The following is a 72089-nucleotide window of genomic DNA, read 5'->3' as shown; positions in this document are numbered from 1 at the left end:
AAGTGATAAACTTCTAAAGCACAAGTAATAAGTTTCTCCATTTGTTTTTAAGAGCAGAGCTTCGAATACCTTTTTTGTAGATCGTGGTGTTCATGTTCGGATTTTTGAGGAAAACCTTCCAATCCTCGCTGTCAATCCCTCTGTTTTTAAAGAATTTTTCTCCATGTCTTGGTAACTCGGTGGCCTCAGCGATCATAAACTCCATTACTATGAGTTGTATGTCCCCAATTCAGCCTCCATTCCATCGAATGAGTGCAAAAATGTCTTGGTTACCTCTTTGTTGAAGCCATTAGATTTCTCAATGAACTGCAACCATTGTCTTCTTTGCAGCAACTCCCTAGTTTGTGGGTACCCCTCTAGGAATTGCTTCCCTACTGGCTCAGTTCGAACAATTACCCCCATGTCGAAGGATGCTTTGCCTTGAAGATTGGATACCTTAATAGGAAAATGGGACTGGTAGGGTTCGCTAGCTAGCGAAGAGATGAAATGATTGTGAAAGAACAAAGGAGTGTAAGAATTGGGAAGAACAGATGGATTATCAAAAGGATTATGGGAATGAATTCGACCGTTAGGCACATTAAAACTTATGATTTGGTAATTAATTTGGTAGATTTGGCACAAGGTCGTGACATGACTTTTAGAGTTGTGGCATATGATATTTCGTTAGGCAGTCATTACCCTTAGGTTATAATGATTTCATTTTAGTACTATATTTTCTTACTCATACATGCTATATAACCTTCCCTATTGTTAAATTAAAGTAGCACGTACTTTTTAATTTTTTATTGCTAACCTTATTTGTTGTCCTTTAATTTCCTGTAGGTGCCGTGTTGTCAACTGTCCTTTAATCCAGATCACCAAGTATTTTTGTAGACTTTAAAATTTTTAGGTTGCAGAAATTTGTTTAGCTGCGGAAACTTGTCTAAGCTGCAGAAAGTTGTTCAAGCTGCGGAAAGTTGTCCAAGCTGCGGAAAGTTGTTCAAGCTGTAGAAAGTTGTCCAAGCGGAGGAAAGTTGTTGTTTCTGCAGCTTAAGAGAAAGAAAGCTTTAGTAGATGAACTTGATTGTTTTTTTTTTTTTTTGAAAAGAAAATTTTAAGTGCCAACAAGTTGGTTTTCACTTTAAATTTTCTGTATAAACACGCCAACAACATGTTGGTTTTCATGTTTATACAAAGTTTATTATTATTATTATTATTTCATATTATTATATGTGTATATATATATGCATATATACACATATAATTTATTTATTATATTTTTATTATATATATATTTTTTCCTTTTCTTTTCTATTTGAAGAGCAAACTAAATGAAAATTTCTAAGGTGGAAAAGAAGAAGAATTCTTCTTGACCATCTTCAATTTTGAATTATCTTGAAATATTTTAACAAATTCCTCTCTTGTTAATGGTTTTTGGTAAAGCTTGAATCAATGTCCATTTAATAATAGAGGAGTTATTTCTTCGTCAATAGTCCTGATTCTAACTACACCATTTTCAAAGACATTCTCAACCTCATAAGGTCCAAGCCAATGGGTTTGGAATTTCCCTTGAAAATTTTGAATTTTGAATCAAAGAGCAATGCCTAATATCCCGGATGAAACTTCCTTTCTTTAATGTACTTATCATGCCATCTTGACCTCTGTTGTTGCACTAAGTTGGTCCTATAGAAGGCCTCTTATTTGATTTCATCGAGCTCATTTAATTGTGTCATCCATTGCTTCTGGGCTTCTGACAAGTCAAGATCTAACTGGACTGCTATCTTATAGGTCTGGATCTGAAACTCTATTGGAAGTAAGACTTTCTTCCATAAACAAGTTCATAGGGGGTATGTCTTGTAGTATTCCTCCATGTAGCCCTATAGGCCAATAAGGCTTCTGGAAGCTTTTCCACCCAGTCTTTCCTGTGTAGATGTACAGTGTTTTTAAGGATAGCCTCGATCACCTTATTTGTGGACTCAACTTGTCCATTGGCTTGTGGATGGTATGGAGTTGACTTCTGATGTTTTATATTGTACTGATCCACAAGCTTCTGCACTAGTTTGGATGTGAGCTGTGTCCTTTGATATGTTACAATTTCTCTTGGAACACCAAAATGAGTAAAAATATCCTCAAAAAGAAATGAAACTACAATATTTTCGGTAGAAAAAGGAAGTGCTTTAGCTTCTACCCATTTAGTGACATAATCAGAACATACTAGAATATACTTCTTTTGCTTTGAAGGTGGGATGATTGGTCCAATAAAATCCAATGGCCATTTTTCAAATGGTTCGATAAGTACCTATGGTTGCAATGAAATCTCATTTGAAAGAGTAGGTTTGCCCATTCTCTAACAACTGTTGCATCTTAACATATTCCTTTGTGTCCCTGAAAATGGAAGGCCAATAATATCCTAAAAGCAAGATTTTGTAAGCAGTTCTCTTGTCAGAAAAATGTCCTTCACATGGCTCATCGTGACAAGCTTTTAGTATCTCTGGTATTTCATCCTCCCGAACACATCTTTTGATGATGAGGTCTGGTCCTGTCTTATATAATTCCTCATTTATCCATGAGTAGGATATGCTATTGTGGATTATTCTTCTTTTTTCTCTAGGACATAAATGAAATGGAATTTTTCTTGTGGCCAAATAGTTAGCAATATTTGCATACCAAGGTGATTTAGTAGATAGTCCAAAGAGATATTCATTAGGAAATTTATCTTCTACGGGTCGATCATTGTTTTCATTTTGTATTCTAGATAGAAAATCAGCAATTGTGTTCTGTTTTCTTGGTCTATCTAGAACGGTTATGTTGAATTCTTGTAAAAGTAGGAGCCATCTAGTTATTCTTCCATCAGTGACTGGTTTATTCATTAGGTATCTAATGGAAGAATGGTCTGTGTGGACAAAGGTTTCATAGTCAGTTATATAATGTTTGAATTTATTAATGGCATGAATTACAACTAAGAACTCCTTTTCGGTTACAGTATAATTTAACTCTGTATGGGTTAAATTTTTAGTAGTATAATAAATGGAATAAGGAGTGAGATATTTTTGTCCTAAAATAGCTCCTAAGGTTGAATCTAAAGCATCTGTTGAGATATGGAAATTAAATTTCCAGTTAGGTCCTTTTAAGATGGGTGCTTCAGAAATTCTCTTTTTCAATGTTTCAAAGGCAACTTCACATTTGGAATCCCAATTGAATTCACAGTCTTTGATGAGTAATTTAAAGAGAGGGGATGCAATTTTTGTGAAGTTTCTATAAATTTTCCATAGTATCCGGTAAAAATGAGAAAAATTATAACATCCTTTTGACAACTTGGCACTGATAACTTGGAAATGACTTCCACCTTAGATGAGTCTACCTTAATCCCATCTCTGGAAATAAGGTGACCTAAAAAAATTCCCTCGTTAAAAATCATGAAACATTTTTCATGGCTTAATGAGAGGTTTGTTTCTTGTCATCTTATTAAGACTTTCTCCAGGTTTTCTAGTGCTTCATTGAAAGAATCCCCATAGACTATGAAATCATCCATGTACATCTCCACACAATCATGGGTAAGGTCAGAGAAAATGCCAAGGACTACCCTTTGGAATGTTTCTAGAGCATTACATAACCCAAAGGGAAGTACCTGGTAAGCATAAGTTCCCAATGGACAAGTGAATGTGGTTTTATGCTGATCTTCAGGGGCCACCTGAATCTGGTTGTATCCATTGAACCCATCCAAGAAGGAAAAATACTTTTTTCCTGCTAAAGTATCTAAGACTTGGTCTATGAAAGGTAATGGAAAGTGGTCTTTTAATGTTTCTTTATTCAACTCCCTATAATTGATGCATACTCTCCATTTTCCATTCTTTTTAGGGACGATTACTAGGGGTGAAACCCACTGGCTGTTAGATATTGGATAGATGAAATTTACATTTAATAATTTATGCAAATCTTCCTTAACAATTTCTTTTAGATTTGGGTTCATTCTTCGCTGAGGTTGTCTAACTGGTTTTGCATTTTTTTCAATGTAGATATGATGTATGCAAGTTTTAGGATCAATCCTTCTCATGTCAGTGTATTCCCATGCAAAAAAAGAAGATTTTTCCATAAAATTGCTATCAATTGTTTCTTTTGCCTGTCTTCCAAATTTTCATTGACATTTAAGGTTTTTCTTGGAAAGATTTCTATCAAGGAATTCCCAAATTTTTCCATGGAAAACAATGATACTTGTTTAGAGGAGAGATATTCATTTTTACTACGCTCATAATGTGAGGAAGATTCATTATTTTCTAGTAAATTCAAAATTTTGTCTTCCTCTTTTACTTGTTCAGTGACAAAAAAAGGTTGTATTTCTTCTCCATCTTCTATCCATTCTTCAGTTTCTGTATCTATTGTTGTTCTCACAGGGGGGTATAATGTAAATTTATTTGTAGAATTTCCATCTAAGATAAACATATGACCTGACCTAAAGTAGATAAAAGCATCTGCTGTAGCCAACCAAGGCCTTCCTAGAATTAATGGATGTCCTCCTAGATTGTTCTTGGGTGTTAAGACCATGAAATCAACAGGATATTCCCAAGAATCTAAAGATACACAAACATATTCTAACACACCATCTTGTTAATAACAGATCTATCTGCTAATTGCAATAAGGTTGGTGTTTATTGAAGGTTAGGAAGCCTAAGTGTGTCCATAACTTGTTTTCTCATTATGTTTATGGCCACTCATGTTGGGTGTGGAGCCTGATTATCTTATATATTCAAAGGTATCGCCACATTGGACCCCAGTTCGAAATGGGAGTGGCAATGCTGCCCGTAAAATATTCGTTGCAGGGGGGGTCCAGGGGGGGCGGCTGCGACCTTTAGGAGCCCCCCTCGGTGGGGGGTTTCGGGGGCAGCGCCCCCGAAGCTAAAAACAACTGTAAAAATTGCCTTGTAAAAGTATAGTAATTTCTAGTCAATCTGGGCTGTTCATTAGGCAGATGATTTGACAGTAGAACTTATGTTTAGTTTAGGGTTTTTTTCCTTAGAAGGAAACCCCTCTCTATGTATGAGGGCATTGTATTTGAGGTTGTGTGATAGATGTGTATTCTATGAGCTGGAAATAGAGAGGTGAGACTGTGAGGAAAACATAGGATATTACAGCGGATGTGTTGTAGGTTGTGTCTCTTCATTTTGCTGGATAATAGAAAGGAAGGACTGGCTGTTCGGGGTGGACGTAGCCCAAACTGGGTGAACCACGTATATCTGTGTCTCTCTTGTTTTATGCGTTTTCTGTGTTTATATTTCTGCAATATTTTATGTGTTCCATTGCTCCATAATATATAATTTCTAACAACTGGTATCAGAGCCGAAGGTCTATTTGGCTGATAAACTCGCAGGAAAGAAGGGTTCCTGGTTTGAGTGGGAGCAATGGCGGAAGATGGTAATTTTAGGGTCGAGAAATTTAACGGCCAAAACTTCTCGCTGTGGAAGATGCAAATGGAAGATTATCTATATTAAAAATATCTATACCTACCATTGGGTGGAAAATCAGAGATGCCGACGGGTATGACAGACGAAGAATGGAACCTTCTCGATAGAAAGGCACTCGGAACAATACGGTTGTGCCTTTCTGTGTCAGTCGCCTTCAACATTTCGAGGGAAACCACGACAGAGGTTTTGATTCAGGCGTTGTCGAAACTATATGAAAGCCCTTGGCCTCAAACAAGGTATTTCTTATGAAACGGTTATTTAATATGAAGATGTCGGAAGGTGGATCTGTTGCAGACCATTTAAATGATTTTAATACAGTTACAAGTCAGTTAAGTTCTGTAGGGGTAAACTTTGATGATGAAGTTAGAGCTCTGTTATTCTTGTGCTCATTACCAGAAAGTTGGAATGGTTCGGTAATGGCCATTAGTAACTCCGTTTCTGGATCTAGTACTTTAAAGTTTGATGATGTTGTCGGTGCTATCCTTAGCGAGGAAATACGATGGAAAAGCTCTGGTGAGACATCGAGAAATGCTTTGAGTGCAGAGTCTAGAGGAAGAAAAATGGAAAGAGGAAAGAGCTCAGGATATCGTAGTAAATCAAGGAAAGGTAGATCCAAGTCCAGATCGGGGATAGTGTGCTGGAAATGTGGAAAGAAAGGACACCTAAAGAAAGATTGTAGATCTCAGAAGGGAAAAGAAGGAGATGCACAACAAGAAAACAATCATGAAGCAAATGTGACAGGTGAGGTGTTACAAGATGCTTTGATTCTTTCTTTCGAAAATATTACTGATTCCTGGGTGGTAGATTCAGGGGCTTCATTCCATGCCACACTTGATAAGAAATACTTTCATGACTATGTTCAAGGAGATTTTGGACAAGTTCGTTTGGGTGATGATAAACCCTGTAAAATCTTTGGAATGGGTAAGGTTCTTGTAAAACAGCAGAATGGAAACCAATGGCTATTAAAGGAGGTAAGGCATGTTCCAGATCTAAAGAAAAATCTGATTTCAACAAGGCAGTTAGGCGGTGAAGGTTGTGTGACAACTTTCACAGATAAAGCTTTGAAGGTCACCAAATGAGCCCTGGTAATAGCAAAAGGCGAAAAGGTTGGTACATTGTATTTATGCAATCGTATTTCTAACTCTGTTAATGCTTTAACTTCCAAAGGAGCAGATGAAACATTATGGCATCATAGGCTCGGACACATGAGTGAAAAGGGGATGAAGATTCTTCACTCAAGGAATTTGTTGCTGGGTTTGAAGAATGTTGATTTGGACTTCTGTGAGAATTGCATTTATGGAAAACAGAAGAGAGTCAGATTTCTCAGAGTTGGGAAAGAAAAGAAGAATGAAAAATTAGAGCTTGTGCATACAGATGTATGGGGACCTGCTCAGGTATCATCTCTCGGTGGCTCTCATTATTATGTTACTTTTATTGATGATGCAACTTGAAAAACTTGGATTTATTGTATTAAGAATAAATCTGATGTATTTGATACTTTCAAGAAATGGAAAGCTTTGGTTGAGATTGAGACATGAAAGAAATTGAAGTGTCTTAGATGAAACAATGGAGGTGAATATTGCAGCAAAGAGTTTGATAGGTACTATTCAGAGCATGGAATTCGCAGAGAGAAGACAGTTCCAAGAACACCACAAGAAAATGGTGTGTCAGAAAGGATGAACAGAACAATCATGGAGCGTGCAAGGTGCATGAGATTGCATGTAGGATTGCCTTTACAGTTTTGGGCAGATGCTGTAGATACTGCTGTTTATCTAATAAAAAGAGGGCCTTCAAGTTCCTTGGATGGTGGTGTTCCAGAGGAAGCATGGACAGGTAAAAAGGTAAACTACTCTATTTTAAAGCCTTTTGGTTGTGAGGCCTTTGTCCATATTGATAAAGAAAATAGAACAAAGCTTGAGGCAAAGTCAAAGAAATGTACCTTTATTGGATATGGTGTTAATGATTTTGGTTATCGCTTATATGATTACGAAAATCACAAAATCATTAGGAAAAGAGATGTAATATTCAATGAAAAGGTCTTGTATAAGAATCAGTTGCAGGAAAAGAAACAGGAAAAGGAAAACAAGGAATACACAGTTCTTGATGAAATCACTGAAAAAGTAAAGGTGCCTGAAAATAATAATAATCAACAACCACAACAACAACAACAACCACCACAACAACAACAGGCACCCAAAACACCTGAAAGTGGTGTTAGAAGATCTACCAGGATAAGTAGACCCCTGAACGATACTCTCCTTCATTATATTATTTATTGTTGACTAATTTCGGTGAACCCGAATGTTATGAAGAAGTAATGCAGGTTGAAAGCAGGAAGAAGTGGGAGGTAGCCATGGAAGAAGAGATGGACTCCTTAATGCATAACCAGACTTGGGATTTAGTCAGGTTGCCTGTAGGAAAAACTACATTGAAGAATAAATGGGTTTATAGGCCGAAGGAAGAAGATGGAGGAAAATAGAGGTATAAAGCTAGACTTGTGGGGAAGGGATTTACACAGAAGAAAGGTATTGATTTTGATGAAATATTTTCTCCTGTTGTTAAAATGACTTCAATCAGAACTATTTTAAGTCTTGTAGCAGTTGAAGCTTTGCATCTTGAGTAGTTAGATGTAAAGACAACCTTTCTCCATGGGGATTTGGAGGAAGAGATATATATGCAGCAGCCACAAGGATATGAGGTGAAAGGGAAGGAGAAACTAGTGTGCAGGTTGAAGAAGAGCTTGTATGGCTTAAAACAGGCTCCAAGGCTGCTATAGAGGCTAGTAAAGAAATGATTTGGTTACAAAGGTTTATGGGTGAATTGGGTAAGGAGCATGATATGGGCACGTTATACAGTGATAGCCAAAGTGCCATTCATCTTGCAAAGAACTCAGCATTTCATTCCAGGACTAAACACATACAACTCAAGTACCATTTCATACGATCAATGTTGGAAGATGGAGAGTTGAAGCTGGAAAAGATACACACTAGCTAGAATCCTGCAAATATGCTAACAAAAGTTGTAACCAGGGAGAAACTGAGAATATGCTTAGTTTCAATTGGTCTTCAAGGATGATGATGAAGATGAGGAACAACCAGGTCCAAAGAGGAGTCATTGTCCAGCAAATGGAGCAGCGATGGAGTTGCTACAATCAGTCTCCAAGTGGGAGATTGTTGGGTGTGGAGCCTGATTATCTTCTATATTCAAAGGTATTCCCACATTGGACCCCAGTTCGAAATGGGGGCAGCAACGCCGCCTGTAAAATATTCGCTGCAGGGGGGGTCCAGGGGGGGCCGGCTGCGACCTTTAGGAGCCCCCCCCTGGCGGGGGGTTTTGGGGGCAGCGCCCTTGAAGCTAAAAACAGTTGTAAAAATTTCCTTGTAAAAGTATAGTAATTTCTAGTCAATCTGGGCCGTTCATTAGGTGGATGATTTGACGGTAGAACTTATGTTTAGTTTAGGGTTTTTTTCCCTAGAAGGCAACCCCTCTCTATGTATGAGGGCATTGTATTTGAGGCTGTGTGAAAGATGTGTATTCTGTGAGCGGGAAATAGAGAGGTGAGACTGTGAGAGAAAACAGAGGATATTACAGCGGATGTGCCGTAGGTTGTGTCTCTTCATTTTGTTGGATAATAGAAAGGAAGGACTGGTTGTTCAGGGTGGACGTAGCCCAAATTGGGTGAACCACGTATATCTGTGTCTCTCTTTTTTTATGCGTTTTCTGTGTTTATATTTCTGCAATATTTTATGTGTTCCATTGCTCCATAATATATAATTTCTAACAGCTCCTAGGTTAATCAGCGTGTTTGGTATTTCAGTTCCATTGATGTGAATTTTTACAATGGGGCTTCCTAGGTCTAAATATTTTTGAATTGTTGTCTTCCCCATCATGATGTTTGCGATTTTTCCGACTAATTGAATTCTTTTTATATTTTTTCTTCTTATCCCTAATCGTTGTGTACTTAATTCCTTATTTTTTTTGGCAAAAAGTGGTATTTCTTTTATGGCTTGCAATAAAGGAATCATAATGCAAACATTTCTCAATTCATCCATCATATTGTAATCAGGCAAGATAATTTGTTTCTCTACTCCTTCATCGATTTTCAACCTTTCTGGGAAAGGTGGTTTAACTGATATTGAAGGTTGTTATATGATAGGAGCATCTGTTGGAATTTATTCTCTTTGTTTATTTTCTTTTTGAGGGAGAGAAGTATCCCCTTCTTCTGATTGATTTTTATGTTTTTGAAGATCAGATTTTGTTTTTTGAATGACAACATGAGGGTTTTTCAGTAATACTTTTCCAGACATTGGACATTGTTTAGGTCTAGTGGGGTTATTACATAAGTTTGAGGATTCTGACCCTCCATGTTGTACACTGGTTGTTGTGGCATTTTATTATTAGGATTCAGAAGTGGTTGAGCGGGTAATTGATTTGATTTTTGTGGAAATGGTAGGGAAAGTTGTGGGTTTTGATTCTGAACTGGTACTTGTGGCAATTGATTAGCTTGAGGAATTTGATTGGACAGGGTTAAGAATTATGGTGGAAGGTAGGATGGCGAGTATTGTTGATATTGAGCATAGGCTCCATAAGGATTTTTCCATCCTTGATTCCAAGGTTGTGATTGTGGCAGAGCCCAAGGCTGCCAGGCTGAATTCCAATTACTTTGTGAAGACTGGGAAAATTGTTGTGGTCTAAATCCTTGTGATTGATTTGGTTGGGGGTTTTGCCATGGTATTTTGGCTATAAAGTAGAGAGGGTCTACTGGTTTTGAGATTCCTTCCACATTGAATACAACCTTAAGACCTGGTAAGGATGGACATTCCTTTGTATCATGATTATCTGCACATATGACACATGTTTCTATGGTTTTTGAGTCTAAGGGACACTCTCTTAGAGCATTTTTCTTCCAACATTTGGGATAGAAGATGGATAATGCAACATTTTCAGAATTTTTCTTGTTTTGTATTTTAAGGGTGTCTATTTGTTCACTTAGGGTCCCTAAAATATCTATTTTAAAGGTGTCAAGAAGATTTCCTATTTCTGCCCTACTAACTGTCCCAACTGCAAACTTGTTTATTCTTTATAAGAGAGGGTTCCTAGGACTCTTTCCAACTCTTGCTTTGCCCCTTGAGATATGTACACATAAATCACAAATATATGCAAACAGTAGTTGGGAAATATCTCCTTTTCCAGTTAGGTTAAGGAGATCGATCCATTCATCTTTAATGGCTCTGAGTAAAAGAACTTTTAAGGTTTTTTCATCCAAATTATCCATTTTTTCTCTTTTAACATTATAAACAAACCTTTCTACCAAGTCTTCAAGATTCTCATCTTCTTTTTGTGTCATTTTGAAGACTTCATCTTTAAGGTTACTCGGCATACAATAATCTCTGTACTTGCCTAAGAAATCCTCTTTCATCTGTGCCCATGTTGTTATGGAATGCACTCCTAGACTCATGAGCCATTTTAATGCTGAGTCTTTTAATGTGGTAGGGAACAATTTCAACTTTTGAGCATCATGCAGATAGTCATATGATCTACATAATACTTCAAATTCAAAGACAAATTTCTTTGGATCTTCGTTTCTTTTACCATGGAAATTAGGAAGAATCGAGGGTGATATATTTTTCATTGTGAGGGTTGTATCTTCATCAAGAATAGAGAATCCCGAAGGATCTTGATTTCCTCTACCTCTACCCCCTCCTCTACCTCTTCCTCTTCTTCTACCTCCAATCCTATCTTCTTTGCCATGGACATTGTGTACTTCTCCTTCCCCTTCTTCAGCCATGATAGATCCTTCGGAGCTAAGATAACGTTCTTCTAATATTTCTAGTTCCTTTATCAATGGTTGTTCAGAATAAGTTTCCAATTTGTAGAGCTATAAAAAGGGTCTCTTTCACCTCTAATTATCTCACATTAATATGTCAATCCGGGAGCGTTGTATTATTTCAAAGAGTGTCTCAGTCTGAGGCTATCATTTGTTAGAGTAATGCTAGTAGTACAGCGTTCAAAAATACAAGAGTAAACGGATGCTTGTCTATAACTAAGTTACTTCAAAAGAGTAAATCACACACTCAGAAAACTAGGCAACTTATCAGTCAAGGGTTCGGCAGCGATAACCCATCCCTTTGGAAACTGATGGAAAGGAAATTAGAGAACAGACCACGGGTCTGGGAGCTAGACAGTAAATGCCGAGGCTCACTACAGCCTTAGATCGTCTCTCACACCAAAACAACAAATGCTAGTAAATGGAACGGCAGATAGAAAAATGGAACAACAAATAAGAAATCGAACAACAAATCTGGAATGGAACAACAATTCTGAAATGGAACAACAATTCTTAAAAGGAACAATAGTTAAACAACTAAGTCTCGCGAGCAGTAATCAAACTTAATCTACTAACTCAAATGCATTCATCGTAATCAAACAACAATCTTTCACTCTTAAGGCAGATCAAGCAGCACACACTAATAGAACAACACTAATTACTGATAAGTTATGGAACAGCGCTTGGAAATCATATACGCACACAACACGCTTGAATAGTAATCTGATCTAGCATCAATCTTAAAAGGAATACGACTGCATTTCAAAATAGAACAACATTACTTCTGAATCCAACAATCGTAAAGAACACAACTTTCAGATGAATTCTGTAACATGAATGTACATCACAAAAGCTCTATAACAAAATAATAACAATATTCAGTTAAGACTAATAATATTCAATCAACTCTGAAAGGAATAGTAATATAATGCAGAGTCAATACAACAGTTCTGTCTGTAGAAGCCTTAATGAATTAATCTTAACAGAGCATGTGACATAAACTTATAAAGCATATCAGATTACCAAATAACGATGATAAGCAAATCACGCAGAAATCAAATCGTAGTAATACAGAAGCAAGTGTCCTCTGGGGCCGGGCCCTTAGCCTCCAAGGGTACACCGCTTTAGGTTAATCCAGACGCAGAGATAAAATAATCACCAAGTTTGTATTAATGCATGAAACAAAAGTACAATGAACTAGTTCTTATCGAGACTCGATGATCAAAGTTTTGATCTTAACAGAAATTACATAAAAGCATAATCATGTCTCCCAAAGCTAACAGTGTTGTCCCTTTATATAAGGGTGATGGCGGAGATGTCTAAGTAACAAGATAGATAAAGCAGCGATCCCTCAGGATCAAGGATCTTGAGGGATTCGCCAAACCGTTAATTCTTAATCATCTCTTTTCTCCTGCACCGAGCTGGTGTCTTCTCCTCCTTTTCAGGGCCGATTTGCTTTGATCTGCTTAACCTTGTTTGCACTCGGTCTCCCGTCAAAGGGACAACAATTACCTTGTCCTTGTCTTTTTCTTTGGAACAACAACTCCTCTTTTTCACCCCTTCCTGCACGAGAGAATGGCAATCGTTAGCGGTTTAAGTCTTACATATTAATCTCACATGTTTTGTTATAATTCTTTATTATTTTCCAAGTTCATAATGCAAAAAGGTTTACAAGTTCTATTGAAAGCCACTGAAATGATCATCAAAAACATAACTTTTTAGTACTCCACACACCCCCCTGCTTACCCTGTTTCATGCCCTCATGAAAACGTTGTAGTTGACATGTAAGGCAGTGAGAGAATAGGCTGGAGAAGGAATCTCATGCGGAGGCCTACAACCGTGATGAGTAGCTAGGTAGTCAAAGAAATGGCCTGTTTGACCCTCAGGCATCTCATACAGGGCTTGGTATCTGGGTGCAAGGTGCCAAATAATTGGACTGCGGAACCTATATCCTAACCAGGATGGCCCTGCTCTCAAAATGCTTTCGCCATAAAGGTGCAAACGATTGGCAGCTAATTTAAAATTCTCATACTTAAACGGTTCCCTGAGCTGGATATTCAGATTAGAGATTTGATACCGAAATTTAGCTGCATCAATGGCAAGGTCTTTGATAGAAAGAAAATATTCTAATCCTTATCGAATGAGTGCCTCATGCATGGGTCCTAATGTTTCAATGACACCCGGAGTCCTCATGAGGTTTCTATGTGCTTTCCACAACTGCACTGGGTTCCTAGGCTCAGCCCTTACCCAAAAATCTAGGCCATTTTCTTGCCTCTGGAAAGTATTATAGGCTTTGAGCCATTTAATCTGATTAACCTCGAATGAGATGAATGCTTGCAATTGGATGTCTCCAACAAAAGGGCCAGGGTTCAGCTCAGTTTCCTGATCTAGTACAAGGTTATGCAAATAGAATTCACACAGCAGTCTCTGGACCTTCACCCCATAGTGTTTACAACAGTCTATAAAGTCATTGACAGTGTTAATTTGTATGGGGGCACCTGCTTTAACAACTTTTATTTTTAATTGTAAATACCGTTCCAGTAAAAACAGGGCAAAATTTTTGGCAGGGGCCCCACATGCTAAAACGTCATTGTATAAAGAACACAAGGTATCCATCTGCTTGATAACAGTATCTAGCCTACGAGTTACCTTTGCAACTTTCTCTTGTTCCTTCTGCCAACCTTCAAAGGCCTGGCTTTCGGATTGATTGACGTTCCTAAGTTGCTGCTGTAGTTCTTCATACTTCTCGCGAGGGACCGTTTGCTCTCTAAGCTTTTCTGCTTCTTGCTGAGCTTGTTTCAACCCCTTGCGCAAGGTTACTATTTTTGGATCTCTTCTCCATGTAGCAGTGGAGGCCGGGAGTTTTACCTGAACTTTATTATTGCATTGCTTTGAGTTCAGAACCCTTATCACCCCCGAGGGTGGTGCCTCCATCTGAATTTTCTTGTCACAAGTCATCATATCATCCATTTCTATTTTAACATGAATATCAGTCTGTTGCTGTTCCTTTTCAAATGGAACGACAGTCTGTTCTTTAGCATTATTTGGAACAACAGCTGGATTTTCAACAGGGTTTTGAACAACAGGACAAATTTTGGTCCTCCGCCTTTTTGCCTTGCGGAGTTTTACTGGAGTGGTCACCTTTTTCTTCCCTGCAGTGTTTCTTACCCTCTGCCTTGCTTTTAGGATCCTGATCTGTTGGTGGATCTGGGCTATTATGCTCAATAATCTCTGTTGTTCCTTTCGCAATTCTTTAATTTACAAAAATTCATTAGAAGGAACAGTAGGCTGTCTGCTGGGGTCTGGGCCGTGACTAGTCCCTGGATCTTCCTCCTGGGGTGTTTCTTCATTGTTCTGCTCCAGTTGTTCTGTGGTAGGAACCTTAACTAGTTCTGTCAATTCCTGGGCAACTTCTTTTTCTGCCCCTACTTCCTCCGAAATTTCTTCCGGTGCCTTAGGAACGGATTGTTCCTGTTTAGTATCTCTTATTTCTTCTTCATCATGAACAGATAGATTTCCTTCTTCTGCCTCTTTTGCATGTGGTTTTTCAGATGCATTTTCCTCTTGGGGTTTGTCGTGAAGGTCTGATGGACTGGAAGGTTGGCCATATTCACCCATATTGGCCAAAACTGCGGCCAATTCGTCTTCTCCCACTAGGTCCTCTGGTGGGCTACCTTCCTGCTGTCCCATTCCCCCTCCTGCTTGGTTTGTTTAGCTTCTGCCTCAGAATGCTCAGCTTCTGTTTCCGAATGCTCAGCTTCTGTTTCAGAATGCTCAGCTTCTTCCTCATTTTCTTCTTCGGATTGCTCGGCCTCCTCTTCAGATTGCTCGGCCTCTTCTTTCTCTTCTCCTTCAGATTGCTCTGCTTCTTCTTCTGGCCGTGAGGATTGCTCGTCCTCAATTTCTACTGGCTGGCTGGTGCTTTCCTGGAGCTTTTCCAGCCTTCCTCGTATCCGAGCTAACCGGACCGATTTCCTGCGTTTCTCTGGCTGTTCGGGTGTACCAGTGGCATGCTTACGCTTTGCCGATTCCTGGCGTGTTTCTGGACGTTCGGATGTACTAGTGACATGTTTTTGTTTTACTAATTCTCTGTGTTTTTCTGGACGTTCTGGTGTGCTGGTAGTATGCTTACGTTTTGGGGATGGTGCTGTCAACCCCCCTCAATCATTGCAATTAGCTCTTCCCAGCTGCTCTGCTGCTGGGTGAGGCTATGACTAACAATTAATCGAATTAACCCATGGTGACTGACAACTGACTCTACATGCTGTGCCTTTTTTAAGCTTCGTGCAATGTCATGAAGTAATGAATTCAAAAGTGCAGGCAGATTTACAAAGCATTTCTGCTTTAAAACAGCTAAGAGTTTAAGATGTCGTGGTCTTACCACGTCTTTTCTACCCTCGCAAGTGATGTAGCTTTGCATGGTTCTTGCTAATTCTGCTCAGGGCTCTCCTAGCGTTGCTGGCAGAACTCCCTTCCCTTTAATCGTCAAGCTCTGGCCTTCGTCCTAGAAGATTTCTATAATCTTCTGTAGTCTTTCCTTTTTTAGCGTCCATACAGGTCTGGTGGCTGGTAGTCCCGAGACTTCTGCGATTATATCATCGGTGACTCCTATCTGTCTCCCCCTTATTATGGAGTAATCCTCCTGCAGATTCTGTAGGAATTCAATCGCCACTGTTTCGTTAGACTCCTGCAAGCGGTTGAGATAAGTCAGCCACCCTACTCTTTCCAGGATTTCCCGAGCAGTAGCGAAGACTGTCAACACCTGCGGTTCCCTTCGAATCGCTCTTCCTCCCATGGTTTCACTGTAGATTCTCAATGGAACAACAACTTTTTGTGCTATTTGAAACACAGAGAGGGTAATAGTCGCAAGATTTTGAAAAAAACAGAGTATGCAACAGAAATGGCTTATGAACAGCAACTTGTGTAACAAAAATAGAAATAGCATGCCGTTAAGCCGTGCCATACCCTAGTACACAACCTTTCCCGAATAGTGAGCTGACACGTAATCCAGGGAATAATGAGGTTAACCTCCCCCCCGCAATGTGATAGGCTGTTCTAGCCGTCAAATAAAGGAGCAGCACCCGATCTGCAACAGAGTCATAAAGGAACAATGTATGAAAATATGCCATGTTTAGAAAAACAACGAATTACCGAAATCGAGGCATAAAGTTGGATCGCGTATTACATAAGAGGCTGCTGTGATATGATGCGAGGCTGGGGGGATAGGACGTCTGTCGTACTTGCCAAATCTCAAGTGGTAATTATCAATTACTTTGCCATGATTGGTGGTAATAAATTTTCATGCGATATATAAGTCGGGAAATTATATATGATTAGTTCCTAGGATATAAGAAACAAAAGAGTATTAGTATCTTACCTATTGGTGTAACCAATGTGACTTCAATACCATTAACAGTGCTCTGCTGCCGACAGGTGTCCATAACCTTGGCAGAGTTGTTTATTTCACCCCTGGAACCATGATCCTTTGTGTGTATGTTAAGGAGTATAATGTCAAAATGTAGGCCATTATGCTGGCTTGGTAACCAGTTAACCATAATGCCATTCACGAGGAAGGAGCGAAAAGTGGGCAGGTCGGCTCGTGATGAGACCTCCTGTTCCAAGGTTTGTTTATTTGATATACCTTTTGGACCATATCCCTGGTGTGGTGGCCATAGTGGGAATGCCACTTCACTTCCATCCTCATGATCATGGTAGGTTGGCTCTTGATGAGACCCCCTATCCTGCATTTAACAACTTATAATTCATGTTTACTTTTTTTCTTTTTCATAAAGTACTTTTCCTTATTTATACACAAAGGGTGGTTCAACACTCCTTAAGAGTAGGAATGGTGGAAGAAGTCTTATCATCTCAATAGGAAGATATAAAACCTTTGCTCTTATTCCTAAACAATAATCAAAGAGGATTAAAGGGATTGTCATGATAAAGATAACCAATCAGAGCAAAATTAGTAAAACAATGACAACAAAAGATGATAAATAAGTGTGTCCTTCCTTTTTTCCTCTTACCAATACAGAGCCTTATAAAGATAGCGATTTATGATTTGCAGATTTCAGTGTGTTGTGATTTTGTATTCATTGCATAAGTGCATAGCTGTATCTTAAAGACTTGAAAGAACAGGAGCAAGAAGCATCCTCAATTTAGATCAGCAAAAGGAATAAGCTATTTCACAAGGAGAGAAAAAGTATGCTAGTGGTGTTCCTTTTGGAAAGAGAAACAACAAAGGAGCATAGATAGCAAAAATGCAAATGCCGTTCCTTTGAAAAAGGAACAGCAGAACACACCAATGTCGTTCCTTTGAAAAAGGAACTGCAAAAATTAAAAAAAATGCTATGCAAAACACTCAAAATGCCGTTCCTTTGAAAAAGGAACAACAACAACAAAAAATGTTGTTCCTTTGAAAAAGGAACAGCAAAAGACGCAAAAAGGTCGTTCCTTTGGAAAAGGAACAACAAAAATAAAAAATATGTTGTTCCTTTGGAAAAGGGACAGCAAACACACAGTAATGCCGTTCCTTTTGAAAAAGGAACAACAAAAATCGAAATGATGTTCCTTTAGAAAAGGAACAGCAGAACAAGCAAATGCCGTTCCTTTGAAAAAGGAATAGCACAAAATAAAAAATGATGTTCCTTTGGAAAAGGAACAACAGAAAATCAAAGATGTTGTTCCTTTGGAAAAGGAACAACAGAAAATCAAAGATGCTGTTCCTTTGGAAAAGGAACAGCAGAAAATCAAGAATGTTGTTCCTTTAGAAAAGGAACAGCAGAGACGCACAAATGCCATCCTTTTGGAAAAGGAACGGCAAAAATCGAAATGCTATTCTTTTGAAAAAAAAAAGGAACAGCAAAAATGATAAGAAAACATTAGTTCAAACATATGTACAAAACACGACTCAAAGAAAAGAACTTATATACAAATTGTAAAAAGAAATGAATTCCTTAATGAATTATAGGTGAGGAAGACTTCTCTTCCTCTCCCAAAATCTCCATATCAGTGTCTCGGCGTAGCTGCTGGCAGAAGGATTCCCGAGTGAGTGGTTTGCAATAGAGACGAACTCGGTGGCCATTTACTTTGAAGGCATATCCAGAACCATCAATAGTGATTAGAGTAAGGGTTCCATTGTCATGTACCTTCTGGATTTCGTATGGTCCCAACCAACGAGTCTGGAGTTTCCCAGGGAAGTCCTGAAACCTAGAGTCGTACAACAGAGCCCAGTCTCCCTCATGGAAGACTTTGTTTTTAATGAGAGCATCATGCCATTTAGCTCGCTGCTGTTGAATCAAGGCAGTATTTTGAAGTGCAGAGAGCCTAATTTCGTCCAACTCATTGATCTGTTGTAGTCGATTAATCTGTGCCTCGCTTAGATCTAAGCCAACTTCCTGTGCTATTCGTAATGTTTGGATTTCGAATTCTATGGGAAAAATGGGTTGTTTTCCAAACACTAATTGATAAGGTGAGTAACCAGTGGTGCTTCTCCATGTTGTTCTATAGGCCCAGAGTGCTTCAGGTAGTCTGGCAGCCCAATCACGCCTATGTGACGCAATGGTTTTCATTAGGATTGATTCTATTACCTTATTGCTGCTTTCTACCTGTCCATTTGCCTGTGGGTGGTATGGAGTAGTGATTTTATGCTGGATGTGATAATTGTTGAGTGTTGCAACTAATCTATTCCTAGCAAATTGTGGTCCTCCGTCTGTAATTATTTCCCTTGGAAGGCCATAACGTACAAATAAATGGAACAAGAACTGTATGACAGATTCCTCTGTGGCTCTTGGCAATGCTTCTGCTTCAACCCATTTGGTGACATATTCTATTTCCTCCAAGATATACGTTTTCTGATTTGATGATGGGTTGATAGGTCCAACTAAATCAAGAGCCCATTGCTTGAATGGTTCAATGACTAACTGTGGTTTCAGAGGCATCTCGCAAGATTGACCAGGACGTCCTGCTTGCTGGCAGCTGTCATAGGCTTGGACAAATTTCTTTGCATCTCTGAAAATCGTGGGCCAATAACATCCTGTCTGCAGTACTTTATGTCTAGTTCTGCGCTCAGCGAAGTGTCCACCACATGGTCCATCATGACAGGCTTTTAGGATGTCAAAGATTTCATCTTCTCGAACACATCTCCTGATATGCATGTCTGCCCCTGTGTGAAACAAATAGCCCCCAATCCACGAGAATCGAGCACTCTTCTGAACAATATGTTTGCGCTCATTAGGGGTTAGGTGTTTTGGTAGTTTACCTACTACGAGGTAATTGGCAACATCAGCATACCAGGGTGTTTTAACGGCAACAAAAAACAGATGTTCATCTGGAAATTGATCTTCAACTGCTGCTGCATCGATTGGCTTTGGCATTCTTCACAGAAAATCGGCTACAGGGTTTTCTTTGCCAGGCCGATCCTTGATTGTGATATCAAATTCCTGCAATAAAATCAACCATCTAGTTATTCTCGCATTTGTGACAGGCTTATTTGCTAAATATTTTATGACAGAATGATCTGTATACAAGATAACATGATATCCTGTAATATAATGCCTAAACTTATTGACAGCATGTATTACAACTAGTAATTCTTTTTGAGTAACAGTGTAATTTAATTCATCAGGGGATAAATTTTTGCTGATGTAATAGATAGCATATGGTTTTTATCCTCTTCCTGCCCAAGGACTGCGCCAATGGCTGTATCTGAGGCATCAGATGATATTTGGAATGGCAAATCCCAGTTTGGTCCTCGAAGGACTGGGGCTGTGGATACGAGCTTCTTTAAATCCTTGAAAGCATGCTTATATTTTTTTGTTCAAAGAAAATCAACGTTACCAGTTAGTGCATATAAAGGTGCAACAATGTGCGAATAATGTTCTATAAATCGTCTATAATAACCAGAAAATCCAAGAAAGTTGCGTACCTCTGTTTGAGTAGTAGGAGTGGGAATAAACAAAAGTATTTGGATTTTGGCGGGGTCTACCTGAATGCCGGTTGCTGAAACATAGTGTCCTAGGATAAGTCCTTCAGTCATCATCATGTAACATTTTTCGTGGCTTAAGCAAAGCCTGGTAGCGATGCAGCGTTGTAGGACTTTTTCTAGGGTGTCTAGTGCTGGACCAAAATCATCTCCATATGGTGTAAAGTCATCCATGTATACTTCAAGTCCATCATTTATTAAATCTGCAAAAATACTAAGGATAGCCCTTTGGAATGTGGCAGGAGCATTACATAAGCCAAAAGGTAGAACTCGATAGGCGACTGTTCCCCAAGGACAAGTAAAAGTAGTTTTGTCTTGGTCTTCAAGGGCAATCTGAATCTGATTGTATCCACTGAAGCCATCCAGGAAAGAAAAGAATTTCTTTCCTACTAAAGTATCTAATACTTGGTCTATGAATGGGAGAGGAAAGTGGTCTTTTTGTGTTGCTTTATTTAGTTCCCTGTAATCCACACAGATTCTCCATTTCCCATTCTTTTTTGGTACCACCACAAGCGGAGAGACCATTTACTATCGAAGATAGGATAGATAAAATTGACATCTAAAAGTTTCTGAAGTTCAGCTTTTACCACATATTTTAGATGAGGATTAAGTCTCCTTTGAAGTTGACGAACAAGTCTGGCATCCTTTTCTATGTAAATGTGGTGTGTACGCAATTGGGGGTCAATTCCTTTCATATCAGGGGAATCCCATGCGAATGCTTCTTGATATTTTCTTAACAAATGGATGAGATTCGTTTCTTGTTCAGGTGTGAGGTTGGCATTAATGTTTAAGGTTTTTCTCGGTTCAATTTCCACAATTTTACTATTTGCAACAGAAGTAACGGGTATTGTTTGATCATGTGTATCTTTCAGAGGATCTTCTTGTTTGACACTGTGTTCAGGATCCGGATTCAGTTTGACTAATGAAGTTATTAATGGCATCATCTTCTGTTTGGTCTTTAAAATCAAGTGCCTCTTGTATAGTTAATGGAGATCTAATGTTATCAGTAAGGTATGATACAGGGTGCTTGTTAGTTTTAATTATTGTGACACTTGGCTGTGCTGGAGGATATAGAACTAAATTCTTGATATTTGGTCCTTTGGTTATGGTCATATTTCCTTGCCGGCAGCCAACGTAAGCATCGGCAGTGGCAAGCCAAGGTATACCTAGAATTAGCGGGTGTCCATCAAGTCGGGTTTTTGGATTAATTATCAGGAAATCCGTTGGATATTCCCAGGAATCTACAGAGACCATGACATCATGTAGAGTACCCTCCGGCCTAACCACAGATCGGTCAGCCAATTCTAGCAAAGTAGAGGTGGGTTCTATAGATGTAATGCCGAGCTTTTGGCAAGTAGTGGTTGTTAAAATATTAATTGTGGCTCCTAGATCAACTAAGGCATTAGACAGGGTCTGACCATAAATTTAAACAGTTACAATTGGATTTCCTGGGTCTTCATATTTAATGGGTGTTTCTTTCCCTGATAGTAAATCAGATAAGGTGCCGACTACTTGGACTCTTGGATTATTTGTTATATTCCTCCTTGGTTTCTTTATGCACAATTCTTTGATAGTTTTTGCGTATATAGGAATGTCTTGAATGGCTTGGAGGAATGGGATTTTTATGTACAGATTTTGTAATTCTCCCAGAATGTCGAAATCAGGATATTGTAAAGGTCGAGGTATGACTAATCGTTCTGGGAACGGAGGAGAGGATGTGGTTGCTTGATTATGAGTCTGCTGCTTATTCACATCCTCTTGTTGCAACATATGCTCTTTTGGTAACTGATCTTCAATATGAACTGTTTTATCTCCCTCAGTTTCAATAATACGTCCAGATCGTAACTGAAGATCATTACACTCCCTCAGGTCGGGTCCTATTTCTGGTGATTCTATGATTTGGAGATATTGGACCGGTCTGTTATTTGGATTGGGGTTGGGTTGGGCTGGGAGTTGCGGTCTCAGATTAGACTGGGGATTTTGTTGTAAGGCTGGTAGTGTAGGTTGAGGGAGCGGAATAGTTCCTACTAGCTGATGCATCGGTCTCTGCCAGTTTGTCTGCCAGGCTGAACTTTGTGAAGTAGGGGGAGTCCATTGTGGAGGATATGGGCTACTTTGCCAATATGGTGGAGTGTAAGGGAAATTCGGCCAACCAAATTGGCTTGCCTGATTCAGCCACGGGTTTGAAGAAGGAAACGACTGTGGTGACCAATTTGAAAATGGGGGTTGGGACTGACTTTGCCACATACTATATTGTTTAGCATTATACTATGGAGGCTGAAAAGAAGAAGTTGGGTCTGGAAACATACCAGATTGTCTCGGCTGCCACTGGCGACGCTGGTTGATCAAGTACACCGATTCTGGTTCTTCTTCCGCTTCCTTATATACCGCTTTCAATCCAGGAAGTGAGGGGAAGCTCTCCGTAAGGTGAAATTTTGTACAGATGGTGCATGTTTGGACTTTATCCAGTGGACATTCCTTGTGACTATGCTTTTTCCTGCATCGGGAACAGAATATCGCCAAATTCTGTTTTGCCTCCATCTGCTTCTGTTTAGCCTGCATAATATCAAGTTGTGTAGTTAGTGTCCCCAAAATATCAGTTTTAAAATTTTCCAATAAATTTCCAATTTCTACACGTGTTACTCCTTCTGTTGAAATTTTGTTATCTCTTACAAACCGATCATGTTCTGCCGGTTTTACTCTTGTGCTGCCTCTCAAACTCCTGATACATAAATCAATGATGTCAGCAAAATTCTCTTGATAAATATCCCCTTTTCCCATGATGTTTAATGTTTCAATCCATTGTTCCTTCATGCCCCTTATTAATGCAGTTTTTAACACATTATCAGGTAAAGGTAGTGATGCATAAGGAGAGATTTGTATATTGTACTGAAAACGTTCCACATACTCCTCTAATGTTTCATTCAGTTTGGCTGTCATTTGGAATATTTCGTCCTTTAATTCTCTAGACCTGCAATAATCCTGATAATTTTTTAAGAAAGATTCTTTCATTTGATCCCAATTGTTTATGACCCCACCACCTAATCCCATAAACCATCTTAAAGCAGCCCCTTTTAATGTAGAGGGAAATAATTTCAATTTTTGGGGGTCGGTGGTGTAATCATATCCCCTGCACAACACATCAAATTCGAATAAAAATGCATCCGGATCTTCTGATGTGAGACCGTGAAATGTAGGGATATGTTGAAGAGGGATTGCTTTCATGGGCGCATTTTCCGAAGAATCCACTATAGGGTATTGTAATGTAGAGGTTTGAGTGTTTGGCTGATTCTGAGCCATAGGGTCGAATATATGCCAGTAACCTTCTGGGATATCTAGGAGGGTATTCTTAGGTTGAGAGGGAATGGCTTTGACAGGGATGGTTTTAATAACACTTCCTCTATCTGGGATAATGAGAATGCCCAATGTCTGAGGAGATTGGGTTCCTTCAACAATGATTTTTGCAGTGCTCCCCTTATCTGGGATATTTAGTGGCTGATTTGTTCCAATAGGAGATCTTGGTTCCTTGGTTTCCCCTGTTTCTCCTTCTCCTTCACAAATATTGCTGAAATTCCCTTCCTGCAATAATTCTGGAGTAGAATTTTCAATTTCTTGAAAGTCCTGCTCTTCAGTTTGACTATGCACCTCAACAAAGGCTACAGATGGTGATCCTGTGGCCTGAAGGGAACTAGTAGGCTGTTTAGAAATGATTTTCCTGGGTCCTACTAATGGCTGAGATTCTGTTTTCTTATAGATTTCGTCTATGAAGGTCGTTCGGCCAAGGGTCACCGACCCCTTAGCTTTTTCAGGTTTGGGTGGAGGTTTGATGTTTTTTTCTGGTTTTTTCTGCTTAGTCATGCACTCAAATGAACTACAAAGCAACAACAAATCTGTTAGGAAAGCGGACAGTGGAGCAGGGCTTTTACATGCTCCATACGCAGGTTCTTACCTTCCGTTTTTAAAATCCAACTCTTCCCTAGCAGGTTCGTACACTACTCTGAAAAAAAAAAGACAAATGGCTACACTCTTTCCCCAGCAACGGTGCCAAAATGTAGAGCTATAAAAAGGGTCTCTTTCACCTCTAATTACCTCACATTAATATGTCAATCCGGGAGTGTTGTATTATTTCAAAGACTGTCTCAGTCTGAGGCTATCATTTGTCAGAGTAATGCTAGTAGTACAGCGTTAAAAAATACAACAGTAAACATATGCTTGTCTATAACTAAGTTACTTCAAAAGAGTAAATCACACACTTAGAAAACTAGGCAACTTATCAGTCAAGGGTTCGACAACGATAACCCATCCCTTTGGAAACTGATGGAAAGGAAATTAGAGAACAGACCACGGGTTTGGGAGCTAGACAGTAAATGTCGAGGCTCACTACAGCCTTAGATCGTCTCTCACAACAAAACAACAAATGCTAGTAAATGGAACGACAGATAGAAAAATGGAACAGCAAATAATAAATCGAACAACAAATCTGGAATGGAACAACAATTCTGAAATGGAACAACAATTCTTAAAAGGAACAACAGTTAAACAACTAAGTCTCGCGAGCAGTAATCAAACTTAATCTACTAACTCAAATGCATTCATCGTAATCAAACAACAACCTTTCACTCTTAAGGCAGATCAAGCAGCACACACTAATAGAACAACACTAATTACTGATAAGTTATGGAACAGCGCTTGGAAATCATATACGCACAAAACACACTTGAATAGTAATCTGATCTAGCATCAATCTTAAAAGGAATACGACTGTGTTTCAAAATAGAACAACATTACTTCTGAATCCAACAATCGTAAAGAACACAATGTTCAGATGAATTCTGTAACATGAATGTACAACACAAAAGCTCTGTAACAAAATAATAACAATATTCGGTTAAGACTAATAATATTCAATCAACTCTGAAAGGAACAGTAATATAATGCAGAGTCAATACAACAGTTATGTCTGTAGAAGCCTTAATGAATTAATCTTAACAGAGCATGTGACGTAAACTTATAAAGCATATCAAATTACCAAATAACGACGATAAGCAAATCACGCAGAAATCAAATCGTAGTAATACAGAAGCAAGTGTCCTCTGGGGCCGGGCCCTTAGCCTCCAAGGGTACACCGCTTTAGGTTAATCCAGACGCAGAGATAAAATAATCACCAAGTTTGTATTAATGCATGAAACAAAAGTACAATGAACCAGTTCTTATCGAGACTCGATGATCAAAGTTTTGATCTTAACATAAATTACATAAAAGCATAATCATGTCTCCCAAAGCTAACAGTGCTGTCCCTTTATATAAGGGTGACGGCGGAGATGTCTAAGTAGCAAGATAGATAAAGCAACAATCCCTCAGGATCAAGGATCCCGAGGGATTCGCCAAACCGTTAATTCTTAATCATCTCTTTTCTCCTGCGCCGAGCTGGTGTCTTCTCCTCCTTTTCAGGGCCGATTTGCTTTGATCTGCTTAACCTTGTTTGCACTCGGTCTCCCGTCAAAGGGACAACAGTTACCTTGTCCTTGTCTTTTTCTTTGGAACACCAACTCCTAGTTTTCACCCCTTCCTACACGAGAGAATGGCAATTGTTAGCAGTTTAAGTCTTGCATATTAATCTCACATGTTTTGTTATAATTATTTATTGTTTTCCAAGTTCATGATGCAAAAAGGTTTACAAGTTCTACTGAAAAGCCATTGAAATGATCATCAAAAACATACCTTTTTAGTACTCCACACAATTCCTCTTCTTCACTAGGAATTTCTAATTCTTCTCCCATAATTTGTTCGCCAATGGGGGACAGAAAGACTACTCCTGTGGTTAGGGATGTAGGATTTTCTTCAATTACAGCTTCATTAGAAGAAGTAGGTGAAGTTTTGGATTGAATTTTTGATCTTGATACTTCAGGAAGTCTTTATCGACTTGTAAATGGAATTTGGGTTTGAGTAGGTGGTGTGGAATCTCGAAATCATGGTGGAGTGAGTTGATTTGTGGAAATTAAACTTCTTCCTCGTCCTACAAATCTACCCCTAGAGTCTCTATCCCTACGCATGTCACGTTTTAAATTAATGATGGTTTTTTTTTTACTTCTAATTGTACTTCCCTAGCAACGACGCCAAAATGTTTGGTCAATTCAATGTCCTTGAATTGGCAATGATAAATTGTCAACTAGGGTGCATAGACTGATGAAGTACAGGTGCACAATATGTGCTTAGAAGTTATTCATTAGGTCGTTATTTATTTTTTAAGATCTAAACTCAAGATGGGGGCGGTGTTTGTCAATTGTATTAGTGTTGTAATTCTTAGGGATGTTGATTAAGTTTCCTAGGAATTAATCTCTATCCAATTAGTTTGTAGATGATGTGAGAGTGATTTTTCTTATGTTAGATTGTTTGGGATTTTTGACCTTAAATATCTATGTTGCAGCTCCTAATTCTCTAAGTGCAAAAAGAAACCTATTTTATCAGCTATGAAGGAATACCGTTGAACTCAATTGTTTTAGGAGAGGTCCTCTCACTTGTTCAATTTCTGCTCAAACAAAGTAACCCAAGCAACATCTATATTGTGAATTGAACACACTTAAATTACGCTAGATAATAAGAAAAGGAAAGAATTGTGCAATACTAGGTATAAAGCAAATTAGATAACAGTCTAAACTAGGTATAAAGCAAATTAAAGTTCTTATGCAGATAACAATTCGCTGGCGAGATCATTATGCAGCATTGTCACACAAAACAGAGCAATTGAAGAATTAAAGGAAATCAGATTGTATTTGATTAAAACCTGCCACTGTTTGTAGGGGCCCTCCACATAGCAGTTTAGAGCTTCAAATCAACACAACGCTTGCACACAAAAACCAATTCCATTCACACAAAATTCACAAACTGTTCATAAACATATCATTTGGCCTGCACCCAAATAACAATGCGACCATTAGCTTTATAGCAGGTCTCTTGGCATAACTGTATGAATATTTTAAGCCTAATATCTCTTAATCCTATCTAAACTTATATAGTTAAACCATTGTTTTTCTATTCCGAAAGAAAAACGAGAAGGTTTCAGATGATCTCGGATTCTATTCTGCGTTAATCCGGTGGTTGACTTGGAGTTTGACCGTGATCTCCTATGCTTCTTTTAGCAAACAGTTTTGAGTAGATAGGAAAATATCCATGATGGAGTCATCCTCTATCCATCCACACCTTTCGCTTCTGACCTGGAACTCTGGAACCTCCTGAACAATGAAGACAACTACGGAATCATGGACCAACTGCAGAAACAAACTAATTCGGTAGCCAATTGTAACTTTAATTAAAACAATAGGGTATACAGTTGAATATGAACAAGAAAACATACTAATGCATACCTTCATCAAAACCTGGTAGATATGGATTTATTTAAGTGGTAAATATATATGAAAAAGAGAGGATCTTTAGGCAAAAAGGATGTCATGGTAGGACAATCTTTAGACTCTACATTGCTAAGAATTTTTGTTTTAAATTTATCTAGCAAATTACCAAGTTCAACTTGACTTACCAATATCGATGCTTGTTTACTTACTCTTGCAATTCCTCTTGATATGTGCTTACACATTTCACAAATTTATTCAAATGATAATTGGGATACATCCTTTTTACCCATTAGATTAAGGAGATCAATCCATTCATCTCTGATTTTTCTAAGTAAGAGGGCTTTTAGTGTGTCAAATCCTAAATTATGAAAATTTTCTCTCTTAACATTATAAATAAATCTCTCCATCAGATCCTCAAGGCTCTCATCTTCTTTTTGAGTTATTTTAAATATTTCCTCTTTAAGATCACGATGTATACAATAGTATTTATATTTTCCTATAAATATCTTTGCATATCATTCCACGATCTTATTGAATTAGTCCCTAAACTCATGAACCATTTAAGGGATATATCCTTCAATGTTGCTAGAAACGATTTCAATTTTTGAGAGTCTAATAAATAATTATAAGATATATAAAGTATTTCAAATTAAAAAATAAAGGCTTCCGGGTTTTTTGATCCCAAACCATGGAAGTTGGGAAGAAAATATGGAGGGATGTTCTTCATATGAACACTTACATCAATATGCTGAATGGGAAATAAAAGAGGATCTTTCTCATTGTCATCATCTCCATTTATCTCTTCTACCTTCTCTTCCACCTCTTCCACTTCTTCCTGAAAAATTGGATGGTGATGTGGTTTTTACTACACCACGTGATCAAGTCATGGGGTTATGATATTGAAGAAATAGTTTTCCTTTTTTGTAAATTTTTTGAATGAGAATGTTAATACATTTTTTTTGTTTTTGTTTTTGTAGAAAATAAAAGAAGTGGATCAACTAGGGAAGAAAACAGTACATACTTTGACACCTCCCTGACAATGATGCCAAAAAGTGATGGCCATCAGTATTTCAACAAGAATGCTAAAACTCTGGAGGGTCTTAACTTTAATTATCAACCCAGGGTTCATACAAACTTAAAATGTGTCAAAACTATCTATGTAGCATGAAACGTGTCCCTCTTCCATTGATCAAATGTGTTGGAAATACTGAGAGGGGGGGTGAATCAGTATTTTTTTTCGACTATTGTTTTACTAGTTAAAACATTTATATTCATAACACAAGATGAACAACACGAATAAATGATTTTATTAATATAATCTTTGCAGTAAAATAGATACAATATATAAGTGGTTGCAATCAGTTTCCAAGCACCAACTTGAGCTTTTGTGAGGCTCCAACCTCCAGAGCTCCAACTCTATTTTGCCAAGGCAAAAATCTTGGACTTAGTAGCACTAACCCCTAGGAATTCAATCCTTTCTAGTTCCTGAGACACCAGTCCCAAAGGCAGTTATCCTTCCTACTTCTGAGGCATCAACCCCAAGGACTCCAATCCTTCTTACTTCTGAGGCACCAACCCTAAGGACTCCAATCCTTCTTACTTCTGAGGCACCAGCCCCAAGGACTCCAATCCTTCTTACTTATGAGGCACCAACCCCAAGGACTCCAATCCTTCTTGCTTCTGGGGCACCAACCCCAAGGGTTCTGACCCAATCTTGTCAAGGCATGTTTGATAGTAGTGTTATTCTCTCAGAACTCTTCATTACTGAGTTCTGTCTGTTTGTAGCTTCACTGTAGTCTTCATGCTACAACGTCAATGACAGCCAATCTTCTCATGAAGGAGTCTTTACAATGCTTCATATTGTCCACACAGAGTCTCCAATAGCCTTCATGTTTTCTGATAATGTCTTCACACATCTTTTGTCACTCTACTGTTAGCTGCACTAAGCTCTGTATAAAGAACAACTTTCTATTCAAGCATCTGTTCTAATGTCACAGTGAATGCTTCAGCATGACTGCTTCTCTGCTGGCTACTTCTCCCTTCAAACAGTGTTAGATAAAACTTTATTCACTACATCACAGAGATTCTTCAGACTCCATTGTATACCTGATTAATTCATCATAGGTTTGAGTCTTTCACAGGGTGATCCGATCAACAAAGATGCTCATCCATTGAATGCCTTCTGTCCTGTTGGTCCTTCGGCCCTTTCCTGTTCTGCTGGACCCTACAGCTGCCGTTGTTTCCTCTAGTTTTTTCAACAACCCAACAACAACACATTCAAACAATTCTCTGTTTTCTTATACCTGACACCCCTGGCCTTTGGCTTCCTTTCTTTGCTGGCTCTTCGGCTTCCTCAACGCTCACTTATCTTTTCAGCTTCCTCCTTGGTCGCTGTCATTTCCTATGCGCTCGCTTGCTTCTTTGGCTTCCCAACTTTCGGTTTCCTCTGTCTATTCGAGCATTCCAATATTCATAGGACACGTTCAGGAGGAAGAGAGGCCGTATTACAGAGAAACATTGCATATTAAAAGATATCAAAGAGATCCCTTTTTTTTTTCAATAACGTTCATACACAGGACTTCACTGCTTGCGGAAGCTTTCATTTGGAGAGACTGTACCATCAGGGTGAGCCCACATGTCATGTTACCATCGTAATCGAAACCGACATCGTTCCACCCTACTGAACTATCGGAACTGTTATTATAGGCTTTTGACCTAAAAAACCTCGGGAAATACAAATAGTTGAATTACACAGGAATACACGGACAAAACCCGCTCGAGCGCTTAAGGCCAGACTTCAAAAACATTACGCCCACATCTAAAACTACATCGGGTACACTCCTTCATAACTTTGTTGCAATCGACGCTTTAGTGTGGCAAGGTTTTATAATATATGCGATATGTGACGGATGCGATAATAAACTAACTTATATTGCAATGGTGTAGTCGGGTTCGTGCTATTATTGCAATCATAGTTTTAATGTGCCAAGGCTTTAAGTGTTGCGATATATAACTCCTAATATGACGGACACAATATTATTATAGAGTGTTTTTAATGCCTCCGTTAGGTCCATATATATATATCGCAATCGGTGGTTCGGGGGTGACAACCCTTTATGCATTGCGATTACTGCGGATTGGATATAACAATAGGGTGTGATATAATAGGACCATCTGGTCCACATACATTATCTCAATCAGAGGTTTTGGGGGTGACACTTAATAGAACCCGCCACTATAATAGACTGCTCCGCCTCCGATAGTATATATTGCTCCACTCCTTTGACTCTGTTTATATATTGCTCTGTTGTTTCCTTTCTATCGGTTCTATGTGGCTCCTCCAATATTATATACTGCTCTGCTGTAATATATACTGCTCCGCTGTAATATATACTGCTCTTTTGTTGACTTCTTGGGCATATATTACATGCGATACTCCTCCGTTAACTGTTCTTCCACTGTGTCCTCCGCTCTTCCTCTATGCTTCTCTGATCGGTCTTCCTTTGGATTCCGAACCTTTGGCATATATTACTCCTGTAGCTCTGATAGGCTCTATTTATGCTCCTCCGATATGGCTCCTCTTGCTCCAATGTGGCTCCTAAGGCTTGGGAGTGTCTTTCAAAGACCTCCTCTTGAAACCTTCATACCTTGATGGCTTCTGCCTTTTCCGATATGCCTCTCTTGCTCTGGTATTCTACAATATACCTCTCTTTCTTTGATATTCTGCAGTATGCTTTGATATGCCTCCTTTTTTAACTCCTTTAGCTTATGGATTAGCTATCCTGATGGTCTTGCTCTTGTCTCTTCATGGATATGTTCTGCTTCCCCTTGGCTTCATATCATCATCTAGTATCTAGAATATTGCCATATTGACATCAATGACAACCTAGGTCAACAATCTCCCCCTTTGTTATTGATGGCAATATTCTTCTTCTCTCCCCCTTTGACATTAATGGCAAAGGAGTGTTCTGGGACTCCCCTTATCAAACTACTTTTGTTCTTCATGAATGGTAGATTTTCATGGGCCTGTGAGTCCCCCTGTCATAGTGCCCTTCTTTTTAATCAAGATAGAAGGATTGATGCTTTATCATTAGTTAGCACATTATTCCCTCTTCATGTCTCAAAACTACTTTATCATGGCTTCTACAATACTTAAAGGTGCTCTATTTCAATGCTTTCAATTAGATTGTAAATAGCCATACACCAAGTGTCCAAATCCAGGTTTTTATGCTTCAATCCATATTTCTGTCTCCACAGGCAAAATTGAGAGGCCTTCATAGTCCGAAAAAAATGCCACTGAGATTGTCTTTCTTTCTATCTTTCTTCAGATCTGAGTTCCTTTGTGTCTCTGTGCTTCTCCTTAAGTCACTGCCATCCAGTGTTCAACATCATTTCATTTGGATGAAATGGTGAGAGGTTGTGCCTCACTGTTGCTATATTTTCTAAGTGGCTAGTATCAGCATAAGGTATATGTGACTGGAAAACATCCTCCTTTCTATGAGCCATCTTTTCCTTGTGTTCTTGTACATATCTCTGCATGTTATTTCTGCTAGTAGATTTAGATATCCAATGTGTGACTGTCTTTTAACATCATTCTGCTAATTTGTATCTTTTTTCAATGCTTTAGTTTTGTTATACGCTACCAGCTGCTCTTACTTCAAACTCCATTCCAGATGTATCTGTTTGTTTGAAGATTGCCTCTATTAGTGTCCAGAATTTATCTGTTCTCACATTAAATCCCTAAGTCAAGACATAAATTTATGTGATAACAACACCATATTTGTTTGCCCTATTTCTTTAGTATTAGATGACATTCTCTGTTGTTCCAAATACTACTTAGAGATTAAGTGGAAATCATCTTTAACAACAGTACAAAGAATGGTTATAGAATCATGTTCTTCAATGGAGTATTCCTAAGAAATGATCTTCATCAAAGAATGATTGTTAATATATCTTAACAAGGATTCATTAGGACCCTTTTCATTAATAGCTTCTGTAATAATGATCAAGAATCACAAGCTCCCCCTAACTGCATGCATCATCTCTTTTGGCAGAGTCTTCCCATCTAATGCTTAGATTGTCAAATTCAGGCCAATGACATATGTTGTTGGCTGGATAGCTCAAGGGACTTTCAGATTGTATTTGCTTTCTTCTCGAAACTTGTGTAACTTTCTTCTTTTGCATGGTTCTAGCTTGTGTAAGATCCCAAGTTAAGTTATAATCATGTGCCATATGACCAATGTTATGACACTTGAAGCATTCTACATTGTTCATGAATAAGAATTCATGATTTCTTCCTACAAAATTGTTTCTTGGAGATTGTTGGGGACCATAATATCTATCTCTATGAGATGGTTGGGGACCATAGCATCTATCTTTATGATATGCTTTACAGTCTTTTTCCATGTGACCAAAGTTTGTACAGGAATAAAAATATCCAAAAAATTAACTTTGGTACCTGGGAGATGGAGATTTCCTTGATGTACTTTTGAAGCCTTTCTGCCTTGAGATCCTTTGATGGTAACCCTTGCCTCTCACATCTTTGACATCATCTACATTTATTCTTGGAGAAGGATTTCTTCTTGGAGCAAGATTTCTTCTTAGAGCAGTATTTCTTCTATTGTAGCCTTGATTTTTCTCCTTGCCTTTGCTGGAACTGGGAGCATCACCATTTCTTTTTGGATTCTTCACATCCATTTTGTTTGAAGCATTATCATTCTTGTTTGAGGATTCACCTGCATACGGGAGACCTGATTTATCAAATGGACATTTGTGATAATTGAGCATGTCATCCAAGGCCTGAGATCTCTTCAAGATTTTGTTCATCCCTTCAACCTTTGTTCTGAGGAAGACAATCTCTTCTTCCAATCTTTCACACTCATTATTCTTCTTAGCAAGTTGTTTCTCAGTTTCTTCCTTGATATGAGTATCTTCATCTGATTCTATTTTAAGGGAGATGATATCTGACTTCATTTTGAAGATTTCTTAATTCTTTGCTTGACTACTATCCATTTCTTCCTTGATCCTTGTAGCTTTACATGTTTCAGGCTTGAGAAGCTTGATGTTAGATTTTAATTTGAAGATTTCTTCATCCTTTGCTTTTAGTTGATAGATCATGGTGTTTCTTTCCTTTCCGGCTTCATCAACCTTTCCTTCTATGACTTCCAATGCTTCCATTGTATTCTCAGCTCCTTGTGCTTGTTTCCTGGCTTCTTGTCATTGAGATTTGAGAGAGGAGACCTCTACCTTGTACTTTGTTCTCTTCTTCAAGTTTTTTCAAGCTCTTGTGCCTTTGTTCAAGTTGACTTGATAAGGTATCTTCCTGATTCTTTACCTTATTCAATTGATTTGTCATGGATATGACTTCTTCATGATGCTTTCTTTTGCTTTGATGAAATTCCTTCTTAAGCTTGGCAAGCTCTTCATCCTTTTCTTGTACTTGAAGCTTGATGAGGTCAACTTTCTTCCTTGTTTGATCTTGGTCACCGGCTAGTGATATCTTCTTAAGTTTCTCATTTTCCTTTTTCAAATTGTTAATCTCTTCCATGGCAGTCATAAATTGAGCGAGGAGTTCTTCTACAAAATATTTTTCATTCTCTTCATCTTCTAGGTCTACTTTAGCCTTGATGTCATCATTCTCATGTTCAACTTCTATGATGGGATTTGGATTTACTTTTAGATTTCCATCATCTTCTTGATTGATGGTCATGGTCAATACTCCTTTTGAGTGAAGGTCATGAAGTTTGTCCCATATATCCTTTGCTGATGAATATTTTCCTAGATTGTTCTTTACAGAATCAGGTAGCCCATTCAAGATTGCCTTCATTGCTTTTGCATTGTACTCCTTGGATTCTTCATCCATCCTGCTATCAATAATCACTGATTTCCAGATTTCAATGCCTTGAGTCTGTAAGAAATTCCTCATTCTTGCTTCCCATATATTAAAGTTCCCATTGAGCCTTGGAGCCTCCTCAAATTGATTGTCTTCTATTTTAGTAGTAGAGGGAGACACATCCTTAGGAGGATTGGAGACTTTCTTCCTTGACTTTGCCATTTGTGTTCTAAAGATCAACCTTCAATATGTTAGGCTTTGAATGAAGGTACTAGCTCTGATACCAATTGTTGGAAATAATGAGAGGGGGTTGAATCAATATTTATTTTTCCGACTATTATTTTACCAGTTAAAACATTTATATTCAGAACACAAGATGAACAACATGAATAAATGATTTTATTAATATAATCTTTGCAGTAAAATAGATACAATATATAAGTGGTTGCAATCAATTTCCAAGCACCAACTTGGGATTTTGTGAGGCTCCAACCTCCAGAGCTCCAACTCTATTTTGCTAAGGCAACAATCTTGGACTTAGTAGCACCAACCCCCAAGGACTTCAATCCTTTCCAGTTCCTGAGACACCAGTCCCAAAGACACCTATCCTTCCTACTTCTGAGGCATCAACCCCAAGGACTCCAATCATTCTTACTTTTGAGGCACCAGCCCCAAGGACTCCAATCCTTCTTACTTCTGAGGCACCATCCCCAAGGACTCCAATCCTTCTTACTTTTGAGGCACCAGCCCCAAGGATTCCAATCCTTCTTGCTTATGAGGCACCAACCCCAAGGGTTCTGACCCAATCTTGTCAAGACACATTTAATATTAATGTTATTCTCTCAGAACTCTTCATTACTGAGTTCTGTCTGTTTACAGCTTCACTGTAGTCTCCATGCTACAACATCAATGGCAACTAGTTTTCTCATGAAGGAGTCTTTACAACACTTCATATTGTCCACACAGAGTCTCTAATAGCCTTCATGCTTTCTGATAATGTCTTCACACATCTTTCATCAGTCTACTGTTAATTGCACTAAGCTCTGCATAAAGAACAACTTTCTGTTCAAGCGTCTGTTCTAATTTCACAGTGACTGCTTCAGCATGACTACTTCTTTGCTGGCTACTTCTCCCTTCAAACAGTGTTAGATAAAAATTTATTCACTACATCACAGAGATTATTCAGACTCCATTGTATACCTGATTAATTCATCATTGGTTTTAGTCTTTCACAGGGTGATCCGATTAGAAGAGATGCTCATCCTTTGAATGCCTTCTGTCCTATTGGTCCTTCGACCCTTTCCTGTTCTGCTGGACCCTATAGCTGCCTCTGTTTCCTCTAGTTTTTTTCAACAACCCAATGACAACACATTCAAACAATTCTCTATTTTCTTATACCTGACACCCCTGGCCTTTGGCTTCCTTTCTCCACTGGTTCTTCGGCTTCCTCAATGCTTGCTTATCTTTTCAACTTCCTCCTCGGTCGCTGCCATTTCCTTTGCGCTCACTTGCTTCTTCGGCTACCTAACTTTCGGTTTCATCTATCTATTTGAGCGTTACAATATTCACAAGATATGTTTAGGAGGAAGAGAGGCCGTATTACAGAGAAATGTTTCCTATTAAAAGATATCAAAGAGATCCATTTTTTTTTTCAATAATGTTCATACACAGGACTTCAGTGCTTACGAAGGCTTTCATTTGGAGATACTGTACCATCAGGGCGAGCCCACATGTCACGTTACCATCGCAATCGCAACCGACATTGTTCCACCCTACTGAACTATCAGAACCGTTATTATAGGCTTTTGGCCTAAAAAACCCTGGGCAATACAAATATTTGAATTACACAGGAATACACGGACAAAACCCGCCCGAGCGCTTAAGGCCAGACTTCAAAAACATTACGCCCGCATCTAAAACTGCATCGGGTCTGCTCCTCCACAACTTTATCGCAATCGACACTTTAGTGTGGCAAGGCTTTATAATATATGCGATATGTGATAGATGCGATAATAGATTAACTTATATTGCAATGGTGTAGTCGGGTCCGTGTTATTATCGCAATCATAGTTTTAATGTGACAAGGCTTTAAGCATTTCGATACATAACTCCTAGTGCTTTTTGATGCCTCCATTAGGTCCATATATATATATGAATTCGGTGGTTCGGGGGTGACAACCCTTTATAAATTGCGATTATCGCAGATGCGATATAACGATAGGGTGCGATATAATAGGACCATCGGGTCTGCATACATCGCAATTGGAGGTTTCGGGAGTGACACTTAATAGAACACGCCGATATAATATACTGCTCCGCCTCCAATAATATATATTACTCCACTCCTTTAACTCTGTTTATATATTGATCCGTTTTTTCCTTTCTATCGGTTCTATGTGGCTCCTCCAATATTATATACTGCTCTGTTGTAATATATATTGCTCCGCTGTGATATATACTGCTCCGCTGTAATATATACTGCTCTCCCACTAACTTCTTGGGCATATATTACATGCGATACTCCTCCGTTAACTGCTCTTCCACTGTGTCCTCCGCTCTTCCTCTACGCTCCTCTGATCAGTCTTCCTTTGGATTCCGAACCTTTGGCATATATTACTTCTCCTGTAGCTCCGACAGGCTCTGTTTATGCTCCTCCGATATGGTTCCTCTTGCTCCAATGTGGCTCCTCAGGCTTGGGAGTGTCTTTCAAATACCTCCTCTTGAAACCTTCATACCTTGATGGCTTCTGCCTTTTCCGATATGCCTCTCTTGCTCTGATATTCTGCAATATGCTTTGATATGCCTTCTTTTTTAACTCCTCTAGCTTATGGCTTGGCTATCCTAATGGCCTTGCTCCTGTCTCTTCATGGATCTATTTTACTTCCCCTTGGCTTCATATCATCATCTAGTATCTATAATATTTCCATATTGACATCAATGACAACCTAGGTCAACAAGATGCAACTAAAGAGAAGTTAAAATGCACAAAGGCCACTTTTTCTATCTAGGCTAGAGGAAATGCTCAGAAAACCAGTGAACATAAAATATTCCTTATCTAGCTTGAAGGAAATGACACATAAGAAAGCAATCCATTTTCTATCTTACAAAAAGAAAATGATAGAAGGCAAACCCTAATCTAATTGCAGAAAGGTAAATGGAAAGAAGTAAGCCTACTTTGTTTTAAAGGAAATAAATCTATGCTAATCACAAGAAAGTAAATGACAAGAAATAAACCTATTCTAATTTCAAGAAAGCAAAGAAAATCATTTTAACAATTCTAGAGACAAATAAATCCTATTATATGGTTCATAATAAATCAACTTGCAGCTAAAAGAAGACATACAAGCAACAAACCCTAATTGCAAAAAGAAGCTACAACTACTAAGGTAAAGTTTCTAAGGGGTCTTTGAACCTCTAAACTCCATCTCCATGGTATAATGAACATTGCAATATCCTAAGGAATGATAAAAAATATTTGGGTACAAATATGGATGCATTCTAAGGCAATCTACGTACTACTACAAGATGACCCTATTTTGCTATAAGAAACAATTGAGAGGAGTTTTATGAATTCTAACTGCAGCCTGAGGGGTCAAGAAGGTGGAGGAAGGTTGACTAAGGGTAAATTAACAGTTTCTAAGCTAAATTACCTCCAATGGATCAATTCATGCAAGGAATAGGAAAATCTAGGCTATCATGTCATTGAAAATGCAACAAGAAAATCCTAATTTAATTTTGTCATTGAATTAAATTGGGAATAAAATTGTAATTCCAAATCTCATGACAACTTGTATTAGTTAACTAAGTTAATTTAACGTAGTTGGCTTAGTTAATTTGAGTTGAGGGTATAACTTCAGTCATGTAGTGTCTCCTACATTATAGGAGCTCTAGTTGAGTCTATTTTGAATTGTAATTAATTATTTTAGTTTAACTGAGTTAAAGTCAGTTAAACTAGTTCCAACTGTTGGAGGGACTAGTGGGAGGTGTAGTAGTGTGGTGCTGCCCACAGTGATCAACAAGTAAACTAATGATTCACTCATAAATAACTCATGCATGTCAGATCTGAGAGTTACCCAGTTGAAATTGGAGTTTAGGGACAATGCATTATCAATTGTATAATCATCCAAATTTTACACGTGGTACATGCAGTCAGAGGAAGGCCTATGAGGATTGCGCAATTCCAATTGATGAATTTCCCTTATTAATAAGGGGATAATTCCCAAGGAAACAATGCAAGGAAATAGGGACTTGGGCAAGCAAAAATTGGTTGAGTATTGGCATGGGATTACCTAGGAAGCTGTGAGATAGATAGAGATAGTGCAGAGGTTGCTCGGGCTTGAGAAAAGCATTGTAATATTCTCATATTTTATGAATAATGCAATATACAGATAAAAAAGGGTTTTAGTTGTGGCTTTCCCCAGGAAATCATTATGTAATGTGTTGATTGAATTCTTTCCCTTGTATGCTTCGTGATTTCACGATTGATTAATTGTTTCTACTGATGAGTTGAGTAGATCCAAGTCTATTGTTTTATTATATTACAATTAGCAGTTTGAATCTACAAGGAATTTCTACACATGTAGCTTTTCAAAACAAGAATTTATCTACATAGAATGCATAAATATGTGAACAAAAATCTAGGTAGGTTAGTGCATGAGAAAGAGTAGTAAATTACATAAAGTAACTATGGATAAATTCACTAAGACAAGATGCATATTTTTTTTTTTTTATAAAAAAATATTTTATCAACCTGGAGAAAACAATATTTATTAGTGAAATCAAAACATTGACTAGCTGAACTAATGCATGGAAAATAAAGGTACAAAGAGGGGGCTTGAGGACCTAGGTTGGGCCCTAACCCAAGGAGACTCTAGTCCCTAAAGAAAAAATAGATTGGAACCAAAATATTGCTTTTCATTAATAAAAAAATGTGCTCATACATGAGACATGACAAACTGAAATAAGATGCAAGAGTATTTATTTAATAATAAATATCTTCCTATAGAGTTTTCAATCCCTAATGGGCTACTAAGGCCTTTTATTTATGCAAAAAAATGCTTGAGGGACAGTCTCCTTGAAGAGATGACTAGTTCCCTCCAAAATACCTATAAAGTAGGACTTGGATCCCTGTGATGTCACAACTACAGGGAAGAGTAATGATTGCTCTAAGACAACTGAGTTTTGGTCATCTTGCAACAGGGAGCATGTCCCTTATTTTTCTCTAGAATACATTTCTTATGATCTGTATCAAATATTCTCAATATCCTGCACAATAAATGCATTAAGCACTGTTGTAGCGGTTGTAACACCCTCCAAAATTTTGGCCTGCATTCAATTTCAGAGCCTCCCTTGAGTTTTTACTTGATGATTGCACACACTCGAGCTCACCCTGTGGGCTCGTGTGAATCTTTGCACCCACCTTGCTTGACTGTTATGTTAGTGTCAGTCTTTCCAGCCTTCCTCCAGTGATCAAATATGCTCTTACAAAGTGATTTTGAAGTGTCAAGGTCAAATTTTGTCATTTCAGTGAGTCTTCAAGCAAAATTTGGTCACTAGGCATTAGGTCTAGGGTTTGCTTTTACTCCTTCTAAAGTTGTCCAAATGGCGGTCCATGTCATCATTCAATTGAGTCTATCATCATTCATGGGGTTTTCATTATCATGTCAGTGTCTAATGGGTCATTTTACATCTTGTTCATGCTTCAGTTGTCCCTAGGCAAGGTCATTTCCCTCTCCTAGGGTTTTGAAGCCAATTCCTCTTGGACGGTCAAATCATCGGCAAAACTTGTTTCCTGATGTTCATACACCTTCCCCTATCCTTAAAGTACCTTATAAAACACTTCCCATCCCTTAGATCCGCTAAAATCCTCATTTTTGCACAAACCCTAGTTTCTAGCTACAACCTGGCAATTTTCTAGGTTTGGCCTGTGCTTTGCCCTTTTGGACCCCTTCCCCTCGTTCAATCTCTGAGATTCCACTTTTCCCTGCTTCCTAACATCCCTCCCCACTCCCAAAAATTTCCCCAAGAATTTAGAAGCCCCCTATCCCCTTCATTTCGCTCCATTTCGACAAAATTCCTTGTTCCACACATCGGGATAAGTTTCACTCAAACAATGTTTCAGAGAAATCAAAGATGAATTTTTCAAAACTGAGAGAGGTTTTTGCTCACAACATTCCAAGGAAGAAAAACCTCCTTCACGTTTTACACAGGTGTCATGGTTTGAGAGAAATGTCAAGAATATCGTTGCCTCAGGAGAATCGAAGACACCTCTGAAGTGACCTTGGGAAAATCAAGTTTTCCCCTAGCTTGGTTGGCCAAATGATTTGCTTGATGGGTAAAATGATAACTAGACACAAATATATTTCCAATGAGCTATCATGAGCTCAATTTGGGGTTGAGTAAGGCATTCAAAAGTTGACTGCAACAACACTCATCCTTCAGGCAGCCTCATTTGGCACTTTTTGACCAGTCTTGGGAGATTTGACTTTTGACAGGTCAAATCAACTCCAAATTGAAACATTCTAGTTGGGTTGGAAAGTAGACTCAAAGACCTTTCCAACGAGCTATACTGAACCTGATTATGACACTGGGAAGGCCTCCAAAACCTCCTGAAAGGCGCGCGACCCGTCAGAGGCGCGCGACCCGTCAGGCACCCTCTGCCAGTGCAAAAATTACACTGGCGCGACCCGTCAGGGTTTTCTCCATAAAAGATTTTCCAGTAAACTTGCCAAGGAGCCACAAATTTCCAAATTTTTTAAGGTAGGCCCTCTACACTTCAATTTGGTTGTTGGTTATGATTGAAGGCCCTCATGCTTGTGTTTAAGAATCAAATTGTGCAAGTGGAAGAGGCTTCATATGACTGCAATATTAATGGTTAAAATGTGCTAGGGTTTGTGTTGTTTCAAGTTTTTTTTCCCTTTGTAATTGTTTCCCTCCTTCCCCTTTCCACTCACATTTGTATTTATATCTATTTTCCCATACAAAATGCAAACCCTACCCCTCTCTCAAAGCATCAAAAAACTTAAACCCTAATATTGCTTCACCATATGCATAAGTAAACATAGCAGTTTGATGGTGAATATGTAAAGAAGTTTTGTATATTTCCCTATCTTCCCCTGTTCATGCATGTATTCATATTCCCATATTTTCCCTTTCTATACATGTATTCCCATATGTAGTGATCTTTGCAAATGATTTCCCAATATTCCTGATTATAAACATGTATTCCTATATGCAATAATTGTTTGCAATTTTTCCTTAAATTCCCTGTTATGTTCATATATTCCCAATTCCTTGTAAAAAGGTCCCTCCCCTAACATTTCCCTCATGTCATTGTCCCCTTGAAACAACATAGAATTCAACACTTTTAAAGGCAAAAACAACAGTACATTTTGTCCACTCTGCTCCTCAAACATGTCAGAAACTGAAATATATGAGCAGAGTGATGACCAAGCATCAGTGTCAGAGGTTGAGGTACAGAGGAGACTAGAGGGTGCACAATGGACCATCACCTACCTTGAGCAGCGCAACACACAGTTGGAAGATGAGCAGGCACTTGATGAGTTATGGAGGATTTGTAGTGACCGAGTCTTGAACCGAAGAAGACCCGGTGATCCATTGCCCGCTGACCGAGAGTCCATGCTCATCCAGGAGAACGCACACTTGGAGAGGCTATTGGCTAAGGCCAACCAAGAGAAGAAATTGTTGAGGAACATGAAAAACCATTATTGGGCAAGAATGCATGTGTGCAAGGCCAAAATGAAGATGTTTCAAAGGCGGTTGTCCGAGGCCCTAAAAGGGAAGAAGAAGACCAATCCACTCCGTATCTTGGCTGAGGCTTCACTCAAAGATCATGGCACTGAATAGCCTAGCCACAGCTCAAATCCCAAAATTTTTTGAGAATTTTGGGTAATTTTGGCATTTTTTGGTAATTTACAGGTTTTGGCTCTTTAACGGGTCTCACCCCCCGTGAGACCCTTTGTCATGGCAACTCCTTTTCACAAAAACTCAGCATTTCCTGATTTTTTATGCAAAGTTACATATGCCCATGGATGGAATTGAGTTTTTATGGAGTTTTGGGCCTCCAGAAGGTCAAAATACATGCAAAATTTGACTTTCTGCCACTTTTTTGAACTGCAGAAAGCTGTCTTGGGAGAATTGTTTTTGACAGGGAAAATGAACTTCAAATTCCAAAATTCCAGTTGGGTTGGAAAGTAGACTCATAGACCTTTCCAAAAAGCCCACTTTGGCTCAATTTTGCCACCTAAAAGTACCCCAAAAAGAGCTCCAAAGGGGCGCGACCCGTCAGGCAGGGGGCGCGACCTGTCAGGCAGTTTTTTGCCAGATTGCACTGTACAGCCCAAAAAACGCAGATTTGACTCAGTTTGACTTTTTGGGGTTGAAGATGATTATCTTTGATGTAATTTTTGTAACTCTAAGACATTTTTACTCTTGTTTAACACTTCTAGAAGATTCATTCATGAAAAGGGTAAATATTAAATGAATGAATTGGTTTCCAAGTTTATAGAGGCAAGTTGTTTTGACTGCCTAGTTTGTAGTGCTTAGTTTAGAAGTGGTTGAAACAGCTCCTAGGATAGTGATCTCGACCCATGGAGGCAGGGAAAGAGGTTAGATCATCTATATTATGTACTTTCTTGCTCATTTTCATGGTTGGACTCTTGAGGGAGAAGCTATCATTGTATTATTTCACTGTATCTCTGCAATTTTTGGCTAAGGAAGACCAGGGTTTTGCAGTCCTCTTTGGGATTCTTGTGGACTCATGTGTTGATGGTGTGTTTCTTAATTTTCTTGTAAGTGTGTTTATGTGATTCATCTCCTTTCGTTCCTTCTGCATATTAAACAAATGAAGTGTTAAAGTAAGAATTCATGCTTGCAATGCTCTGCTTTTAAATTTGTTTAATTTCTATGTTTTCTACTGTTTAAGGAGAATTCAAAGTATTATTTTCTCTCCTTAGCTCCTCACCGGTCTTTTCCATCCACTCACCTCAAATCAAAGGCATCAATATGGTCTCCTACCTCACCCCAAAGAACCCCCTGCAGAAACTGTGTCAAATCCCCGCACCCAAAATTGCAATTCCTCAATTTGCCACCAAAAACCCAAAAAACCCAAAATCAACCTTTTTAATCAGTTTACTAGCCTAATATCAGTGTTACCTTGTTGGTCATCTCATCCCATTGAAGATCTGCCGAGATTGACCGGAGAGAGCCTTCTCCTGCCCCGTAGGGCTAGCTACGAGGTTAAATGGTTTGATGTAGCCTTGAGGTTTACCTTTCTCAGCCTGAGGTGAAATTTCAAGCGCTAACATACTGGCGACCATACTGGGGAGAACAAAATTGTCTGTTGATTGATGTGTTTGTTTCATAAGTCTTAGATGGATCCTGAAGTTATGCCAGATAGCCTTCGAAACGCTTTTGCTTTGCATAAGCGGAAGTAGATAAACGCTGCTTCAGTCAATCTCCGTGAGCTTGTGAATACAACACTTCACTTGCATTTTACCCCAGTACATGTATCAAGTTCAGATCTGATTGTTGATGGTGAACAACGATCAGGCACTTGAAAGGCTGAAATCATTCACTTGGCGACTCTAAATCATTTTTGCGATCAGATCCAAAGACTCCACTGGAGGATGATCCCGACCAACAGAAACATGAAAGGACAACATGGACAGATCAGGTATTCGAGTTGGAATTTCATCCAAGACATTTTGTTCTTTGTCATAAATTATTTCTTCTCTTTTCCCAAGAATGTCAAGAAGGCTTTGCAAAGTATATTGTATTTGAGAAGAGATCCTTGGCCTGCAGTTGATTCTTTCCCTTTGAAGATTGTGAATACCAAAGATTTGCATACCTTTGAGCTTGATCAAGACCTTTCTTCTAAATTTTGTGATGACCATCTTCAGATTGATGAATCTCAAGAGACCAAGACTGATTCTATACCTTCTGTACATACCCCTACACCTTGTAAAATTCCAGATCGGTATAAACCTCTTGTTTTACCTCCTGTTCTTCATGCTTTCCCCAAAAACTATGATCTATACTTGCTGAGGTTCGATGGTGAAAGTAAGAATGTCAACGCTGAGCAACATGTGCAGAATTTTGAGAATTTTCTAGATCCTTTTGAAGTTGATGAAGAAGATGTTAGTATAAGGCTTTTTGCTCTTTCTTTGCAAGCCAAAGTGAAGAGTTGGTTCAAAGCCCTGCCTGATGCGAGCATCTCAGATTTCCAGCAGTTCGTCAAAGTTTTTCTCGACAGGTGGATGATCGGGCAGAATCTTTTCTTGATTATAGAAGAGTACAACCAGCTGAAAAGACTACCAGGGGAGACAGTACAACAGTTTTCAGCTAGATTTAACCAAGTTTATTATTCGATGCCAGTTGATATAAGACCTTCTCCTAGATCTGCTCTCTTGCACTATCCGGGTGCCTTTGATCCGGAGATGGAGTTTCAGCTGAGAGAAAGGGATATTGCAACACTTCACGAGATGCAGAATAGTGCACTAAATGTAGAGGCGCATCTGCTGATCCGACGGGCAAGGTTGAACGAAGAAGAGATGAAAAACATAGATCCGGAAGAATCGACATCTCTAGAGGTGAAGCTTGATATTTTGGTAAGTGCAGTGGAAAAGATGATTGACAAGATCAACGTGAGAAATGCTTATGATGTTCAAGCTCATGGCTCGCTGATTGAAGAAGAACAAGTTGCTGATCCAAAACATTTTGTTTCTTATCCTAGTTGTCATAGATCTAATAATGATTGTTTTGTAGATCACCTTGGAGAAGAGAGATCTATTGATATGACATGCATGCTTGATGATGTGTTTTATAGTGATGATTTGCCTCATTTTGATGAGTATGATGATGATTATGTTCTCCAAAAAGAAGCTAATCTTACAGACAAATCAGCAGCTAGTTTGTGGGAGGAAGAAGTTCATTTGCAGCAGCTCGAGTACAATGATCAAATGATGCATATCAGCTATGACAGTGATGAGGAAAGTGCAGCAAAGTTTGAAGTAAGTGAAGGATCTTTGCCTTTTTGTTTTGATTCATGTCAGTTCATTAGAGACAACTACCATGCAATCAGAAATCAAATGTCAACAAATCTTGATTTGAATCATCTTGAGAGCAATGAAAATTTTGTTCAAGACTTCTCATATTCAGATTTGCAACCCCCGAAAGCCATTGATTGCCAAGTTGCAGCTGAAGACTTGGAAGTGGACACACTTCAAGGTGACTCCGTACCATTCTGTTTTGAATCATTTCAGTTTTTGAAGGGTAGATTGCATAGTAAATCCTCAAATGAACAGCCTATAACAAATCAGCAATCTCTCAGTGTTAATGTTGAGGTTGAGACAGACAACAAAATTCTTGAGCAGCCTGTAGCATCAGATTTGCAGCCACCAAACGAACTTAAAGGGCAGATTACAGATGAAGGTATGGCAGCTGAAATACATGATTTGATGATGCAGGAAGATTCTATACCCTTTTGTTTCGAAGCATTTCAGTTTATAAGGCAGAATCTTCGTAAAATCTCTCAAGAAAAAGATGAACAGCTAGAAGGATGTCATACATTTTCAATGGATACATTGCAACAGTCTTTTCAGGTTTTTCATGATCCAATAGCTGATGTTTTGGATGAGGTTTGCAGTCAAAGTCTTTCTCCATTGACTACATGTGAGCTTGAAACATGTGCTGATATGAATTTGATCCGGCAGCCGGTTTCTTTGTCATTTTCAGCAGAGGTCTCGTCACAACGTTCAGATCAAAGTGTGCATTCATGGTATGAGAAGAATAGAAGTAATCCATTGGATGAGCTAAGTTCCAGTGTGCTTGAATTTCAAGATCCTTATGCAGTGTTTTTGGAGGTGGATAGAGAAGCCATATCATTCAACGGATCTGTTTCTAAGTTGTCATGGGAGTTGCCTTTCAGTAGTTCTCTCTTGTTGTTCATAAGCAAGCACTTGTGGAGAATTCGAACAGCAGATGGGACACTTACTTGGTTACATTGGTTGTTTCATTTCACTTGACCAGGTGATGAATGAAACTGTTAGAGTAGGTTTTGATGAATAAGCTCCACTTTGAGCATCATTTTCAGTTGGTCGATTGTGTTTAAGTATCGAGTCAGTTTTTAGTTGAGTCATGAGTCCTTTATGAGTCAATTTTTAGTCTTGTTGTTAAGTTAGTTTGTGTCAGTTTTCAGTCATGCATTTCAGCTTGAGTTTTTGACTCCATTGCCCAATGGTTGAAAAACACTGGTCTGCTCTCCCAGAGGTCTACGGTTCTTGGCACCTCCAAGGAGCTACCATCCCCATTGGAGCCAATGTTAGTGTCAGTCTTTCCAGCCTTCCTCCAGTGATCAAATATGCTCTTACAAAGTGATTTTGAAGTGTCAAGGTCAAATTTTGTCATTTCAGTGAGTCTTCAAGCAAAATTTGGTCACTAGGCATTAGGTCTAGGGTTTTCTTTTACTCCTTCTAAAGTTGTCCAAATGGCGGTCCATGTCATCATTCAACTAAGTCTATCATCATTCATGGGGTTTTCATTATCATCTCAGTGTCTAATGAGTCATTTTACATCTTGTTCATGCTTCAGTTGTGCCTAGGCAAGGTCATTTCCCTCTCCTAGGGTTTTGAAGCCAATTCCTCTTGGACGGTCAAATCATCGGCAAAAATTGTTTCCTAATGTTCATACACCTTCCCTATCCTTAAAGTACCTTATAAAACACTTCCCATCCCTTAGATCCGCTAAAATCCTCATTTTTGCACAAACCCTAGTTTCTAGCTACAACCTGGCAATTTTCTAGGTTTGGCCTGTGCTTTGCCCTTTTGGACCCCTTCCCCTCGCTCAATATCTGAGATTCCACTTTCCCTTGCTTCCTAACATCCCTCCCCACTCCCAAAAATTTCCCCAAGAATTTAGAAGCCCCCTATCCCCTTCATTTCGCTCCATTTCGACAAAATTTCTTGTTCCACACATCGGGATAAGTTTCACTCAAACAATGTTTCAGAGAAATCAGAGATGACTTTTGAAAAACTAAGAGAGGTTTTTGCTCAAAAAATTCCAAGGAAGAAAAACCTCCTTCACTTTTTACACAGGTGTCATGGTTTGAGAGAAATGTCAAGAATATCGTTGCCTCAGGAGAATCAAAGACACCTCTGAAGTGACCTTGGGAAAATCAAATTTTCTCCTAGCTTGGTTGGCCAAATGAATTTTTTGATGGGTAAAATGATAACTAGACACAAATATATTTCCAATTAGCTATCATGAGCGCAATTTTGGGTTGAGGAAGACATTCAAAAGTTGACTGCAACAGCACTCGTCCTTCAGGCAGCCTCATTTGGTACTTTTTGACCAGTCTTGGGAGATTTGATTTTTGACAGGTCAAATCAACTCCAAATTGAAAAATTCCAATTGGGTTGGAAAGTAGACTCAAATACCTTTCCAACGAGCTATCCTGCACCTAATTATGACACTGGAAAGGCCTCCAAAAGCCTCCTGAAAGGCGCACGACCCGTCAGAGGCGCGCGACCCGTCAGGCACCCTCTGCCAGTGCAAAAATTACACTGGCGCGACCCGTCAGGGTTTTCTCCATAAAAGATTTGCCAGTAAACTTGCCAAGGAGCCACAAATTTCCAAATTTTGTAAGGTAGGCCCTCTACACTTCAATTTGGTTGTTGGTTATGATTGAAGGCCCTCATGCTTGTGTTTAAGAATCAAATTGTGCAAGTGGAAGAGGCTTCATATGACTGCAATATTAATGGTTAAAATGTGCTAGGGTTTGTGTTGTTTCAAGTTTTTTTTTCCCTTTGTAATTGTTTCCCTCCTTCCCCTTTCCACTCACATTTGTATTTATATCTATTTTCCCATACAAAATGCAAACCCTACCCCTCTCCCAAAGCATAAAAAAACTTAAACCCTAATATTGCTTCACCATATGCATAAGTAAACACAGCAGTTTGATGGTGAATATGTAAAGAAGTTTTGTATATTTCCCTATCTTCCCCTGTTCATGCATGTATTCATATTCCCATATTTTCCCTTTCTATACATGTATTCCCATATGTAGTGATCTTTGCAAATGATTTCCCAATATTCCTGATTATAAACATGTATTCCTATATGCAATAATTGTTTGCAATTTTTCCTTAAATTCCTATGTTCATATATTACCAATTCCTTGTAAAAAGGTCCCTCCCCTAACATTTCCCTCATGTCATTGTCCCCTTGAAACAACATAGAATTCAGCACTTTTAAAGGCAGAAACAACAGTACATTTTGTCCACTCTGCTCCTCAAACATGTCAGAAACCGAAATATATGAGCAGAGTGATGACCAAGCATCAGTGTCAGAGGTTGAGGTACAGAGGAGACTAGAGGGTGCACAATGGACCATCACCTACCTTGAGCAGCGCAACACACAGTTGGAAGATGAGCAGGCACTTGATGAGTTATGGAGGATTTGTAGTGACCGAGTCTTGAACCGAAGAAGACCCGGTGATCCATTGCCCGCTGACCGAGAGTCCATGCTCATCCAGGAGAACGCACACTTGGAGAGGCTGTTGGCTAAGGCCAACCAAGAGAAGAAATTGTTGAGGAACATGAAAAACCATTATTGGGCAAGAATGCATGTGTGCAAGGCCAAAATGAAGATGTTTCAAAGGCGGTTGTCCGAGGCCCTAAAAGGGAAGAAGAAGACCAATCCACTCCGTATCTTGGCTGAGGCTTCACTCAAAGATCATGGCACTGAATAGCCTAGCCACAGCTCAAATCCCAAAAATTTTTGAGAATTTTGGGTAATTTTGGCATTTTTTGGTAATTTACAGGTTTTGGCTCTTTAACGGGTCTCACCCCCCGTGAGATCCTTTGTCATGGCAACTCCTTTTCACAAAAACTCAGCATTTCCTGATTTTTTATGCAAAGTTACATATGCCCATGGATGGACTTGAGTTTTTATGGAGTTTTGGGCCTCCAGAAGGTCAAAATACATGCAAAATTTGACTTTCTGCCACTTTTTTGAACTGCAGAAAGCTGTCTTGGGAGAATTGGTTTTTGACAGGGCAAATGAACTCCAAATTCAAAAATTCTAGTTGTGTTGGAAAGTAGACTCACAGACCTTTCCAACAAGCCCACTGTTTCTCAATTTGGCCACCTGAAAGTACCCCAAATAGAGCTCCAAAGGGGCGCGACCCGTCAGGCAGGGGGGCGCGACCTGTCAGGCAGTTTTTTGCCAGATTGCACTGTACAGCCCAGAAAACGCAGATTTGACTCAGTTTGACTTTTTGGGGTTGAAGATGATTATCTTTGATGTAATTTTTGTAACTCTAAGACACTTTTACTCTTGTTTAACACTTCTAGAAGATTCATTCATGAAAAGGGTAAATATTAAATGAATGAATTGGTTTCCAAGTTTATAGAGGCAAGTTGTTTTGACTGCCTAGTTTGTAGTGCTTAGTTTAGAAGTGGTTGAAACAACTCCTAGGATAGTGAGCTCGACCCATGGAGGCAGGGAAAGAGGTTAGATCATCTATATTATGTACTTTCTTGCTCATTTTCATGGTGGGACTCTTGAGGGAGAAGCTATCATTGTATTATTTCACTGTATCTCTGCAATTTTTGGCTAAGGAAGACCAGGGTTTTGCAGTCCTCTTTGGGATTCTTGTGGACTCATGTGTTGATGGTGTGTTTCTTAATTTTCTTGTAAGTGTGTTTATGTGATTCATCTCCTTTCGTTCCTTCTGCATATTAAACAAATGAAGTGTTAAAGTAAGAATTCATGCTTGCCATGCTCTGCTTTTAAATTTGTTTAATTTCTATGTTTTCTACTGTTTAAGGAGAATTCAAAGTATTATTTGCTCTCCTTAGCTCCTCACCGGTCTTTTCCATCCACTCACCTCAAATCAAAGGCATCAATACGGTCTCCTACCTCGCCCCAAAGAACCCCCTGCAGAAACTGTGTCAAATCCCCGCACCCAAAATTGCAATTCCTCAATTTGCCACCAAAAACCCAAAAAACCCCAAATCAACCTTTTTAATCAGTTTACTAGCCTAATATCAGTGTTACCTTGTTGGTCATCTCATCCCATTGAAGATCTGTCGAGATTGACCGGAGAGAGCCTTCTCCTGCCCCGTAGGGCTAGCTACGAGGTTAAATGGTTTGATGTAGCCTTGAGGTTTACCTTTCTCAGCCTGAGGTGAAATTTCAAGCGCTAACATGTTCAATGGGTAGCTTTTGCATGTTGGTAACAATGTATCGCTTGCAACCATGTTCTGGTTGTACACAAGGTCTCCGCTTCGTGTGTGCATGTTGTGTTCACTACGTAAAAATCCATCGTGATCACACATGGAGTCGTATACATTGTCACACAAATGTTGTTGCGGTTGTCCAACGATCAATAAAAAACGTCGCTCTTGTTGATTCACACCGTTGGTTAGTCATGTTGAGCATGTGTATCTGGATGGTTTGAGTTATCTCGTCGTCAAGTCATGTGAGTGTGTGTTTGCAAGGTTGCGTATGCACATTTTCACTCGCTCACACACTTAGTCGTTTTTGTTAAAGTTCCGATGACCAGATCACCCTCTAACAGCTGAACCTTCACCCCGCCATCAACTCGATCGACTGTCACCTGGAATAATGCACAAGCACCCAACAATCCATTTCAAGCTATGATGCCCACAAGATGATCAATCAACCCTCCTGTAGGTCAACCAAAGAGTTTGACTAGGTAGTCACTTTAGGACTGACTCCCATAAAAAATTGCACAGAGGCTATAGACCATGCCCACTCTGCTGACTGAGAAAATTGTGCAGACAGGCTTGACAGAGACCCAGTGCCCATCCCTGTCTCCCTTAAAAATTGCGCAATTTTCCCAGCTAGCCCACTAGTCAGCAGACCGCCTGCTCACTCAGAAAACTGCGCAAATTTCGTGAGCAAGCCCTCTACAGCACAGCAGTTCGCTCAGCTCAAAAACTACATAGAGGTGGTCAGCAAGTTAGCCTTCTAACATCAACGCAGATTTTCCCACCAACAACTCCCAACAACCCGTTGCCATCTCCCTCTAGGAACTGCACTGTTTTTGTTGCCAAGCTGCCCACTGCCCGCTGGTAGCTCCCTCTAGGAAATGCGCAGTTTTTTATGCCAAGCTCCTGCTGCTCGATCCCTCCAAAAATTGTACAGATTTTTCCTACCTATCCCTACTGCATCCTGCACTGTTGCTCCCAAAAATTGCATAGATTTTGTCTACCTAGCCCTCCTGCATCCCGCACTATTGCTCCCAAAAATTGCACAGATTTTTCCTCCAGTCGAGCCAAATCCCGCGGATAGTCACTATCGATTTATATTGCCCACCACCATCTCCCAGTGACTTCTGCGTAGTTTTCACCAGAAGTGCCCGGAGCCTGCATCGCAATTAGAAACTTGTCTTGTGTAGTTTCGTAACCTTGTCTTCTCTCCCGGTCACCTGCATCCAAAACGATCATGCATCATGGAAGACTACGAGGTTTATGGATTTGATGTCATCTCGTCATGAGTGATTGCAGATACAGGTACATGAATAAACATGGTGCGACCACATATGGGATGAACAAGGGGAGTACATGAAAAAGGACATGTTCATGAATGGATGAGAAAACGAGCATGCAAAGAGATGTGTTCACAAACAGACGACCATGAAAAGATGTGTTCGCTGACTAATGGATGAACATGTCAATCATGCCAACGTACAAATAAGGAGAAATGTGCGAATATAACATCAAGCAAACCCAACGACCATCGAAGACTCCACACACCTTGCCATGCTGAGGTGAAGCTGTGACACACCATGAGGAAAACCATCACCCAACTATACTGCAACTCGACATGCACACCAGCAACAACACGAATGTACCAGCACTGTCATGTCGAGTCTTGTCATGAGTCATGTTGTCCAAATAACTACTATGGGCCATATTGTTGATCAATGTTTTGTAATGTGGAAGTCTAAGAGACCCACTTGTCATATGAAGAGTCATGTAATGTTGAAAGGTCATGGAAGTCAAACAGTCATGAGGGAAGTTGAACAATCACAGGGGTCAGTTTTACCCTTGGTTATAAATAGCCCTCATTTATACATGCAAAGGAATTTTTCACCTTGGCTCCTCCCACATAGCCTTGAGAGTCTGAAATATTTTCTTTGAGGAGTAAGTAGTGGCTCCAACACCCCATCCATGGGGTTAGTGATGTATGGTGTATCGATGTGTCTTGGAACTTTCACTTAATTCAAAAGCCTGCGAATAGGCCAACACGTTTTCACACATGTGTTGTAAATGTTTGTAAAATTTGTATTGAACACTTGTAATACATGTTTCTTTAACTTGTGTTTAACACTTGAATTCATTAAACTATTCTAATACATATATTAATGAAAATGTGTTGTCTAAGTTATTAACACTATCCTACCCATGTTGGTTACCTCCTGGACATTAGACAAAACCTTTCACGCAAACTTGCTATAATGACCGTCGCACTCGCGCGAATTATCCGCTGAGTGTTGTACGTGCTATCTTCCCTTTTGTGTTGTGATTGTTGCATCCGTATGGATTTCTCCTTTAGAAGCTGAACACATCTCGTTGTGTTGTGTATTCTTAACAGAGTTGGGTTTCCTCCCATCCGACTTGGGACTCACTCCCACCCTCTCACTCTCCAGTGAAAGAACCTTGACACAAGTAACACTATCAATCACTAGGCATGGAAACTTCTCTACTTGAAGACAAAGTAGATCACTCTCCTGTGCTGACAAGTAATAGATAAGGAAAAAAATTAAGATAATGGAAACTGGGCCATCATATTGGATGGGACTCACACACCAAATGGTGTGAGGTCTAGTTGGGACTTCATAGCGGGGTGATCCCTTGAATGTTGATGGGTCCAACACCGTCAACATTTCTGGCGCTAGATGGAGGGCCGCCAGTTGTTTATGGCTGAAAGTCCTCTCACACCCACTCATCAATCATCTTGTCAAGGTAGTAACTTTCACTCCCTCTCACCTATGCGTGAATATGTAGTTGGTTACTCCTCCTCCCAGGACTGAACATGAAATTCCATATCACCACCTTCACTCCGTCTGTCCCATCACCCGTTGGATCTTGAAAGCAGTCGGATTGATCCTATGAATACAGCATCTTCCATACACATCAAGAAAGCTAAAAACCACTCCCATAGGGGTTGTTGTATCATCGGTGGAAGAAGCAGTTCTTGACACACTTAAAGGTCTGGAAGAATGTTGAAGACAGAGAGGAACCTCCAACCTTCCGACAGGGAGAAAGAGACACCCTCGTGATCTTAGGCTTAGACTCCGATACAGGAGGCAGAGGAGAAGGTAGTGGAGGAGGCAAAGGCAGAGATGAACGAACAGACTCAGAGCTGGAACCATCAAATTCTAAAGAAGAGGAGGAAGACGAAGAAGAAGAAGAAATGGCTAGCCCAAATATGGAATGGATGACCTGGGGACCATTGGCTCTCTTGGGTGCTTTGCACATGAATCCAAAGTGGTCAAAGAGTATGATCAAAAAGTTCAACCTTGACAGCACAGTGAAGGCAGAAGATCATTTGGACAACTTATACCTAGAACTGCAGACCCTTGAGGTACGATATGATGGGGTAGCATGTAGATTGTTTCCATTTACCCTGGATGGTCGCGCAGCTGCATGGTATCACAACCTTCCTGCCAACACCATACAGAACTGGGGTGCGTGCAAACACATGTTTTTGGAAAATTTTGTTGATGACAAGACCTCAGCGATGTTGCTTAAAGAATTGGGAATCCTGAAGATGGAGGGGAAAGAAAAGGTAAAAGACTTCAATTAGAGGTTTCTACGCATATTGAAAAAGTTTTTATCTGACACGAAACCTCATGACTCCATCACTGTTGATTACTACACGTTCGAACTGCTGACTATCATTGTGTAGTTCATCAAACAAGCTGCGAAACCAATGTTATTGGAAAAATGCGAAGAGGCAATCGTTGTTGAGAAAGACCTGCGTGCGATTGGAGTCATCAAGGATGATGAACCAACGAAGGACTCCATGGATGCGAGTAGGAAGTCCCAGGTGGTGGCGAGCAAAGGTAGAGACAAGGAAACAAGTGATATTGAAACCCTCACTCGCCTCATCAAGAACTTTACATCAAAAGTGTCTGAGCTTAAACAACAAAAAATGAACACCTCTGTAAGCAACCATCCACCTAGACAGAGACAAGGAAGCATGTCATCAGGCAGCAACTGTATCTCGACAAAAACTACGCAGAGGTACATGTTTAAGCTCGAACAGTGCGTGAAATACCAATTCTATTAATTTCATGAAGATGGTCACTCAAAAAGGTCTTGTTCAGACTGGAAGCGAATTACAGATTTAGTATACTTCGCACTTGACGTAGACAACAATATGCAGGAACAACCAGGAGATACGGATAATGACGAATATGTTGTACCAGATGAGGCATAAAGCTCTGGGCATGTTGTAAACATGTATTAGTGCTTGTAAGCAGCGTTGAAGATGAACACCGAGAAACAACCCCAAAATCAAAATGATCGTTACAATATCAGAAGTAAGGGAGCTCCCCCTATAGTTGGGGAAGTGCAAGAAAAGTTGATCTGCCAGCTGTCCCAAAGTAGAAAATGCAAAGCAAGCCTCGGAAGAAAGCGACGGAAAAGAGTACGTCCGTGAGAAGCAAACTGCAGAATACTCCACCAGACAACACGATCACCAGTCTTACCCTAGACACCTTGGTAAGTCTAACCCCTCTAGATTACAACATTAGGGATGATATGATGAAAACTCGTGCAAACATCAGTTTGTTTGAGTTAGCTAAGATCTAAAGTCAGCGGGACATCCTGCTGCATGCACTGGGACAAACAACAATGAACAACGCAATCTCTACCAACAGGGGAGCAAACACACCTCTCGGATCACTTTCAACTATGCTAAACACACTATGGATGGAAGAAGCGAACCTGCTCTCATTCAAAATTTTCAATTGTAATGTTCACAATTTCTTGGTTGATTCTGGCACGACAACCAATGTCATGCTACTCTCCATTGCCGAAAAGATCAATGCGCAATGGAGCAAGACATCCGCGCAAATCATCCAACTTGATCGAACATCTGCACCAACCATTGGTGAACTTCAAGATGTGATCATACGACTATGTCGTGTCGAGTCCACTAGTGCATCAACATTGTTGTTGTGGACATACTGGAAGTGTATGGCTTACTACTCAGTAGGGACTGGTCCAGCAAGCTAAATGGATACTTCGCTATGGACTGGTCGCACATGTGGCTTCCATACAAGGATAAAAACAATCAAATCTGGGTGTTATTTGAGAGGTATATGAGGCACAATGTCACTCCCATCAATGGTGAAATGAACCGTTGGCCTTCGCAGAACTCATGTTTGGCAACTGCTTCTTGGAAACAATGTTGGGGTGTTATCCTACACGGCCATCCCCAACCCCAAAAGACACACAGTTGGGTCTCCTTCCTTGCCCAAATGATGGAAATGAAGCATGTTTAGTACATTGTAACAATAGTAGTAGTAGCAGTAGCAACAATAGTATCAATAGTGCAAGTGCATCGAACGTTCCGTGTACAGACGAGTTGTGGACCATGTATTTCAACAGATCAAAGACTCAGGACAGTTCAGGAGCCGGGTGTGTTTTGATCGATCCAAAATACATGAAACATCTGATTTTGAGTGCACGAACAATGTTGCTGAGTACGAAGCACTTGTGTTGGGCTTATAGAAATCCATTAGCCTCAATGTGGTCGTGCTCAAAGTGGTAGGTGATTTGGAGATAGTGGTATGATAGGTATGTAACACCATTCATTGTTTATCACCGCATCTCAAAAGTTACCAACAAGAGGTATGGTGACTGATCTCTAACTTCCAAGCATTTAACATCATTGTTGTACCACGTATGCATAACACAACTGCCAATGCTATGGCAAACAAAACTTCTAGGTTGTCACTGATTAAGGATATATTTACTATTGAAATTCTATATAGACCATCTATCCCAGATAGCATAACTAACTTACGCGTGTTTAGTGATGATCAACAGATATTGCATTTCATGGATAACGCTGACACCTTCAAGGATGCAACGATAGATGAAGATGAGCATGAGTAATCTTTGTAAGTAGACGCTGGTAGCAAGAAAGGCCTCCTCATCCCTAAGGGAGTGGTATCGTTGGAAAATATTTATGACTTGCAAGAAAGATTTCAAAGGCCGAGGAACAACAAAACCCACAGTTCCACCATGATGCATGAGATGATCAACTTGGGAACAAAACAAGATCCGAAGTTTGTCAATCTCAGTACGCATTGCATGCAGCAAGAGCAACAAGCCTTTGTCCGTTTATTCAAACAATACCGAGATGTGTTCACATGGACGTACGATGATTTGAAAACTTATGACATGCGAATAATCCAACTCATCATTCCAATCAAAGAAGGGGTCAAGCCATATAAGTAGAAGCTGAGGAAAGTACATCCGTCACTTGAACCCCTCATATAGAAAGAGCTCGCCAAACTGTTGGATGCACGAATCATATACAAAGTTTTCCATTCTACTTGGGTTTCAAACCTTGTTCATGTATGTAAGAATTCTAGGGAAATCTGCTTGTGTGTTGATTTTTGAAACGTGAACCATGCCTCGGACAAAGACAACTACCCCGTGCCATCTATGGACAACATTCTGCAACAGTATCTAGGGTACAGATGTTTTCCTTACTCAATGGTTTTTGAGGATACAATCACGTTCTGGTGGTAGAACATGACAAACTTAAAACTACCTTCCATACCAAGTGGGCTACGTTCACATACAGACGAATTCCATTTGGGCTTGTGAATACAGGCGCAAATTTTTAGTGCACCAAGGACATCGCCTTCCATGGACTCATCGGACAGAGCATAGTGGTATACCTCGATAATTTGTTTGTGTTTTCAAGGAAACGTGAGGACCACATACACCATCTAAAGAATTTTTGTGAGCTATGCTGGAAATACAAGATTTCCTTGAATCCCAAAAAGAGCATATTCATAGTGTATGAGGGGAAACTTCTTGGACACATCGTTTCCAAAAGTGGGATCAAGGTTGATATGAACCGGGTCCAGACTATTACACAGATCCCTCACCCATCCAATAAGAGAGTGATGTAGTCCTTCTTGGGAAAGATAAACTTTCTTCGGAAGTTCATCTTGGATTATGCACAGATAGTCGAACCCATGCACGACATGACCAAGAAGGATGCAGTCTACAACTAGGGAAAGAGGGAAATGTATGCATTCACCTGTATCAAGCAGGCTATTGTAGAAGCGCCTGCACTCTACAACCCAGACTTCAGATCTCAGCCACATACTCACTTAGAAGGACGAGATGAATGAAGAACGTCCCATCTCCTTCATGAGAAAGCATTCAGAGGCCCAAACTCAACTACCTTGCCATTGACAAATAAGCATATGCAGTTTACAAGGTTGTGAAACACTTCATATCCTAATTGCTGAAGAACCACTGCATAGTCTACGTCCCTCACCCAGTAGTCTGCACACGGCTCGTACAACAAGAACTGGGTGAACGATGTGCGAACTGGTTGACGACCTTGCAAGAATATGAACTTGACATCAAGCTAGTTCACACGGTCAAAGGTCATGGGCTCTGCAGACTCACAACTGAAGTAGTAAAAGCGCAGGAGGAGGAAAAAGGGCTCGCCGACTGGGAACAAGAAGTTGAAATGTATGATGTAGTGAGAGAAACACCCACTGAAGAAGGAAACTCTTGGTATGCAAATGTGTGCTAGTACCTTGAGCACGGCACTGTACCCTCTCATTTTTCCATCAGACAGAAGAGTACTTTACATCTCAAAGCTTTAACATATCAGCCAGTGCATGGAGTGCTTTACAGAAAGAACAGCAACATAGTTTTTCTCAGGTGCCTAGAGGCACATGAATCAGAGAAGGTACTATAAGATCTGCATGATGGACCCTCCAGGGGTCACTTTGCAGGAAACACCACTGCACACAAAGTTATGAGAGATGGTTTCTAATGGCCCACATTATTTAAGGATGCACACGCTTACGCCCGCAAGTACCCAGTCTGTCAGCGATGCACCGACATAACACGAAGGTCAGCAACCCCACTGCATCCTATTGCAGTGATCGAACTGTTCCAACAATGGAGTCTAGACATCATTGGAGAAATTTTCCCACATTTGTCAAAACAACACTGCTACATTTTTACATCAACTGATTACTTCACACGGTGGACAGAAGTAGTTTTGCTCAAACAAGTGAATGACTAGGAGGTCGTCAACTTCCTCCAACAGAACATCATCTCATGCTTCGACGTTCTGATATCACTTGTGTTTGATAATGAAATGTAATTTTCATCTTTGAAACTTTACGATATTGCATTACAAAATGGTATTGTGTTGAAACAGTCATCTAACTACTACCTGCAGGGAAACGGTCTCGCAAAATCCATGAACAAAAACCTTATCCGCATAATCAAAAATATCGTTTACTCTAAGCAGCGCAACTGGCATTCCACCCTGATGAATGCATTATGGGTTGACCGCATAACACCCAAACCATCTCTGAATACCTCACTGTACTTCCCAGTCTACGGTAAAGAAGCCATCCTAGCACCCAGTATCTACTTGCTTGCACTTTAGCTATCTCAAGAATCCCAAGGCAAGCCTTTCCAGCTAGTTCAGCATAGGATGGATACACTCCGCAAGCTTCAAGAAGAAAGGATGAAATAAAAATAAAAATTTACACTCCACCAGAACCGTATCAAGAGGTGGTTTGATAAGAAGTTTGCAGGGAAAGCTAACTTTGGTGTTGGTGACTTAGTCTTGAAATGGGATAAATCCCATGAAGACAATGGCAAGCATACGAAGTTCCAGTCCCTGTGGATTGGTCCATACATAATCCATGAGAATCTTGGTCCAAACACATACCGTCTGCAATCACTTGACGGGAGGATTGACAACCTTCCTGTCAACGTCCAAGATCTCAAACACTATTTTTAGTAGGCCGGTCGTGCCCCACGCCATGTACATAGTCTGCTTACTGCTTATTGTTTTCAATTTGTTTTCTCTTCTTACTATTTTTGTTTTCATTTTGTTTGGTTTTCTTGATACCTTGTTATTTTTGTTTTTCAGAAATAAGTGCTGCCATCTACTGAGTTTTGGCTTTTGAATGAGTATGTGGTTGATATATGAAGAAACTTATGACATTACAGCACTTAGCCAGTCTTGTGTCCATCTTCTCTGTGTTTGGTTATAACCTCTGACCAATGAAGTATTGACGGAAAATACGAGCTGTCTTCAAGGGGATATTTGTTCCAACCATGAACCTGTGTCCACACTGGAAATCCCCATGCCTATACTCATCCTTCTGCTTTGTCTGTTCAAGCTCATCCAACTAGTAGAAACGGAGAAGGGGAAAATCTAAACGAGCAAACCTATGTTAGAGGTCTTACATGCTTCTTTGAAGGAACAACCTATTCTGCTCTCAATAAGTTGGGATCCCTCTTCCACCCCAAAAACAAATAAGTGCCTATGCATAGTCCTATTAAAAAAATACAAAGGTGAAAGAAGAGAAAGGCTTCCTGTGCAGAGAGGTGAAGTATGCAACTTGACCAGGGTACTGACCAAGCTCGCTGACAGTGGAGAAATGCTTGTGTTCCTGCATGACTCTACTAGGGTACTGTCCAGGCTTACTGGCAGCAGACCAACACCAGAGATGAAAACTTATACTCTGAAAATCTTCAACTCACGAGGCAAACTACACTTCCCGATTTCGAAACACTGTGATCAAGTTGAACTTTTGTTGTGTTTGACTGAGTTGGAAAAGGTGAACCATGTCTATCCATCGGGTAAGTTGGGAGGTCGAAGTAATCCACACAAAAATTCAATACTCCCCGAAATACCAAGGCCCTGTGCTATCAATGAACCAAAACAGAGAAGCTAGAGTTCTACCAATGTGTCACCAAGTGTTATAGCGGTTGCAACACCCTCCAAAATTTTGGCCTCCATTCAATTTTGGAGCCTCCCTTGAGTTTTTACTTGATTATTGCACGCACTCAGGCTCACCCTGTGGGATCATGTGAGTCTTTGCACCCACCTTGCTTGACTGTTCAATGGGAATATTTTTCATTGGTGGTAACAATGCATTGCTTGCGACCATGTTCTGGTTGTACACAAGGTCTCCGCTTCGTGTGTGAATGCTGTGTTTTCCATGTAAACATCTGTTGCACACACACACAGAGTAATATACATTGTCATGCAAGAATCATCACAGTCATCCAACAATCAATCACAAATGTCGTGCTTGTCACTTCACACCGTCGGTCAATCATGTTCAACATGTGTGTCTGGATGGTTTGAGTCATCTTGTCATCAAGTCATGTGAGTGTGTGTTTGCAAGGTCATGTATGCATATTTTCACTCGCTCACACACTTAGTCATTTTTGCTGAAGTTCTAATGACCAAATCACCCTCTAACAACCAGACCTTCACCCTGCTATCGACTCGACCAACTGTCACCCAGAACAACGCAGAAGCACCCAACAAGCCATTTCAAGCTGCACTGCCTGCAAGCTGATCAATCAACCCTCCCGCTGGTCAACCAGAGAGTTTGACCAGATAGTCACCTCGGGACTGACTCCCCTTAAAATTATGTAGAGGTTGCAGACCATGCCTGCTCTATTGACTGAGAAAATTGCATAGATAGGCCAGATAGACACCCAGTGCCCGTCCCTGTCTCCCTCATGAAATTGCACAATTTTCCTAGCCAGCCACCAGTCAGTCGAATGTCTGCTCACATAGAAAACTGCCCAGATTTCATGAGCAAGACCTCTATAACCCAGCAGTCCGCTCAGCTCAAAAGCTATGCAGAGGTGGTTAGCAAGTCAACCTCCCAACATTAGTGCATTTTTTCCTGCCAACATCTCCCAGTAGCCCACTGCCATCTCCCTCTAGGAACTGTGCAGTTTTTGCTACCAAGCTCCCCGCTGCCCACTGTCAGTGCCCTCCAGGAATTGCACAGTTTTTGATGCCAAGCTCTTGCTGCCTTCTCCCTCCAGAAATTGTGCAGATTTTGCCTACCTAGCCCTCCTACAACCTGCACTGCTGCTCCCAAAAATTGTGCAGATTTGTCCTCCAGGCGAGCCAAATCCCGCGGAACGTCACTGCCAATTCAGATTGCCCGCCACTGTCTCCCATGACTTCTGTGAAGTTTTCACCAGTAGTGCCCAGAGCCCACATCCTAGCTCAAAACTTGCCTCACGCTGTTTCGTAACCTTGTCTTCTCTCCCAGTCACCTGCATCCGAAACAATCATGCATCATGGTAGACTAGGAGGTTTATGGATTTGATGTCGTCTCATCATGAGTGACTGCAGATATAGGTACATTAATAAACATGGCACAACGACAGATGGGATGAACAAGAGGAGTACATGCAAAAAGGAAATGTTCACGAACGAACGAACAAATGATGCATGCAAAGAGATGTGTTCACAAATGGAAGGCCATGCAAAGATATGTTCGCACACAAATGGACAGACGAACATGTGAAGATGTGTTCGCAGATGGATGGATGGACGGATGGAAAAACATACACTTTTCATGAACGGACGAACATGTCAAGCATGCCAACGTACAAGCAAGGAGCAACATGTGAATGAAACATCAAGTGAAACCAATGACCATCGAAGACTCTACCCACCTTTCCATGTGGAGGTGAAGATGTGACACACCATGAGGACATCCATCACCCAACAGCACTGCAACTCGACATGCACACCAACAACAACACGAATGTACCAACACTGTCATGTCGTCCAAATCACTATTGTGGGCCATATTGTTGATTAATGTAATGTAATGTGGAAGTCCAAGAGATCCACTTGTCATATAAAGAGTCATGTAAAGTTGAAAGGTCATGGAAGTCAAATAGTCATGAGGGAAGTTGAATAGTCACAGGGGTCAGTTTTATCCATGGCTATAAATAGCCCTCATTTATACATGCAAAGGAATTTTTCACCTTGGCTCCTCCCACATAGCCTTGAGAGTCTGTAATATTTTCTTTGAGGAGTAAGTATTGGCTCCAATACCCCATCCACGAGGTTAGTGATGTATGGTGTATCGATGTGTCTTGGAACTTTCGCTTAATTCAGAAGTCTACTATCAGGCCAACACATTTTCACACATGTGTTGTAATTGTTAGTAAGATTTGTCTTGAACACTTGTAATACATGTTGCTTTAACTTGGGTTTAACACTTGAATTCATTCAACCGTTCTTATGCATATGTTAATGAAAATGTGTTGTATAAGTTGTTAACTTGGTCCTTCCCGTGTTGGTTACTTCCTGGACATCAGACGAAACCTTTCATGTAAACTCTCGATAATGGTTGTCTCACTTGCACGGATTGTCCACTGAGTGTTGTACATGCTATCTTCCCTTGTGTGTTGTGACTACTGCATCCATGTGGATTTCTCCTCCGGAAGCTATGCACGTCCTGTTGTGTTGTGTGTTCCTAACAAATTTGGTTTTCCTCCCATCCGACTTGGGACTCAGTCCCATGCTCTCTCTTCGGTGAAAGAACCTTGACACAAGTAACACTATCAATCACCAGGCATACAAACCTCTCTACTTGAAGACAAAGCAGACCACTTTCCTGTGCTGACAAGCAAGAGATAAGGCAAAACTTTAAGATAATGGCAACCGGGCCATCATACCAGATGGGACTCCCACACCAAATGGTGTGAGGTCTAGTTGGGACTTCATACCGAGGAGATCCCTTGAATGTTGGTAGGTCCAACACTGTCAACAGGCACACAAGATATGCTAATAATATCTTAACATTCCTAGGAACATATTAAAGTTGAAAAAAACACTATTAAGTGCAGAAGGAAAGGTTAAATGTGCCTAAGAAAGGTTAGATGGGCCTTAATGTGTATCCAATTTGGAGGCCCATCAATTTCCACCACTTTCTAGTGGTTTAAAAGTTTAACTTAAAACTATGATTGCTTAGGAATGTGATTGTATTTTTGTAATGACTACTTTGTATAGATTTCAGAATTGAAGCTTTCTTGAAATTTATTTAATCATTCTAGTCTTGTTTAGAGAATTATACAAAATTTTCAACATGTTGATCACAATGGATTTTATGATTTCCACGTTATACTAACAAATATGACCATTTTCTTGAGCCAAGATCAACTTTCTATTAAATTGAGAGCTCAATTAAGGACAACTCAAATCTAAAATCATTCCCATTCCATCTTTGAGGCATCTTATTATTCCAATTCCTTGGAAAGGGCCATTTTTAGTGTTGATTAGACCTTAGATTGGCAGAAAATTAGAAAAAAAATAAAATAAAATATATATATATATATATATATATATATATATATATATATATATATATATATATATATATATATATATATACAACTTATTTTTTGGTGTGAGTAACCTCCCAAGATATTGGTTATGACAAAAAATTCCTTTATCTAATTTGACAATCATTTAACAATGACTATGTTGGTCCATTTATCATAAAGTTTCTCCTTGAGTTTCATTCTTTATAATTTTGAGTCTTTCAAGTTCTTTAGGGGTGTAATAAATACTATATGTTCAACATTATTAATAACATATTGTTAGAGTTTGTTAAAGAAACAAACTCCAAAGGACTTATTATAATTTTTAATATTTGAAATAACGGGGTGATATTTAAATATTTAAGTGATATTTTGTCAATATAATTAGGCCTTTTTCTAATTAATTTTGGATTTTTCTTTCAAGAATTTTTAAATTTATTGTGTTCATTTATTGTATTAAGTGTCTCATAATTGCAATTTCTAGTTCATCATTGGAGTTCATAGATCAAAGAATTATATGTGTGTTGTGGGGTAATTTGGACAACAAGAATATCAAACAATTCCAACCTAGTTGATTGTGTAATTACACACATACAAATATGGAAATAAAATAAAGAGCAATATTAGAGGATTACATGCAAGCATTATGCTAACCATAAATTATGAATAATATAATGATTAGCACAAAAAAATGGATTGAATGCTAGTATGTAAGATTCAAACCCAAATAATAGTGGGAAAAGTATAATGATATATTAACTCCAAATGAAGAAGGCCCTTATTGTTGAAAAAGTGACTAGGTTCGGTCTTCATAATTGTCTTTGTACTTATGTCATTATGTATATTTTATGTATAAAGCAAAAGAAGAGAGAAAATATTGTTTTTCAAGCATGGGTTTCATGCTCCATTTAATGGTCATCTAGGTCAAGCATGCATTTCATGCTCCTAGGGTTTGTCATGAGTCAAATGAATTATTATCATATGTAAAAGACCCTTTTTGGAAATTTGTACTAAGAGAGAAAAATTATTTGTAAGTTTATAAAGTCAATTCGGACTCCCAAGACCAAGTCGGCCCTACTAGTGAAATTTGGCCTAAAAGAGGCCTATATGACCTATTGAAAGGTGTATATACAACCAAAGACTTCAACCTATTGAAGTAGATACTTCACAAGTTCGATTTGAAAGAAGAATAAGAAGAAAGAAGAGAAAAAAAGCCAAGAAGAAGAAGGGAAAGTCAAAGCGAGGAATAAGGAATGAAAAAATATCTTTTCTTTCCACACATGTGAGTAGATTAGGGTTTTTTGTGCGAATTGCAAGGGTCAAAGTTGCAAGTACGAATTGTAGACACGATGTTGTAGGACCAAGATTTTGACAGAGGAAGATTTGGTAAAGTTTGAACTTTGTTGACTTTGGAAGACTTTGACCTGTTTTGAAGAGATAATTTGAAGGGTTGACTTAGGGCTTGAGGAGGTATTGGACTTGGTCTTGGAGGTCTCATTTTGATTTGATTCTACAAGAAGAGGATTGTTTGAGTTTTCCCCAATTGTGGGGTTTTGACCTGGCATGGATCCTATATCTTGTGTTCTTGTGTTTTGTGATCTTCATGTTTTTGATAATTTCTTGATGAAGTAAAACAAAACAATAAAATTCCAACTAATATCACAAGAAATTATCAAGTAAGGAGAATCAACTTTAAATATGTTGATTTTCCAACATGGTGTTAGAGATAAGGTCATTAAAAAGAGGCTTGAAGATCACTATTATTGGCATAATTTATACGTCTACAACAAGTTCCTTCATCAAAGACAATGATAAGGAAATCGACATATATTCTTGAAGACTATGATAAGGAAATTATGTTTAAGTATATTCTTGAAGATCAAAAGTTTTGTTCTTCAGCAATCAAGAAGGACAAAGAAAGGCCGAATTTGAAGGAAGATTACAAGATCATAATTAAGGTGACACAAGCATTCCGAGAAAGATAGAAATCTTGAAGCATGAAGGATGATTAGAAGACATGTAAGGTATGCGAAGTCACTATAATCATATGCAGATATAGTCATGTGAAGCTCTCCTATCTTAATACAAAATTCTATGATCCAAGTATAATGGCAATGCACTTTGTTGACTGCAAGGCGAAAAACATGTTTTGTAATGACACAAATATATGACAATATGATATGAGTTCCTTTCATCTGAGTTAACACTGAGAGATATGAAAAGAAGCCATATACTCATGAACAATGATATATTTTAAAAAGTGACAGTGATCCGAAGTCATCATGATACAGGCTATGAGGTTGTTCTATGATTCAAAGAGGGCATAACATGATAGTAGTACAAGTTTCTCTACAACGATATGTTTTGTCTCTACCAAATAAAATGCATGTCTGTGACACGAGTCACTCCATTGATGTGTGTCATCTTTTCCAAAAATTTGAGAATAATTCAATTTCCTTCTAAGATGTAGTCCATGTAAAGATTGGTTTTGAAAGTCAAGATGGTCTGCTAAGGAATCTGTAGTCTAATCCATCTAAATTGCAACAACATGAAATATATTTCTCTGAATTGGCCCCAAATTTGAAGGACTCTAGCTAAGGAAAGAAGGAGCATTGTTTTATGTCTTCTTGAGACCAAATTTAGGTCTGAGTTTGAAAAGGGGCAGATTGAATATTTGGAGAAGAAGTTTGGCCAATCTTGTGCAATGTTTAAGGTTTTTATTCCTCTATTTTGAGTCATAGACCCTTGAGTAGATTGTAGGTGGACGACTTACCTTTTGGGAGGGCCGGGAGGCCTTAGAAGAGGCACAATCTAGGTTGAAAACACAGTCAAGGAAAATGAATTTGATTGGAGGAGAACAAAGGTCTTAAGGGAGGTTTTGGAGCATATTTTAGGGATATTGTTGTGCCCTAACTAGAGCTCAAATTTGCATAGAATTCGAGGATAAGTGAAGCAACATTAGTTTCAGGAACAAGGTACGTTTACCTTTTTTGAATTGATATTTTGTTAATGGATGATTTTTCCTAGTTTATGATAGTTTGTGTTGGACATCTTGAGGCTGTTAGAGGGAAGCAAGTAGGTGTTCAAAGGAGCCCTAATTGTAGACTTGTGGAGGACTATGTGTTTTCTAGGAGAGGTTGGTATTTGAGCTTCAGGGACTAGTATTTAAAACACATTTCTCCAAGGTTTAGAAGGCTAGAAATATATTTCTCACAATCTAAAAGGGATAGACTCTTCCATATAATTGAAGATTTAAAGAAGGGTGTATTTTGGAGGACGAGTTATCTAGTGGTATTTCCAAAACTAGGTCACATCTCTCTATGAAAACTACACAAGAAGTACAAACAATCCCTGGACAACGATAAATGATGTAGGCTACGATTGATAATTGTTTAGAGGCAGACTTGAATAATCTCTTTATACAATGAATAAAAGAGTTAATTCACTATTGTATGGGATAGTTTATGAAAACCCTAAGGACAATGAAGCAATGGACATTCACTATCAAGTGGGTTGTGCTTGGAATACCTTATGTTAGAATACAAGTCACTATTGAAAGGTAGTTTGATTGGTGCCCTAAGGATTGTAATTTTGAAGCAAGAATAGGATAGTTAGAGGGATAAGGACAAACATCTGAGAGGTAGCTAGAGGACCAACAAGAAATTTTATTTGAAGTCCCTACGAGTTGGTTATTTTGGAAAGATGAGAATAACAACTAAAGGGTAGAATTATTTATAACTATGGAGTTGTTTTTACTGATAGATATTGATTAGAATGGTCAACCAAATTGTGTTCAAAACAATGGATTGGCTAACCTTGTGATAATCAGTTTGTTGAAGAAACTGTGTGATAGAATATCTTCAAGGCAAAAAGAAATGAAGGAAGTAGTGGTGGACACATTTGAGGATGAAATACATGAAGACCTCAAGTAAATAATTACAAACTATTAGGAGGCATATTCTGAGCCCTAGTTCAAGAAATTGCAAGATGAGAAAACTCAGTGATAAGAGGGCTGGTTGAGGAAGTTGATCTAAGGGAAGTTGGGGCTTATTGATGAATTTTCCCTATTTGAGAGGGAGTGAGCATGGATTTCTCATCTTAGGTTGAGAGGGAGTAAGGTTGGACACTGGTTATCCTTGTGTCATGTAATAGGCCAGGACTAACCACCATAAGTCTAGTGCATCATCATAGATAGGGAGAATGATGGATTGAATTAGCATGGTTCTCCTTGTGTTAGGTATTGTGACAAATTAGGACTAATATCCTAAGTGAAGTACATGGGCATGGATAAGGAGAATGGTGGTTTGGATAAGCATCTTGGACATACATTATTGAGTCATGTACTATGATGGATTAGGATAAAGATACCAAGTCAAGCACATGGAATTTGATAAAGAATGGTCTGATGGACAAGAATTTCCTTGAAGGAAATACTCCGGGTATCCTAGGTGGAGCATGTACATCAGTGAGGTGGTGTGGTGTCCCATGGAGTGCCTCCCAACATTGTGCTCTAATCCATTGGAAAGATACATTATACCTGTTGGATATGATGATGTTATCATTATTGATGCTTATCAATCTGGATCCCTTCTTATGAGAATATTTCAACTTCGGATAGACTTGTTGAGTCATTACAAATACCTCCCTAGTTAAGAGGGAGCGTTGGAAAAGTAACTAGGTTTGATCTTCATAACTGTCTTTATACTTATGTCATTTTGTATATTTTATGTATCAAGCAAAAGAATAAATAAAATATTGTTTTTCAAGCATGGGTTTCATGCTCCATTTAATGGTCATCTAGGTCAAGCATGCATTTTAGGCTCCTAGGGTTTTTCATGAGTCAAAAGACTTATTATCATATGTAAAAGATCCTTTTGGGAAATTTGTATCAAGAAAGAAACATTATTTCTAAGTCTATAAAGTCAATTTGGACTCCCAAGACCGAGTCAGCCCTTCCAGTGAAATTCGGCCTAAAAGAGGCCTATTCGACATATTGAAAGGTGTATATATAGACAAAGAATTTGAACTATTGGAGAAAATACTTCACAAGTTTGATCTAAAACAAGAACAAGAAGAAAGAAGAGTGAAAAAGTCAAGAATTAAAGCGAGGAAGAAGACCTAAAAAAATATCTTTTCTGTCCACATGTGTGAGAAGATTAGGGTTTTCTGTACAATTGCAAGGGCCGAAGTTGCAGGTTCAAATTACAAACTTGAAGTTGCAGGATCAATATTTTGACAGAGGCAGATTTGGAAAAGTTTTAACTTCGTTGAATTTGTAAAAAATTGACTTATTTGGAAGAGATCATTTGAAGGGCTGACATGGGGCTTGAGGAGGTATTGGACTTGGTCTTTTGGTTTTGGATGTCTCATTTTACTTTTATTATATGTGAAGAAGATTTTTTGGGTTTTCCCCAGTTGTGGGGTTTTCCCTAGCATGGAGCCTATATCTTATGTTCTTTGTCTTTTGTGATCTTCATGTTTTGATAATTGCTTGATGAAGAAGTAAAATAAAATAATAAAATACCAACTAATATCACAAGTAATTATCAAGTAAGGAGAATCAACATTAAACTACAGTGTACATTGATTTTCCAACACTTATTGTAGCAAGTGGGATGCAAATCTTCTCTTTGTGAGTGACATTTATTGGATAAATATATTATTTTTCTTTCATACTAAATATTTCATAGTGGAAAATTGGAGGGATCAACTTGAAGGGTCATTTTTACCCGTGGTCCCAGTTTAGAAAATTTTGGGTGAAAAAATTTAGGAGCCATTTTGGGGCGTTACATGACCAATTTTTATGGTCCCAACATTATTAAGAACCTATAACCCACTAATATCAACAATGCAAGAATCACCTCAATGAAAGTTTGTGTTAAAAGGTTATGCCTCCACGAAGTTGACCTATCAAAATTTACCACCATAATTTGAGAGGATTCCAAATCAAACCCTGTTACTCATGGAAAAGGGGCTAGCCATGTGGGAACCATGAAGAAGAATATAAAATGGTCTAGTTTTAACTCATATTTGTCAAATAAAATAGGGCATCTAGGTAGGATGAGATTATTCTGATGATGATAACTATTTGTGAAGTACCTTTTACTTTTCTTATTATCACAATCTTCTCTTATTATTATTAGTGTGTGTTCTCTTACTTCATCAAATAGTTACCAAAACAAAAGGAGACAAGAACATAAGATTTTGGCTCTCAGCCAGAGCAAAACCTCTCTCTCCTAGAGAGGAAAACCCTTCTGCAAAATTCTCTTATTGAAGCTTCAATTGGAAAATGCCAAACCCTAGACCCTTGACCAGTAGATCCTCCAAGCACAAGACACAATCTCTCTTTTGCACCTTCCATTATGTTCTTCAATCAAATCCTCCTTCTGAATTTCACCTTGATCTCTTCTTTGGCACTTCTTCTGGTAACTAATGAAACCCTAGTTCTCCTTAGAGACCTCTTCTTTGGTGCCTTCCTTTCCTTCTCTACCTCGCTTGGAAATATTACTTTTCTTTGATACTTATACTAGAGAATAAGGCTCTTCCTCTGATATATATATATGAGTTAGAGGCTGATCCTATTAACCCTAATGCAGATCTGATTTCTTCACACGTGTGGATAATATAGGGCTTGAAGTAGACCTTTTTTACTTGCTTATTTCCTTTGCTTTAGGTGTCCCCTTCGTCGCTTGATGATGATACTTTGATTGGTGATCTCTTCTAGCCCCACTGAGCTACTTCTTATGACTGCAATTGTAGATCTAATATGGCAACATAATGAGCCATTTCTCCTTTGCACGTGTGACAGAAAAGAGCCCTAAAACAATCCAAAAATTCATATTTCTTTCTTCTCTTCTTCACTAGCCTAGAAATCAACCTTTTGCTCTTCTTCGCACCTCCTTCTTGAATTTATTCCTTGCTGATTTTAGAGATATCTTGATGGTCTATTGGTGAGGTCAAACTACCCTATATATAGGAGTTTGTCCCTCCTATTTGGGCCAACTTGAGCTAATGAGGCTGACATGTCCTTAAGTGCACCAAAAATTCATTTCTTTGAGCTGACTTGAAGAGGAGACTTGTCTTTGCTTTGGAGGATCTCTTTTGACATATTTATTTGACTCTAATACATAGATTTACATAGTGTAAAATGCCCACATGGTTATTCAACAATTATATTGAATCTTTGACTTTCCTAGAAGCACTTAAACATGTGCTTGACCTATCAAATGGGCAAGAAATCAATTCTTGATAATGACAAAAATAATAATTATTTTCTTTTACAAGTGTAAAGATAAAAATTACATTTGTGAAGACCGAACCTAGTTACACTTTCTTCAACACTCCCTCTTAATTAGGGAGGTATTCATAAATCATTACAAGGTGTTTGGATATTTTCAATACAAAGAATTCACATAAGAGAAATCGGATTTGAAATCCATGTATTATAGCATCATAGTAACCAACATTGTTTCCACAACATAGCCTTGACTGACAGATATATCTTTCATTAGATCAGACCACAATGTTGGAGAGACCAATGACTATAGACACCTTCATCATTGTCTCTCACGGTACATACCCACCCAGGTGTTAACTAAGTATGACCTTCTAGGAATATTTTTATCTTGGATTCCCATCCCTCAAAGAATATTGATCCTCTTGCCTACTCTTCTCTTGGATGCCCTACACATCCTCAAAGAGCATCAGATTCCAGATGATTACCCAATCCTCCATTTTTTCTTCCCAATTGAAGACAAGAATGTTGTGTCTATCTATCCCTCTTAACTAGGGAAGATATGCCCATTCTTGTGAAGGAATGTACCCAAGCTCCCTCTGACTAGGGAATTTCCCAAGCTCCATCTCAATTAGGGACTCTATATATCGAATTTTTTTTCTTGTGGGTCCTTTAGTTGCTTGATCAATTTCTTTTCTTCATGTCATGATATTCAGTCGAGCTTCTTCCTTTTAGGGAATTAACCATCGATGACTGTTAGGGTCCAACCTTAACCCCCTTATTTATGTAATAGGGTCGAGTCATAGTTATAGTTAGTTAAAGAGTCAATAAAGCCCATATTAATAATTGTAAGTGGCTGACCCGCATTTAAAGAAGGGACCACAGTTAGTTGCAAATGGGCCATGGTATTAGATAGATGGTATTAATAAGAACCATGGTACTGACCCATGGTATTGTATGTACAAATCCTATATAAAGGATAGAGACT

This window comes from Pinus tabuliformis, chromosome 5_1, assembly GCF_031772625.1.
Source record: "Pinus tabuliformis cultivar Carrire ecotype Pingquan chromosome 5_1, CPIR1, whole genome shotgun sequence".
Taxonomy (NCBI): domain Eukaryota; kingdom Viridiplantae; phylum Streptophyta; class Pinopsida; order Pinales; family Pinaceae; genus Pinus; species Pinus tabuliformis.
This window is presented reverse-complemented; position numbering follows the sequence as displayed.